Below are 72,089 nucleotides of genomic sequence, written 5' to 3'. Positions count from 1 at the left end.
ATGTCATTTTTGTGGTGAAATAAGGCATATCAAGTATAAGTGTCAGAAAAGAAAAATTGAAATAGGAAAGAAATTGAAAAATCTAGAGAGTTCAAATTTGAGAAAGAAGGGGATTAGGATTGTTGAGCATTGTGATACTTTGCCTAGAACAATAGGAAAATCATTGCATAATGAATTTAAAATTGTTTGGGTAAAGAAAGAGAACTTTAAATGCCTTTTCATGCATACAGCACTTAGAGCACTTGGTCCATGTGGTTGGTACTTTGATAGTGGTTGCTCTAGACATATGACAGGGGATATCACTTTTAAGAAATGTTCAGTTGGTACTGTTACTTTTGGTGATGGTAATGCTTCTACTGTAAGTGGTAAAAGTAAGATCAAATTTCAAAAAATTAGGGAGTTAAAAAATGTTCTATATGTTAAAGGTTTAGCTGCTAATCTGTTGTGTATTAGTCAAATCTGTGATGAGATGTTTTAAATCAATTGTACTCAATAAAGGTGTTTTGTAACTAATAAAAAGGGTCATATATTAAAAGGAACTAGAACTTTTGATAATTGCTATGTTGTGTTTTCAGATCATTCACTAATGTGTTTTTTTATAGTTACTGATGAGGCTGTTTTATGGCATAAAAGACTTGGACATGTGAATTTTAATGATTTAGTGAATTTGTCTAACAATGATCTTGTTCGAGATTTGCCTAAATTGAAGATGCCTAAGAATGAAATATGTGGTCCATGTCAATTAAGAAAATAAACTAGAGTATCACATAAGAGACTTATTCATAAAGTCACTTCTCGACCTTTAGAATTGATTCATATGAATTTGATGGATCGCATAACACTTGATAGCATTGGAGGAAAAAGATATATGCTTGTTATGGCTAATATTTTTCTAGATTTACTTTTGTTGCATATTTAAGAGAAAAATTTGATACTTTTGTGAATTTCAGGTCTATTTGCCAACTTATTCAAAATGAGAAGGGATATCGAATTAGTCGGATTAGAAGCGACAATGGAGGTGAATTCGAACCTAAGGAGTTTATTGAATATTATGATAAGAATGGCATTAAGTATAAATTTTCAGCACCTAAAACACCACAACAGAATGATATAGTGGAAAGGAAAAATAGGGCAATTGTAGGTATGACACGTATTATGCTTCATGAGAATAAAATTGCAAGTTACTTTTGGGCTGAATTAGTACGTACGGCTTGTCATATCCTAAATAGAGTTTATCTTAGGCCTGGAACTAAAAAGACTTCATATGAATTATGGTATGATAGAAAACACACTGTTAATACTTTAGAATCTTTGGAAGTAAATGTTATATCCTTAGAGATAGGGCACACTTAGGAAAATTTGACTCTAGAAGTGATAAAGGTGTGTTTTTGGGTTATTCACAAACAAGTTGGGCTTATAGGGTTTTTAATCTTAGAACCAAAGTGGTCATGGAGTCTATAGATGTGGTATTTGATGATACAAAATCTAAGATAACCACTTCTTAACTTGATAAAGAAGAAACTAATTTTGAAATTGCAGGAGAAAGGAAAGAACCTACAATTCATGAAGAAGAAAGAGTTGAGAATTTAGGTGGAGAATATGAAGAGGTTGAAGAAGATGCGGATGAGGAATTAGAGGTCACCACTGATGAACCTATTGGAATTCCTACACCATCTATAGATATTTCCACATCTAATAGTTCTAGAGTTCGATCAAGTCATCCAGTTGACAAATTGATAGGTCCATGGGATTAGCATAGTACTAGGAGTACAGTCCGTGATCATTTAGGACACTCATGCATTCTAGATGACATAGGGCACTCATGTCACATGGCTCAATTTGAACCTAAGAATGTTAATGACGCTCTTCAAAATTCTGATTGGCTTATGGCTATACAAGAAGAATTTCTTCAATTTGTGAAAAATAATATTTGGAAATTAGTGCCTCGACCTAGTGATGTTAATATCATAGGGACCAAATGGATCTTAAACAATAAACTTGATGAACATGGTCTTGTGATGAGAAATAAAGGTAGATTGGTTGCATAAAGATACACTCAAGTTGAAGGAATTGATTTGGATGAGACTTTTGCACTTGTTGTTAGACTTGAGTCTATTCGAATTCTTTTTGCTCTTGCATGTCACTTTAAATTCAAATTGTTTCAAATGGATGTGAAAAGTGTTTTTCTAAATGGTATTTTGTAGGAAGAAGTTTATGTAGCACAACTAAAAGGTTTCATTAATCCACATAATCCTGATTTAGTATTTCATCTTAAAAAAGCTCTTTATGGTTTAAAGCAAGCACTTAGAGCATGGTATGAGAAGTTAACTTCTTATTTAATGCACAAGAGCTTCAGAAAAGGAGGAGCAGATAAAACATTGTTTATTTTCAGGAAAGGAGAAGATTTTCTTGTTGCTTAAATATATGTGGATGATATTATTTTTGGTGCTACATAAGATAACCTTGTTTGTAATTTTTCTAAAGATATAAGTAATATTTTTGAAATGAGCATGGTTGGTGAACTAACTTTCTTTCTAGTTCTCCAAGTGAAACAACTTTATGATGGGATTTTCATATCTTAATCAAAATATGCAAAGAAGCTAGTTAAGAAATTTGGTATCAAAGATTCAAAGCATGTTCAAACTCCTATGAGTACTTCATCCAAATTGGATAGAGACTCTGATCCTAACAAGGTTAATCATTTCTTGTATTGCATTAAGGGGGATAACTTTTTACATTAAGGAGGAGAAGAACCATTGTTATCATTACATTTGTTTACATTTGCGTTGATATTCAGGCATTGAAATTTGTTATTTTTATACTTGTGTTTATTTTCTTGATTAAGCTTCACGAGTAATTGTGTTTGAGCTAATGTGCAGATTACAGGTTACTACATGTGTTGAAGTTTCATAAGGCTCTAGAAAAATTCCGCGTTTTATTTCCTTTAACAATCATTGTAATTTACTTTCTTGCTTAGGTAGATTGCTAGGGTTTTGTCACGAAATTGCCAAAGGAGGAGATTGTGAGATATATTTATATATTTGGCTAATTTCATTGTCAAAATAAGTCCGATCGAGTTGTAATTTTTTGGTTCAAAACTTTGAACATTGAAGATCGGATGTGGATTTGATGAAGTCAAGTGTTTACGATATACTACACTATGAGATGATGAGAACAATGCTTTAGGAAGTTTGAGAGGTAGTGAGAACATTTAGAAAGGGTTTTGAAAAGGTTTTAAGCAAGATTTTACATTCTGTCCATCTTGAACTGGTTCAAGATTTATCGAACAGGTTCAACATCAACAGAATTGCTAAAGTTTCAAGACTGGCCATCTTGAACCGGTTCAAGAATCCGAGGGATTCTTTACTAGTCATCTTGAACCGGTTCGCCCCTCAGAACCAATTTAAGTAATCCTCACCTCTCTATCTAGTTTCGCGGTGCCTTGCAGAAGCCCCCGCAGTAGCTCCCATGCATCACCGCGGGCGCCCGCCAAACATGCCAGTACCATCCTCGCGAGCTGCGGCGCCCGCCGGCGCCTCGCGGACGCCCGCTGGCCCTCTGCAGGCAGTTCACCTGCCCCCTTTTTTTCAGCATTTTTGTTCCCTTATCTTTTTTTTTTTATGTGGTTGAGATTGAGCTAGAGAGGGGAGCTCGGGATTTTGGAGCATGGGGAGTAGGTTTTGGAAGGATAAGAAGGGGATGATCATACATATCTTATATCTAAAAAATTTAAAGAACTAGAGTAGAGGTGGAGAGCTTTTGGGTGTTCTTGGAGCTCAAGGTGCAACAATGGAGAATTCTTCTTCTTCCTTCTCTCCACTCCTTACATTAATGGGTACATGTCCAAGAATGCGGATGAGGCTTGGACCCTACTAGAGAATTTAAGTGAAAATTCACTTTAACATAATTCTCGTAAGGCCCTGACCTCAACCAATGCAAAGAACACCAACCCTTGTCAACCAAAATCAATAAGGGATGAGTCATCTCAAGTGGATGCCATAACTCATAAGTTCTATCAATTGATGGCACCACATCTCTCTCCTTCATTATCTCAAAATTCGGCAAGTTTGGTATGCTCATCATGTACTAGTCCATTCCATCTCACGGAAGATTGCCCCACACCGGAGCAATTTCCTAATCCAAATCAAGAGCAAGCAAATGCCATGTTCTCATGGCCTGATCGGTTGGTCAATTAACATCAACCTTCGCAATAGCACGAATCATTGTAAAATAGGGCTATTGGTCGGGTAAGTCGAACCACTGGGACTGCGCTAGTCTTACGGCAACCTTAGTGTCTAGAATCTTTCTAGAATGATGAAGGGTTTATAAAGGTTTTGGTGTTTGTCACTTAAGCTAAGAATATTGAAATTGCATAAATTAGAAACTTGCAAGAATTAAAAAGAAATGAAATACAAGTAGAGAAAAACTAGGGAAATGAATCCGCTCCAACCCTATACAAATTCTAGATTGAGATTAAATTGGGAAAATCAACATAAATGATGGTCATGACACATAACAACCCTTGGTTGCTATACTATCCTCAAGAGGTTCATTAAATCAAAAACAAGAATAATCCATCAAAGATTCACATGCTTGAACTACCTAAACTAGGGTGTAGTCTTCAACATGCTCCCTAAGCCAAAGATTATCAAGCCCTTAATTAAATGATGAGAGCACACAAAGTTAAGAATCAAGTATAAACCATCAAAGGGCATCCTAAGCAATGATTTATCAAAGTTCTCAAACTCCATGCCATTAAAACCATTCTATGATCTAACTTCCATTGTCACTATGGAAATGCAAGCAATATGATTAGGAAGAGAAACCATCTAAGACAAGATGAATAGCTCAAAATAATCATGTATAGACATTAGAATTCATTACAACACATATGATGCTCTAGATCATAAAATCACCAACAATAATACATTGAAATCCCAAAAGTAAAATCTACACTAGAACATGCTTACAAGGGAGGGGCTTCATCACCTCCCTAGAGAAGATTTAGTTACCCATAGGAGCAATGGAAGAAGGAAGAAGCTTGAAGACCTCCTCCATTTTCGTGCTCCCTTCTTCAAGCTTGAAGAACTCTCTCTCCTTGCTCTCTTCTCTCTCTTCTAATCTTGTAGAATATGGGATTCTGATATGTGTGGCCTTCCTTGCCTTATCTACCACCAAAAGGTCACCAACCAACATCTCCAACCACTTCATTAAAGAGGAAAGCAAAGTGAAGAAACCAAGGTGCAAGTGGGCTGAAATGAGCCATTTCCGAAGGGCATTCTGCCCAAAATTCGAGCACTCTAAGCAAGGCCTCGAGCACTCGAATTTAGTGTAAAAATGCCCATGCTTCACTTGCTCCGCCCAGACCTACTTTGGTTAAACAGCCATAACTTTGCACTCCGAACTCCGAATGATGAACCGTTTGAAGATTTAGAAAGCTAATTCAGAGATCTAAATATTTCATGTTTTGGTGGAGATCCAATTCTCAAGGATGGTTGGTCGAAAATGAAGATCAAGGCAGAATTTCATTGCTGCCAGGCAGTTCTGCGCGCCTCTGGTAACAAGGCCATAACTCTCTGCTCCGAGCTCCGAATGACAAACTGTTTGAAGATTTGGAAAGCTGATTCAGAGCTCTAAATCTTTAATGTTATGAGGGAAGTCCAGTTCTTGAGTTAGGAAGGTCAAAATGGCGAGCAAAGTTCAGCATCCACTGCTGCCAGAAATTCAGCCTTGTGCCTTTTGATGGCCAAAACTCCACAAAGCCTTGATTTTGCTCCTTTTTTGGCAAATGGACCTGAAAATATATACATACACACAAATGAAGATAATCTACTTAATTAAACAAACAACGGACTTAACTAATGCAATTTAGGGCGCTTGAATATATAATATTCGGCGCTTATCACACCCCCAAACTTACATTTTGCTAGTCCCTTAGCAAAACTACAATGAATACTTCAATGAAAAGACAACCATGGGCATGCTAGTACAAAAATATCATCCATGGTAAAATGAGATAGATACATAGCTCAAATACAACTTGAAACAGACAAAAACTGGAGATGGGGTCATTGGGAAAACTACCTTGCATATATGAAGCATTGATACAAAAATTGGCTAAATACATTTCCACATACATGCATCAACATCAAAGTCTATATAAATAACTCAATTATCATCTCTTGAATGGAAATCAACTCTAGCTTCAGTGAAAGTGAATTGGATTCTCAACATGCGGCTTTTACTTTCTTTTCCAATTCCAAAGCACAAGTTTTCAAATCATTGAATTCTCCTTTAAATGAGGTCCCTAAGGCATGATTTTATTTACAAGACAACTTTTATTGCTTGTTGACAATTTATTGTAACTCATAAGCGAAACATAGAATGGTTGTGCAATGCTGAAGTCCCTTAAGCTTTCTAACCAACCCCTGTAGCAAGCGTTAGGCCAACAACTCCCAAACCAGATGGCTTTAGGGTGTTAAGTGTAGAGACACTCCTAGGGCTTAATAGCTCGAGTTGGAAAGGCTACGAACTCCAACGAACCATGTTTATTACCAGTTTATTTTTTGAATGACCGTGCAATGTTTAAGTCCCTTAAGCTTTCTAACCAACCCTTGTAGCAAGCGTTGGCCAACAACTCCCAAACCAGATGGCTTTAGGGTGTTAAGTGTAGAGACACTCCTAGGGCTTAATAGCTCGAGTTGGAAAGGCTACGAACGTCAACTGGTCATTATTTTCTTTCCTTTTCAGTTTTTTTTTTTTTTTTTTTTTTTTTTTTTTTTTTTTTAGACAACTTAAATCATGCCAAAGATATTCATCCATTAGGTTCATCAAATCAGATTAACTAGGGCAAGGTCAAGGTCAATCAAGTTGCATGCCTCACAGTTAAGTTTCCAATGTGCATCTGTGCATTGTGAAGCTTAAAAGAGTGTCAAATCCAGCGAGAATTTAATTGAGACATTTATACAGACTAATTTGAATCTACATGATCATTTCAACTCAAATTTTTCTTTATTTTCAAAAATTCAATTACTTCTATATACAAGGTATCAAACATATGCTTCATCCCCGACAAGTTCAAATCATACTATCATTGCTTAGCAAAAATGTGAAACCAAAAATGTCCTATTGCACCCCCAAACTTGAATGTCACATTGTCCTCAATGTGTGAAGACGAGTGAAACAAAATAAGAGCAAAGAAGGTAAAAGAACAATATTACCAAGTGGAGTGACGAATGCAAAAATATCCATCGATGTGAATGCGCAAAGGCGTCCCCCAAACTTGGACAAGAAGACCTGTCAAAACATAACTACTATACACAAGTAAAAGCATAGGCTTCATAAGAAAAACCAAAACAGAAATAAAAATACTAACCTGAATTTTAGTGCAAGATAAAAATCTAAAAATTTTTGTTTTTTTTTGTTTTTTTTTTTTTTTTTTAATTTAGTATAGTTATTATTGTTATTATTATTTTATTTATTTATTTTATTATTTATTTATAATAATATATATATATATATATAAAGTATTATGTTTTTTTTTTTTTGTTTTTTTTTTTTGAACTTACATGCCAAAGGTGGGGGGGTGGTGCATGTTTGCATGTAAGGTGGGGTGAGATGAGGGTGGTTGGGTGGAGGGGTTGCCGAGAGGTGGGGTCGGTGTTGGAGTAGGTTGGTTGAGATGAGGGTGAGAGGTGGTTGCATGGTGGTTGATTGGTGAAGGTTTGGGAGGTTAAAGGTGGTTGAGGGGTGGATGGTGGTGGGTTTGTGGGTTGATGAGAGTTGGGTGGTTTGTTTTTGGTTGTGAGGTGGAGAGATGCCGGGAGCTAAGTTGTGGTGTGTAGTGGTATGTTTGTGGTTGATGCTACATGTTTGAAAGGGTGGCATGGTTTGGTGAGGTGAGTTGGGGTAGGGTTGGTTTGGTGCATGGTGTAGATGGTTGGGTGGTGAGAAAAATGAGGGAGGTAGAGTGGGAATGCCGAGAGTGAGAAGGTGAGGGTTGGGGTGGGTTGATGGAGGTGAGGGGTGGTGGTGGGTGTAGTTGCCGAGAGAGAGAGGAGGGTTGGTGGGGTTGTCTGCAGAGATGCCGAGAGGAGGTTGATGGTTTGGGTTGTGGTGAGCATGAGTTGGAGGGTGGTTTAGGGAGTTTGGTTTGAAGTGGGTTGCGTGGGAATGCATGGTTATTGGGTCAATGAGAGCATGGTGGATTGTGGAGGTACCGAGAGAGAGAGGAGGTGGAGCTTGGTTCGAGCACTCGAAGTGGGTTGTTGTTGTGTTGCAAGAGGTGGTGATGTTTGGTTTGTAGAGGCCGAGAAAGAGAGAAGGTTGGAAGGTTGGTTGGGTGCGTTGGGTTGAGGAGAGAGATAGGAGTTGAGGTTTGAGTTGATGCATGCATGGTTGCATGGTTCTATGTGTGCGAGGTGGTGAGGTGGTGCAAGCATGGGTGAGTTGAGAAGTGGGTTGCAGAGAGTTGGGATGGTGTGGATGATGAGTTGCGAAGCTTGCATACAGGGTGTGGTTTGCATGGGATGGCTGCGAAGGCTTGGGATTGAGTGAGCTGAAAGCTGAATGCAGCTGCAAGCACTCGAAGATTGGCTTCGAGTGCTCGAAAAACAAACAGAGAGGTGGATGTGAGTGTGGGATGGAGTGGTTTGTTAGATCGAAGCCGAGTTGGTGGGTGGTGAGGGTTGGCATGGTTGGTGGGTTTTGAATGGTGGTGAGTTGAGGGAGCTTGAAGTTGCCGAGAGAGAGAGAGATGGTGAGGGTTGATGCAGGTCATGAAGTTGTGTTGGGAGAAGTGGCATGGTGGTCGTGGTTTGGGTTGGAGCTTGCATGGTGGGTGGTGGCTTAGGTTGGTGCCGAGAGTGGGTGAATGGGAGGGAGGTTGATGGTGGGGTTGATCGAGCACTCGGCATACAGGTTTGTGGGTGGATGTGAGATGGTGATGGAGAGTGGTTGGTGTGATGCAGAGGGTGGAGGTGAGATGGTGTTGGGTGGTGGTGCGTTGGTGAGATGGTGTTGGAGAGTAGGATAGAAGGTGGTGGAGGGTTTGATGAGTTGGGTTGGTTTGGAGATGAGTTGGGTTGGTTTGCATGGGTTGGGAGAGATGGATCGGTGTCGGGTAAGATGGTGGTTGGGTTGGAGAAATGGGCTTATGGTTGACAAGAGAGTGAGGAAGCAGATTCGAGTGCTCGAACTGAGCCTGCGAGCACTCGAATTGAAGGCAGTGGGCTCGGCATGGTAGTGCAGGAAATTCGAGCACTCTAACAGGAATTGAGAGTGCTAAAAAATGAGGCAGTGGTTGCAAATGAAGGGCTGAAAATTTAGAGCACTCCAAATGGAAGCTAGAGTGCTCTAAATGAAGGCAGTGATGCATGCAAAATTGGTGTGGTAATTTGGAGCAATCTGAATGGGATTTAGAGTGCTCCAAAATTAGGCAGTGAGCTTGGGATTGATGGTGAAGACATTTGGAGCACTCAAACTGGAATTTGGAGGGCACGAAATTGGCTCAGTAGCTTGGAAATGAATTGGCACTTGGAGATTGAATGTTTCAGCCAACTTGAATGCATGGAAGATCTTGCATGGATGGATTTGCATAGCTGGATTTTGAGTGCATGGATGAAATGGATTGAAATTTTGCATGGATGGAAAAAATTGAAATTTTTCATAGGAAATGAAATTTTTTCATGGAAATTTTTCATGGAAATTTTTTTCTTTAATGATGCATGCATGAATTTAAATTGCATGGAAAAATTTACAACTTTTACAACATCACACAAAGCATGAATGAAATTTCTGAAGAAAATTTTTAAACGTTGCAAATTCATTCCATTCCAATGCATGGATGAAATTTTTTTTAAACTTTGCACTGCACACAATGCATGGATGAGTTTAAGAAAATTTTCAAGCTTTTTGCAACATGATGCAAAATGGATAGAATTCTCAAAAATGAAAATTTCAAGCTTAAAACATTTCAACATGATGCAAAATGGATAGAATTCTCAAAAATGAAAATTTTAAGCATAGAGAATTTTTGAAAATTTGCATGTCAGTCCTAAATTCAAGCCATGCATGGAAAATTTGAAACTTGACACATTATTCCAATCCAATGCATGGATGGATTTTTAGAAAAATTTGGAAAACTTTTCAACTTCTTTCTAATGCATGGATCAAATTGGAAATTTTTTCAAAATGTAACACCTCTCCAATGCATGGATAGAAAATTTTTGGAAAAATTGTCAAATTGCTCAACATTTCTAATGCCTGGATGAAAATTTTTCAAACTTTGCATTTCATCTCCAATGCCTGGAAAGTTTTGAGAAAATTTTCAAACCTTGCAGCTTCTCTCTAATGCATGAAAATTTTTGAGGAACCATGATTCAACAATGCATTGAAAAGGAGAGGTTGTGCACATGAGTTGCATGCCAAAGATCCTATGAAATTGCTCAAAAGCGATAGAAATTTCCGGGAATGAAAATTAGAGCTAAGAAGGTCTAAGAGGCCAGTCTAAAATTGCGAAACACAACTGAAGACCATTTTAGAAAAATCAAATTTTTGGCTTATCGAAACCATTTCCCAGAAAATTTCAAGGCACGAGCAATTTAAGAAGGTAGAGAAGCTTGGAACATTGAAAGAATTTATTCCCTTGCTTTGCTAAATTTAATGTCGATAGCTAGACGAAGTTAGAGCAGGCACTAATCCTCAAAAATCTCGATAGCTAGACACACCGAGATCAAGTTAGTCCTCCTTACCCTATACCATGTCTCTCTAGAGATTCAAGCTTCCCTAAGTAAGAAAGTTCTTTTGGAAGCGGACGAAAAAGAGCTTGAAGACAAAAATTGGAAAGAGGTAATGGAAAGACCTCAATCCACTCTTCATCCTCAATGAAGAACTTATGATTATTTAGGCGCTGATTTGGATGAAGGAAAGGTGGATCAAATGAAGGCACATCAAGCAAAGACTTGTGAAGGGTCATATTGAGCACGGGTATGCTCGACCAATTATCCTTCAGAATTTCAACATCTTCCTCACACTTATCCGGCGGCTCGGGCTCAACAACTTGAGACAACTCAAGTGAGGGAATGGGATGAGATGCAAGCTCCCAAGAAAGAGATACATTTGATGTTGACCAAGGAAGAGAATGAATAGGTGGATGAATATTAAGCAAAGAATTCACCTCCGAAATGGAATTGTCAACATTAAAATCCTCACAATTGAAATGAGCCAAACAAGCTTTTAGAGGATCCTCCATTGAAGGAGGTGTATCAAGCAAAGGATTATGTAAGGGCTGTTTTAGAGTAGGGTAGACAATCTCTACATCATTATTTTTCCCATTTTGAGCCACAATTGCTTCATTTTGATGTGGGGCAACAATTTGATCTTCCACCACCATTTCATCATTTTCACATGTAATAACCACTTGATCATTCTCATGATGAAAGTTACTAGGAGTAATCTCATCATTCATAGAATTTTCTTTTGGATTGGCCATAAATTCAAATGAAAATGTTTCCTCCTCTTCATAATTTTTAGCATTAATCCTTTGTTGAATTTGAGATATTTGGTCATCTATCATTGCACTAACTTGGGACTGGTGATATGGTACCACTTGATTGATAGACTCTACTGTGGATTGCATGCTAGCAAGGGAAGCCAATAGTTGATTGTTGGAGTCCATCATTTGCGTGTGCATAGACTCCATCATTTGTTTGTTAGCAACAATTAGCTCATCCAATGGAGACGGTGGAAAAGGAGAAGAGGGCGGGAAAGGATGATCATTGGGTTGAAAAGGTTGCATATGAGATTGTGGGGTTGAATTTCCTATGTCATGCCACAAGAAGTTTTGTTGGTCTCCCCAACCCGAGTTATAACCATTGAAGTATGGATCACTACCCGGTTCAAAGAAATTTTCATTTGGTTGCTCTAGATAGAAGTCCGAGAATTGTCTCGTTGGAAGACAATCTCTTGTATGATGTGTATTACTAGAGCAAAAAGCACAAAACGCATGTGGTGTGTAGAATTGAGTTGGGAGATAATTATTCTCCATCTAGGAGTAATTCAACAACACACAAAGCAATCAATACAACACTTCATTACCATAACCTCCACATATGATATTCCCTTTCTCCTCAATTATCAAGACAAAAATTAAAATGGCCACGACAAGGACCGATGCTTGGAATTGAAAATACACAATTGAAATAGCCTCGACAAGGGCTTGCAATTTATCTACTTCTAAGCTTAACACATGCACGATATCCACAATTCGAAACTAGAAGTCACGAGACTTACCTTGGGTCTTCTAGACTTACAATTTGCTAGCAATCCCACGGCGAGCTTCGAGTCCCTAGAATCTTACAACACGAAGATGATCAAAACATACAAGGAATATTCACAAGACACAATATGCACAATCAAACTAAATTTAACCCTAAACTTTGGTTGCTAAACCGTTTGCAAGTCCCCGGCAACGGCGCCAAAAATTGATCGGTTGGTCAATTAACATCAACCTTCGCAATAGCACGAATCATTGTAAAATAGGGCTATTGGTCGGGTAAGTCGAACCACTGGGACTGCGCTAGTCTTACGGCAACCTTAGTGTCTAGAATCTTTCTAGAATGATGAAGGGTTTATAAAGGTTTTGGTGTTTGTCACTTAAGCTAAGAATATTGAAATTGCATAAATTAGAAACTTGCAAGAATTAAAAAGAAATGAAATACAAGTAGAGAAAAACTAGGGAAATGAATCCGCTCCAACCCTATACAAATTCTAGATTGAGATTAAATTGGGAAAATCAACATAAATGATGGTCATGACACATAACAACCCTTGGTTGCTATACTATCCTCAAGAGGTTCATTAAATCAAAAACAAGAATAATCCATCAAAGATTCACATGCTTGAACTACCTAAACTAGGGTGTAGTCTTCAACATGCTCCCTAAGCCAAAGATTATCAAGCCCTTAATTAAATGATGAGAGCACACAAAGTTAAGAATCAAGTATAAACCATCAAAGGGCATCCTAAGCAATGATTTATCAAAGTTCTCAAACTCCATGCCATTAAAACCATTCTATGATCTAACTTCCATTGTCACTATGGAAATGCAAGCAATATGATTAGGAAGAGAAACCATCTAAGACAAGATGAATAGCTCAAAATAATCATGTATAGACATTAGAATTCATTACAACACATATGATGCTCTAGATCATAAAATCACCAACAATAATACATTGAAATCCCAAAAGTAAAATCTACACTAGAACATGCTTACAAGGGAGGGGCTTCATCACCTCCCTAGAGAAGATTTAGTTACCCATAGGAGCAATGGAAGAAGGAAGAAGCTTGAAGACCTCCTCCATTTTCGTGCTCCCTTCTTCAAGCTTGAAGAACTCTCTCTCCTTGCTCTCTTCTCTCTCTTCTAATCTTGTAGAATATGGGATTCTGATATGTGTGGCCTTCCTTGCCTTATCTACCACCAAAAGGTCACCAACCAACATCTCCAACCACTTCATTAAAGAGGAAAGCAAAGTGAAGAAACCAAGGTGCAAGTGGGCTGAAATGAGCCATTTCCGAAGGGCATTCTGCCCAAAATTCGAGCACTCTAAGCAAGGCCTCGAGCACTCGAATTTAGTGTAAAAATGCCCATGCTTCACTTGCTCCGCCCAGACCTACTTTGGTTAAACAGCCATAAATTTGCACTCCGAACTCCGAATGATGAAACGTTTGAAGATTTAGAAAGCTAATTCAGAGCTCTAAATATTTCATGTTTTGGTGGAGATCCAATTCTCAAGGATGGTTGGTCGAAAATGAAGATCAAGGAAGAATTTCATTGCTGCCAGGCAGTTCTGCGCGCCTCTGGTAACAAGGCCATAACTCTCTGCTCCGAGCTCCGAATGACAAACCGTTTGAAGATTTGGAAAGCTGATTCAGAGCTCTAAATCTTTAATGTTATGAGGGAAGTCCAGTTCTTGAGTTAGGAAGGTCAAAATGGCGAGCAAAGTTCAGCATCCACTGCTGCCAGAAATTCAGCCTTGTGCCTTTTGATGGCCAAAACTCCACAAAGCCTTGATTTTGCTCCTTTTTTGGCAAATGGACCTGAAAATATATACATACACACAAATGAAGATAATCTACTTAATTAAACAAACAACGAACTTAACTAATGCAATTTAGGGCGCTTGAATATATAATATTCGGCGCTTATCATGGCCCGGGAATAATCCATATTCCAACACTTACAATTCGGGTTGGAGAGATCATCCGAATTTTTCGTAGCGGCAACAAGCCCTACAAAATTCTCAATTCCAAAATCAAGGGCATCAAAATCAGCCCCCTCCTCAATTTCAAAATAGGCAATTTCTAGCCTCTTCAAGCTACCATCTTCCGTACAATCCAAATGTCTCCAATCAACCTTCGGTGTACCCAACTGATGAAATTGTGGCTGCAAACAAGCAAATGATGGAATCATTAAACAAGCAAATTATGGATTCCAACAAGCAACTCTTGACATCTTTGCAGCCTACTCTTTAAATGGTTCACTCTCATACTCAATCCATAGCTAAGCTCGAAAATCAAGTGGGCCAAATAGCTAACTCTGTGAACCAATTGCTTCAAAAGGACAAAGGTAAGCTTCCCGCTCAACCATTTGAAAATCCTAGAGGGATGCATGGGATTGATGAAACCCCTCCATCGAGTGGGCCGAGTCATGAGCATATTCAAGCAATCACCACCCTTAGGAGTGGTAGAGTGGTTGACAACAAGGTTGATGGAGACAAAAATGAAAAAGAACCTCCTTTGCAAAATCCAAATTCAAGCTCTTCCAATCAAATTCCAAGCTCTTCTCATCCAAATACCATTCACGAAAATCCCACACATGTTAACCCAAATGTGGAAACTACTTATGAGCCAAAAGCTCCGTTTCCTCAACGTCTTCAAGAGTTAACACATATTGGGAACAAGAATTGTAAAATTCAAGACATGTGGGAAGTTTTTAAGCAAGTCAAGATCAACTTGCCCCTCTTGGATGCTATCAAGCAAATCCCTCCCTATGCAAAATTTCTCAAAGACTTGTGCACTCAAAAGCGCACTTCTAAAAATCATTTGCCAAAGAAAGTGAGGTTAACTGAAAATGTTAGTGCTATCATTCAGCACAGCATTCCTCCAAAGTATAAGGATCCGGGTGCCCCCACAATCTCTTGTGTCATTGGTGACAACAAAATCGAGAGGGCCCTCCTTGACTTAGGAGCTAGTGTGAATTTAATTCCATACTCAGTTTACTTACAGCTTGGTTTGGGAGATCTAAAGCCAACTTCTGTGGTTTTGCAACTTGCCGATAGATCGGTCAAGTATCCACGAGGCATTCTTGAGGATGTTATCATCAAAGTGGACAAATTCTACTTCCCGGTAGACTTTGTGGTTCTTGACACGGAACCGGTCCATGATCCAAAAAAGCATATTCCCGTGATCCTTGGTAGGCCATTCTTAGCTACGGCTAATACATCAATTAATTGCCGAACCGGGGTGATGGACATTGCTTTTGGAAACATGCAAGTCAAACTCCACATCTTTCATGCAACTCAACATCCTTCCAATGAGGATGATTGTTTCCTTGTTGATGTCATTGATGAAGTGGTCGAAGAATCTCTCCCCTTCATTCTAAGCAAGGACCTCCTTGAAACATGCATGTCTCATTTCGACTTCTCAAATTTTGACATTGATCAATCCATCCAAGAAGTTAATTCTCTGCTTGATGTTGATGTTATCAAGGATACTCCTCCTTGGAAAATTCCAAAAGAGCCGCTTCCTCAGCTCTGCACTACTCCTTTGGTTCCATCTCTGAAATCCCCACCACAACTTGAACTTAAGCCACTCTCGGCCCATCTCAAGTATGTATTCCTTGGTTCAAATCAAACTCTCCCGGTCATCATTGCATCGGACCTTCTAGCGGTGCTACAAGAGCACAAAGAAGCTATTGGTTGGGCAGTGGCTGACTTGAAAGGAATTGACCCCTCCATTTGTATGCACCGCATTCATATGGAGGAGGACACAAAGCCTACTAGAGAGGTTCAGCGCCGGTTAAATCCTAACATGAAGGAAGTGGTAATGAAGGAAATGATAAAATTGCTAGATACGGGAATCATCTACCCCATCTCTGATAGCAAGTGGGTAAGCCCCACGTAAGTTGTCCCCAAGAAATTCGGTCTCACCGTTGTTGAAAATTCAGCGGGTGAGCTCGTGCCACAACGAACCACCACCGTGTGGCGTGGGTGCATTGACTACCGGAAGCTCAATTTGTCAACTAGGAAAGATCATTTTTCACTCCCATTTATTGTTCACTTGAATTTATGGCCAATCCAAAAGAGAATTCTATGAATGATGAGTTTACTTCTAGTAACTTCCATCATGAAAATGATCAAGTGGTTATTACATGTGAAAATGATGAAATGGTGGTTGAAGATCAAATTGTTGCCACTCAAAAAATTGAAGAATTTGTGGTTCAAAATGAGGAAATTAATGATGAAGAGATTGTCTCCCTTGAAAATCCAAAATAGCCTCTAAATAATCCTTTGCTTGATACACCTCCTCCAATGAAGGATCCTCTAAAAGTTTGCTTGGCTCATTTCAATTGTGAGGATTTTGATGTTGACACTTCTATTTAGGAGGTAAATTCCTTACTTGATATTCCTCCACTCATTCACTCTCTTCCTTGGGCAACATCAAATGTATCTCTTTCTTGGGAGCTTGCATCCCTTCCCATTCCCTCACTTGAGTTATCTCAAGTTGTTGAGCCCGAACCGCCGGATAAGCGTGAGGAGAATGTTAAAAGTCTGAAAGATAATTTTTCAAGCATTCCCGTGCTTAATATGACCCTTCACAAGTCTTTGCTTGATGTGCCCTCACTTAATCCACCTTCCTATAATCCAAAACAGCCCCTAATTAATCCAAAGTTCTTCATTGAGGAAGAAGAGTGGGTTGAGGTCTTTCCGTTACCTCTTTTCAAATTTTATCTTCAAGCTCTTTTTCCTCCGCTTTTAAAAAAACTTTCTTATTTGGGGAAGCATGACTCTCTAGAGAGACATGGTATAGGGTAATGAAGACTAATGCAAAATATGGTTCGTCTAGCTATCGACGTTAAATTTAGCACTCTTGGGAAGCAATTCTTTCAACTTCCAAGCTTATCTTCCAAAGTTGCCTTAGCCAATAATTTTCCAAAAATTAGCTAAGTATAACCAAAATGTGAACTTTTCCAGAATTGTCTAAAATTGTGTTCCAAAAGTCACATTCTATTTTCTTAGTCATTTAAGGTCCCGGTACCATTTTTGGAATTTTTTAAGGCCATTTCGGCAAATTTCTCGACAAATCCAAAAATCACGGGACATTCGGCTCTAAACTATCACTTCTGCATTTGAGATCCGAATCCCGTTTTGCAGCTTCTACACGGTGACTAGGGCCCCCAAGAGTTTTAAGATTCATGTTTGAGTTGCCTTCGATCCCAACCCAGCCTTTGTAAGCCAGGATTTACTACAAAAGGCAGCTTTTACATAGGCCTGCGGGCGCCCGCCAGAATCTAGCGGGCGCCAGCTAAAATCCAGCGGGCACCCAGCATTTTGGGCAGTAGGGTCATCAGCTCTCGCAGGCGCCCGCCGCCCTTCGCAGATTCATCAAAAAAGGCCTCAAACAAGGCCCATTTCAAAAATTTTACTCTCCATCTCTCTCAAGCTACGACCCCAAACCTCTCCCTTGCCCTCTCAACCCTCCTTCCTCTCCTTCCATTCTTTTTCTCTCACATCTCATCCCTCATCCCTCTTCATCATCTCTCAATCCCTCATCTCTGATTCTCTTCCCCTCTAATTTGCACCAAGCAAGGAGGCATGGTTGGGAATCTCCATTTGGGTTAGTTCTCTTCCCCTCCACTTTCTCAAAGTTTTTGGTATAAATGGAGGATGGGATTGCATATAATGGAGATTTGTGGTTGATTTGGGACTAGTGTATCTTGATTGCAGGATAAATTTTTGGGTTTTCAAGAACCATTCATTGTTTTTGTCTCTAATATTTGCAGAGTGCACACCACCTGCTCGACAAAATTCCTAACCCAACTTCATCTCTCTAAATGATATCGCTTTTGGCATTATTTTGTTATCTATTCTTGTGGCTAATGTGTGCAGATTTGTGTTTTGTATGGATTTTTATCTTTCAATAAAATTCATGTTAGTGATATTATTTCTGTTTTAGTTTTTCTTAAGAAACCTATGCTTTTACATGTGTATTTTGGTTGTGTCTTAACAGGTCTTTATGTCCAAGTTTGGGGGAACCATTTACGTATTCACAGAGATGGAAACCTTTGCCTTCGTCACTCCACTTGGTATTATTGTTCTTTTACCCTCTTTACTCTTATTTTGATTTACTTGTCTTCACACATTGAGGACAATGTGATATTCAAGTTTGGGGGTACCTTTTAGTATTGCATTTTATTTGCTTACATATGCTAACTTGATGCATATAAGTTAATAAAATCATTTTTTGGATAGCAATGATAATGTAATCTTAGAACTTGTTGGGGATTAAAGCATGTGTTTAATACTTTGTGTATAGAGGCAAATGATAATTTTTAAAACAAGGAAAATAGAAAAATCTAAAATGATCATGTTGATTCAAAAAGGTTTGTATAAATACTTCAATTAGATTATCTTCGAGTATCACTCTCTTCCATGCTTCACACTTCACATATGCACACTGGAAACTTAATTATGAGGCATGCAACCCGATGTACCTTGACCATGACTTAGTTGATTTGAATTGATGACCCTAATGAATGGATATCTTTGGCATGAACTAAAAAAAAAAAAATAGATAGAAAAGAAAAGTTTAATAATGAAAATGACTAGTTTAAGTTCGTAGCCTTGCTGACTCGAGTTATTAAGCCTTTGGAGTGTCTTTACACTTAGCACCCTAAAGCCATCTGGTTTGGGAGTTGCTGGCCTAACACTTGCTACATGAGTTAGTTAGAAAGCTTAAGGGACTTAGGCATTGCACGGTCATTCACAGAAATAAAAATAAATAAATATGGTTCGTTGGAGTTCGTAGCCTTGCTGACTCGAGTTATTAAGCCCTATGAGTGTCTTTACACTTAATACCCTAAAGCCATCTGGTTTGGGAATTGTTGGCCTAACACTTGCTACATGGGTTAGTTAGAAAACTTGAGGGACTTCGGCATTGCACGACCATAATATGTATGTAAATAAAAAAATAAAAAAAAACGTGTGTGTATTTTAAATAAATCATGCATTAGAGACCTCATTTAAAAGGGAAATTCAATGATTTGAAAACTTGTGTTTTGAAATTGGAGAAAGAAGTTAAAAGCTGCATATTGGGAATCCGGTTCACTTTAACTGAAGCTTGAGATGATTTCTATTATAGATATGACAATTGAAGTATTTATATAGACTATGATGTTAATACATGAGAGTTGAAAGATGATTAGCCATTTTGTTCTATCAATGCTTCATATACATAAGGTAGTCTTTCTAATGATTTCATCTCCAATGTTCTCTATAATCTAAGTTTAAAAATGAGCTTTGTGCATCTTCATGCACCATGTTTGATGTTTGTGGGTAACATTCCTGTTAAACCATCACGAGACTTCACTCGTCCTCTAGGGACGCCTAGGGGTTTAAAAGGCTTGCTGTATATGCTAAATGCAACCGTCGCTCTCATGAAAGAAGAGATTTGTTGTCATTTCATTAAGTGTTTTCATTCTAGTTTTGCTAAGGAACTAGCAAAATGAAAGTTTGGGGGTGTGATAAGCGCCAAATATTGCATATTCAACCGCCCTTATTTGCATTAGTTAAGTCTATTATTTGATTATTTTATATAGATTATCTTCATTTGCATGTTTTTATATATTTTCAGGTTTGTTTCCTAAAAAGAAATAAAAATGATGTTTTGATAAGCTCTTGAATATCAAAGTGTGCAATGCTAAAGTTTACAGCCTGGCAACAGTGGAGTTCAACTTTTCTCATCATTTTTTACCAAATAAACTTGAGAATTGGACTTCCATTAAAACATGGCATACTTAGAGCCTTAAATTAGCTTTCTAAATCATCAAACGGTTCTTCATTTGGAGTTTGGAGCATAGAGTTATAGCCTTTTTACCAAAGGTGCGCAGAACATCCTGGCAACAGTGAAGTTCAACCTTGCTCTTCATTTTCTACCTACCAAACTTGAGAATTGGACTTCTATTAAAACATTACATACTTAGCGATTTGAGTTAGCTTTCCAAATCATCAGACGGTTCATTATTTGGAGTTCAGAGCAGGGAGTTATGGCCTTTTTACCAAAGGTGCGCAGAGATGAGGAAAATCCGCAGGCGCCCGCGAGAAACCCGCGGGCGCTCGCCAAAATGGGCAGTGAGCTTGTGCGCCCATGGGCGCGCGCTGATTTGCAGAGATCTGCTCACCCACTCGAATGATTTTTGCTCAAATTTGTCCCCTTTGACTAAATGAATGGCTAGGCTTCCTTTTAGGGATTTCTAAGCCACGAATTGGGGGAGATAGATAAGATTTTTAGGATATATTTGGTGGTTTGTATCATGTAAAAAGATATCTCTCATTATTGGAAGGTTTTTAGAGAGAGAAAGTAGAATTCTTGAGGTTTTGGGTATTTTGGGTCCTCTAAGCACGAAAATGGAGGGGGTTTTCATCTCTTCTCCTTCTTCTCTTGCATCCGTGAGCAACTAACTCCCTATCCTAGGGAGGTGATGAAGCCATTCTTTGTAAGCATGCTATAATCTTGTTTTGATTTGGGGAATGAATTGTTTATGTAATCTTTTCATATTCTAGAGACTTACACATGTTGTAAATATTCTTCAATTCAATAAATGATTGTTTTAAATGTATTATCTTGTCTTAGATTGTATGTTTTCATGATTATAGGGCTTACATCTCCTTAGTGAGAATGGAGTTGAGAATATGAAATGGTTTTAATGACATGTTGTATAGAAGATTTGATCATCCATAGCTTAGGGTCTCCCTTTTGAGGGATTATTCTTAGCTTTTGACTTCATGTGCACTTATCACACAAATTGAGGACTTTGATGGTTCATAGCTTAGGAAGGATATTTCATGCTATACCTTAGTTTAGATAGATGAATTATACCAACCTTTGATGGATTATACTTAATTCTTGAATGTGTGAACTTTTTGAAGATATTGTAGTTGTCTTGCATTTCTATATATTATGGTTACATGTATATTTTGTCCCCCAAGTTATTTGCAAGCAAGCATGTTTACATAGTTGATGATGAATTCACTTCCTTAGACCTCTCTTTCTAGATTTCTTCCTCTTAAATTCCTTGCATTTATTGCTTTAAGCACATTTTAATTCTAGTGACTAAGTGCAAACCAACAAAACTCTATATCCCCCTTTTATCATTCTAAAAGTGATTTCAAAGACCTTGGTTGCCATAAACTAGCAATCCCAGTGGTTCGACCTACCCGACCAATAGCCCTATTTTACAATGATTTATGCTATTGCAAAAAGGTTGATTTATAATTGATAGTACAGCATTCGATGAGATTTCTTAGAGAAGCTCCTTATCTCTTATGGTTTTGGTGTAAATTGAATCAACTGGGTAATGGAATGCCTTTCCTCTGCTTGGTTTTCTATTCTTGTCAATGGCTCCCCATGTGGCTTCTTTCAACCTAGAAAGGGATTGAGACAAGGCTGTCCCTTATCCCCTATTCTATTCACATTGGTTACTGAACACTTTTCCAACCAAATGGCTACTCTGGTTATGGAGGGTAAAGTTCATCTTCCTAGGAAAATTGTTAAAGCAAGGCTGAAGGTGTCTCATATGTTTTTTGCTGATGACTTGATGGTTGTTCTCCAAGCTGATATCCACACTGCAAAGAACTTGCAAGATGTTTTAACTAAGTTTGCAAACATCTCAGGTCTGAAAGTTAATCCAGAGAAGTGAACTGCTTTTTTCACCAAATCTATAAGGAGAAGACGAAGATTGAGAAGACTGTTCCAATGCAATTTGGGATCTTTCCCTATCACTTACTTGGGTCTTCCTTTGTTGCCTACTAGACTAAGGAGGATTCACTGTGGTAAGCTGCTGGACAAGTTAAATAACAGAATAAATATTTGGAATGGCAGAAGTTTATCATTAGCTAGAAGGGTTGAACTGGTAAGATCTGTGCTTACTTCCTTTGTGTATTACTGGTGTTCTATTTTTACTTTACCAAAGGCTGTGATAAAATACATGGAGAAGAAAATGAGGGATTTTTTGTGGGGATCAAATTCTGAGTATAGGAAATTACATGCTTTAGGGTGGAATAAAGTGACACGACCAAAAAATGAAGGTGGATTTGGGGTGAGAAAGATAGAGGACATCAATATGGTAGCCACTTGTGTATCTATTTAGAACTTTCTTCAATCCAAAGATTGTCTTTGGGTGGCTTGGTTCAAATGGTAATACATTAGGGTAATGTCATATTGGAATTATCATTTTAAGTCCACTGATTCTAGGCTGTGGAAAAAGATGCTGGAAGTGAAAGACTTTATGCTCTCAAATGTGGAATTCCATATTGGTAATGGTAATACCATTTTTCTCTTTACTGATCCTTGTTTACAAGGAGAATGTATGCTGAATAGATTGGGGGACAGAGTTTATAGAGACTTTGGACTTCCAAAACAAGCAATGTTGGCTGCAATTATTTGGGATGGACAGTGGCAGTTCCCCTCTACTAATTCCAGTTCAGTGTTGCAATTTAGAAATTTTGCTCTCTCTTTGCCAATTAAGCAGGGTTGTGACTAGTTTTTGGGGAGAAATGGTCAATTTTCTCTTAAAGCTGTGTGGGATAGATGAAGATTTCATTACCCAATTGTGGACTGGCTTGTAATTTGCTGGTGTGGCTCAAGACCTAGGGCTTCTATGGTCTGTTCTCTTGCTATCCAATATAAACTATTCTGTTTTGTTAATTTGAAAAAGAGAGGTTTGCCTCTAATGGCCATTTACCATAATTGTGTTTAGGCTGAAGATGATTTGGATCACTTGTTTGTCACCTATATATTCGTTGAAGTTGTCTAGCGCTAGCTGTCAAATTTGTTTGGTTAGAACATGCCTCAGATTGAAACCTTAGGTAATCTCATTGCTTAGTTTGTGCAACAAACATTTATACACAAAGTCCAGAAGAGAATTTGTACTACAATTATATGGTTCTTATAGGATGAGAAGAACAATAGACTTCACTAAGGGCGACATAGAGATGCTATTCAAATTGGTCAAGCTATTTGTGGAGAAGCTTTAATACTTTCTGAAATGGATCTAGGGGGGGATTGGATCTTCCTCTTTGCTTAGCTAGATGATAATTTCTTGTGTTTTAAATGTTATTGTTGTGGTTACAGCTTGTGTTGACCAAGGGTATGCCCTTGTTGTTCTTTGTATTATCTTGTTATATTTATAAAATTTTCCATATTTACCCAGGAAAAAAAAAAGAAGCTTGTATGGTTTGCAGCAAGCCCTGAGGCAGTGGTACAAGAAATTTGATGCTTTTATGGAGCGACATGACTACAACAAGTGCAATACTGACCATTGCTGCTACTTTAAGAGGTTCAAGTCAAGTTTCATTATCCTTCTACTTTATGTTGATGACATGTTAGTGGCAGGTTCTGATTTTGAAGAAATTAGTAAATTGAAGATGCAGTTGTCTAATGAATTCGAGATGAAGGATCTTGGTGCAGCGAAGCAGATTCTTGGGATGAGGATTAGCAGAGACAAGTAGAAAGGTACTTTGCAGTTGTCTCAGGCTGAGTACGTTGAACGGGTTCTGAAGAGGTTCAACATGAATAATGCTAAGGCGGTAAGTATTCCCTTAGCAAATCACTTCCGATTATCTCAAGATCAGTGTCTGAAGACAGAGGACGAGAAAAACTTCATGGCTAAAATTCCATATGCCTCAGCCACTGGAAGTTTGATGTGTGCCATGGTGTGCATAAGACCAAACATTGCATATGCAGTGGGAGTAGTAAGTAGGTTCATGAAGGATTTAGGCAAGCTACACTGGGAAGCAGTGAAATGGATATTAAGATATCTATGGGGTACCATAAACAGATGCCTATGTTTCAGAAAGGGTGAGGCGAAACTACATGGTCATGTAGATTTAGACTTTGCTGGTGAGGTAGACTGCAGAAGAAGTACTACCGAGTATGTGTTTATGATGGGTACAACTGCAGTTAATTGGGTTTCGCAAATATAGATGATTGTAGCGTTATCTACTATAGAGGCAGAGTATGTGGCAATGATAGAGGCCAGTAAAGAGATGATTTGGTTACAAGGTTTGTTGACAGAGTTTGGATTCGAACAGGTGAAGTATATTTTGCACAGTGATAGTCAGAGTGCGATACATCTGGCAAAGAATTCAGCATTTCATTCAAGGACCAAGCATATAAGACTTTGGTATCACTTCATCATATCTTTGTTAGAAGATGGGGTATTGACACTTAAGAAAATAGTTGACACCAAGAATCCGGCTGATATGTTGACCAAGACAGTGACCATGGAGAAACTGAAGTTGTGCGCAACTTCAGTCGGTCTCTTAGCTTGAAGACAGAGAGAAGCACACCGATATGTATGGGACATACATGAGAAGAAGATGGAATGGGTTTACAAGTGCTCCAGTCTCTAAGTGGGAGATTATTGTGGTTTTGTGGAGTTTGATTAGGTAATTGGTTTTTTAGGAAGATTTAATTATATGGAAACTTCAAGAGTACTGAATTTTAGGGAAAATTCAATTTCCTGATCTGGTTTAACTTCTTTATTGGTTTAGGGAAAATTCAGTTTCCTGATATGATTTAATTTCCTTATTGGTTTTGGATTCTACAAAAGGCAAGTTCTTATACGACAAGTTTGAGACTCTATAAATATCAACTCTAATCAGACTTTAGAGTGTGTGAGAGGTAGAGATAAATTTGTACCAATACAAGAGAGAGCAATTAAGAGAGATTGATAGAGAATTCTCCATTGTAGTTCTTCATCTTTTTCATAGTGAATTTATTCAATGTGCTCCATAGACGTAGCCCTAAGATTTGGGTAAACCATGTATATCTTGTGTTCTTATGTATGATTTTCTTTTTCTTTTTTTCTTTTTTTTTTTTTTTTTTTTTTATTCTTCATGATTGCTTATTTATTCTTTGAACGATTTTGTTTATTTTGCGTTTCCGCCACAACAACTAGTATCAAATCCAATTCATTGTGCAGTGCAACTCTAACAGTACCTTAATCCGGTGTCTAAAGTTTAAGTTGAACAATGCGAAATGGATGTGAAAGTTGGTATTAAAAATAACCTAGAAGGGTAGTGAATAGGTTTTATTTGCTCTTGTATTCAATTTTTACTTATTTTTATTTTACTAAAATAAAAATAAAATCAAACACACAAAAGCAAAAATAAAGTTTGAGAAATGACACAGGGATTTTTAACAAGGAAACCCCGATTGGTAGAAATCAACCAATCATTATGGGAAAAACCTCGTGGACTATGATATTGAAAGTAAAACGATCCACTATGTTTGAAGTAAAATATACAGAACTTTGGCTCAGGCTCATACCCTATCATTCTACCAAAAACAAAAACAAAGTGCTGACAATCCCTAGCTTTGTGACTCCCCCGTCCAACAGCTCTTGATCCCAGGCTTACTCTTGATTCTGTAGAAGGATTGCTAGTAGATCAAACAATATTACCCCTTCAAAGTATGATCGAATCGTCCATTTTCTTCAATTCTGAATTTGATGAAGAACAATTAAAATCCTTCTTCTCGGAATTTTTGAATCTTCAATTATGCTTCAATTCCAATCAAATAAAGAACACCACTCCTAAATCACCCGTGTTTATGTGTGTTCTCTCAAAAATAAAATCAGAAAATCAAGTTTGATTTTCTTAATCGCCCTTTTTTTCAATTCTGAGTGTGAATGTTATTATAGTTGTATTATTTTTCTCTTGCTATATAGCCTGGTTTCTCCGTTTGATGCCTGATAGTTTGTAATGATTGATTATTATTATTATTATTATTATTTTGACCGGGTTTGAGACTCAGTTAATTCTGCATTGTTAATGTAAAAAAATTCTATGGAGATGGTTGGCAATTAAACAGTAATGTACTAAGGTGACCTGATCTTTATCAAGATAGATAGTTTCAACAATTCACCACATAGGTCCCAGTGGTATAAATTGGTCTGGTTCAAGCACCTAATTCCAAATCAATCTTTTTGCATTTGGATTGCAATTAACGGAAAATTAACATTCGGTTTTGTTTTCATTTTTTTATTTATTTACAAATCATTTTCCAATGCCATAATAATCCGTCACCTACTTGAAATTAAATTGGAAAAGCTGAGAAAGAATTCAAATTCAATTACATAATAATTATCCAACCATACTCCTATTAACATAGTAAATGTTATTAGACAAATGACTTTGACATATGTAGCAACTTCAACCATACTCATGTCATTAACATATTATTATTGTGGCATGAATTGTGGACAATAAACAGTAATTTAGGTGTATTTTCTTTATTTAGGCATTGTTGCCAGACCAGCAAGAACCTTATTGCAAGTATAAATAGAGAGATAAAAGAGGGAGGAGAAAAAAACAGTGTGGTTTTGACAAGTGCCTCCAATAAAAGATTAATCGAGCTTCCAATAAAAGATTAATCTTTATGGCGGTCTTGTTCAGAGTCACCATTCTTCTCTTTGTTGTCTCTCTCTTATTTCTTCATGGGTATGCACACAAACCTGCTCCTAATGCAGGAAAGCCGGTAAAACAAGGCCCTGTGGGTAAAGTTAAAAAAGCAGTTCCTCGTGTTGCGGGTAAAAAACCAGTTGCAGCTAAAAAACAAGATCCATTAAACCCCCGTGGAAGTTTTCCAGTCCCTGTTGCAGCTAAAAAAGCAGGTGCTCCTGCTGCAGTTAAAAAACCAAATCAAAAAGTTGGAGGTAAAAAACAGAAGAATTAAGCCCAAATGGAGATCGTCCAGTTGCAGTTAACTCCAATCAATTATTAAATTGTATGTGCTTAATTCTATAATAAATTGTATTGAAAAGTGTGTTTCCTCTTGCGTTTCGATTTTTGAAGATAAGTGTATTTAATTACATAATTAAGATGTCTGCTGAATTATGTATCAAGAATTCATTGTTTTGGATATAATGAATTGAAAAGAGGTTTGTTACGTCTCGAATTTTAGGAGGTGATAAAAGAAAAGAAAAGAAAAGGAAATAATAGCAAAAGAACACATACAAACTTGATACAAAAAAAAGGATCGAATAGGAGTTTATGAGAACAATAGAAAAATAAATGACAAGAAAAATAACTAAGCACACACAAAAACGAGATAAGAATTTACGTGATTCGGCTATGCCTACATCCACGGGGAGGAGACAGAATAATATTTCACTATGGAAATAAAGAGATACAAGACAAAGTGACTCACACTCAAAACCCAATTATACCCAAACTCTCTCACCCACTAACTGATATTACAAACTCACTCAATTGATTTGGGATGCTTCAACACTATGGAGGGCAAGGCTATTTATGGCAAAAATGGGACACCAAAATAAGGCTACTTGGTGACCACTCAAAAGACTTGCTGGACACACATTCTTGGACACCAAGAATAAAGCTTGATGAACACATATACTTGGAGGCCAAGAAGATGATGTCATGGGTGATGCAAGCCTCAAATTGAGCCACATGTTCAACAAAACTTAATATGATGAAATAATTAAACTCTTATAATATTAAAGGTAAACCATCTCGGCAATGTTACAACATTTCAAAATTAAAACAAACAAACAATTACATTATTTTTATCTTCTAATAAAAAACTCTCTTAAATCATAAATTTAAAATTAAAGACACATCTTAATTGTAAGACTCCTTGTGCAACAAGAACACCACCGTTGGGTGAGTTCCTTGAATTCTTCATTATCCAATTTTATCGAACCTGCAAAATATTGGGGTGAGCACGACCTCCTAGTAGGAAAAATTCTCTAAATTCATATATACATATAATAAGATAAATTTTTTAAGTACATTATTAGAATTTTAAGGACATTTCAAGCATATTTATTATATCCATGCACAAGGAACTAAGAAAAATTTAAATTTGAACTATGTAGCAATTAATATCAATTATCAAATAATAACATCGATTCTCAACATCCAAGTTAATTAAAAATATTCCTGACATGTATACCGCACACACCAATGGATTCGTGGTCATTCTTCGGCGCACTACTTACCCCCAGTGGCGGACACAGAGGGGGGCTTGGGTGGGCTTGAACACCCCCTCCCAAAAAAAAAAAATTTATTTTTTAGTATAGTATGTTCAGCCCAATTTTTTTTTAAAAAAATTTTTAATAGTAGTATTAGCCCCCCTTTTAACCCATTCAAAAAAAATTTGCTTATGAAATTGTGTAATTAAATTTATGTTCAATACTAGCCCCCCCATTGATAATTCATGGATTCACCCTTGCTTACCCCCGACTAAAATTCTAGAATAATTCTTTAAACCCAAGTACTTCCACTCCTTTTTTTCATCCTGTATATAGGTATGAGTATACACACCAATACACAATCCGTATACAAATACTTAACATACAAACTTTGTCAAATTTTCACAAAATGAAATTCTTCATGGTATCCATCAACATGAATCATACTACTAATCATGCCTTACAAGTACTAGGTCCATCATACACAAACTTGGAGTTAAAACCATCATATCTTGACCCGCAATATGCCATGTTTTTTTGAAGAGAAATGAGTTAAAACCATCAGGTCCAGCTGATGGTTCTTTCAGCAACCAGATCATGCATTGACATGCATGTTGATGTTATCCCTCATGTAAACTGTTAGAACCGGATCACAAAATGACAATATATTCGATGTGAAGATGAGATAATCACATAAATATAATATGTGATTGTTGACACCCATTTTGGCATTTGGTTTATAGCCCAATCACGGATCCATAAATCCGAATGACCTCAACACCCATTTTGGTAATTTGGATTTGGGCTCTAATTGGGCTTGATAAACATTAACATGGTATTATGGGCCAAGAGTATATGGGCCTGATAAATGATGATGTTCAAGAATTTGGATTACACAGAAATTGGGCTGAAGGGATTCGGATCAACAAATCAGTTGAAACAAGGCTTATCAATGTTATGCATGAAAGGATTACAGATAAAGGAACAGTGATGTGGCAGGTTTTACACAGAGCAAAACTGCACACAAGGGCTTATTGATCGGATAGGAATAGATACGAAAATTTTTAAAATCTTTTGAGACACTTTATGTTAGGTAGGATTTATATGATTACCAGATTTTAGTTAGGAATTAATCTTTATCTAGGAATATCAATTTGAGTTTGAATTTAGTAGTTAGTAAGAGTTTTATTGTAATTAGAATGCTTATTGGTAGGAATTTGTTTACAATATTTTCTATAAATAAACAAAGAGGCATGTTGTACAAGGGGTCCAACACCCTCAGAATCCTTATTATTTTTTGTTTGCTTCTTCAAGCCTTTCTAAGAATAGCATCCTTGCTATTTCTTCTTCATCTATATCTCTCTATCTCAATCTCTCGATATCTCTCCTCTCTCTTTCTTTATTCTTTCTTTATTCTTTCCCTTTCTTTTCTTGTTATTTCTGTTTTCCTCCCTTTTCTATTCTCTTAATCTTTACTATAATTTATTAATTGAAAAGTCCTTTTAACTAAGGCAGTTCTTGAACTCTAAGAGGAGTATTACTGTTCTCTTTATCCTCGCATTGTTTGAAAGTCAACCCTTGAAAGAGACTACAAGTTGACAATTTACAATCGAACCATATATTTGGTTCTGGCACGCCCGTTTACCATTCAATTCCAAATCGGATCTTAGGAGCCGATTTTAGCGTCAACATTTTTGGCACGCCCGGTGGGACCCATCAGGTGAGTAATTATAGTAAATATGCCTCCAAAGTTAAGAAATTCGAAAGGTGTGACAACAGTTGACAATGCGAACAAGGAGAATCAGTAACTCGGCGTTGGTGATGACGTCGATTCATCTATTCCATCCGATCTTCCTTTAGGTCGGGTACTGGAATCGATTATGCAGAAAATTATTGCCCAGCAAGCACAGATTGGTGAAGTACGGTCTCAGGTGGGGGAATCAAATCAAATTTTAGTTTCTTAGATACATGAGATAAGGTCGATGACTAAGAGAATTAAATCAGATGATGTACGCTCAAATGGAGAAGATGAATCAGAGGCTTGAAACCAGTTTATCGGCTAATCAAAATCGACATGATCAAGCCGAAGCCTCCTATATTAATGAGTCCATATTTCAACGTATGATAGCACCATTGATACATATTTCCCAAGGGCCTCGAACAAGCATTGTACTACCAAGTGCAGGACTTGGTATTACCATCGGCAATATGCCGAATCATACATTTGGCATGCCAATGGGGAATCCTCCAATTTTATCAGATGCGTTGGCAGTAAATACTGTGTTGGTGTACCAGCCACCAATGAATGATCAACATAATCAGAATGTGCAGCGTCCACATGTGCAGCCGATTCCACCAGCAAGGGATCAGCAGGAAGTAATAGGTAACCTAAACCAAGGCAGGGCTAATCCATTGATACCTCCAACGGCTGCTGGGGGGCAAGTAAATGCTGATCATCAAAGGGAGTGGGTTAATCCATTCATTCCTCGACACCCAAATGATCCTCCAGGAAGAAATGCAGGGATTGATAGGGCTTAGATTCTGGATTTAATACAGGCTGAAGTAGCATAAGGTCATAGACGTGCTCGGCCAGTATACAGAAAGCCCTATCCCGATCATGTCGATGCCCATGAGTTGCCTAAAAATTATCGGTATCCCGATTTTTCTATGTACAGTGGTGAAGAAAATTTCTTTACGGTGCAGTATATTGAAAGGTTCATCGCACAATGTGGAGAAGTTGGTCCTAGCCCTTGGTTGAGGATGATATTATTCTTTAGTTCTCTTACCGGGGCGGCGTTTGAATGGTATAGCAACTTACCAGCCAACTCTATCCAGACTTGGGATGAAATGAAGGAAGCCTTCCATACCCAATTCTACCGAACAGAGACAGAAGCTACACTGGCAGACATATCTCGATTATCTCAGTTGCCGAGTGAATCGATTGAGACTTTTGTTGCCAGGTTCAGAAAGGTTAAACTCAAATGCCGAGTAAGTTTGCCAGAACCAAAATATATCAAGTTAGCATTAAATGGTTTAGACATTGAGCATCGCAAGAGGTTTGATGGGGTTGAGTTTTAAGATCTTTTTGATTTGGTGGACAGGGCTTCTCGGTATGAGGAAATACTAAAAGAAGAGAAAGAGAGAAAGAATTCTTCTAAGGGTACTTGGTATAAGGACCCTAATTATGAGGTATTCTCGGCAGAAGTTGGAGATGCATTAGAGGTTGACGTTACAGAAGTCAATATCAAAAAGCCATACGTTTGTGAAGCGTTAGTTAAACCTAAACCGACCACAGGGGGTAATTCATCAACATCAACATCGGCAGCAAGGAAAGGTCCTACCGATATCGGGAAAAGCTATTCTTTCGACTTGTCAAAAACATATCAAATCTTTGATCACTTGATGGCCGATAAAATGATATCTTTACCTAAAGGGCATAGGATTCCATCGGCAAGTGACTTGAAAGGAAAAGAGTATTGTAAGTATCATAACTCTTGGAACCATGCTACTAATGATTGTACTGTTCTACGAGGTGTGTTGCAGAAAGCTATTGACGAAGGCACTTTAAAATTCCCGAGAAAACTTTAGAGACAATGAAGGTGGATACTAATCCGTTTCCAACAATCACAACTACAAATGTGATAAGCTTAGCCAATCGAGAGAATCGGCATGAGGCTGAAAAGATATCTGGTGAGTTCCTTTCATCAACTGCGACACCTGAAAAGATGGCAGAATTGCAGAAGCAATTAAGGGAGGCTCAATTAGCCTTGATTGATCATGGTTGTTGCCCGAATTGCAAAGGAAAGCAAAAACCAAAGGAAGATGTGCCAATAGGGGTTCAACTAAAAAAGAAAGGAATTCTTGAGAGGCTTATTGTTTCATTGAAGCCTGAGGAGGAGCCTCGGCAAGGTGGTTCCAGCAATAACCATTTGAAAGTAGGAAGGCCAATTTGGCTAGTTGATATATCCAGCCAATTTCATTCCCAAAATTGGCATACCAGTTTTAAGAGGTAGTCGCCGGTTCAGTCAGAAATTTGGGTACAGAAAGGAGCCGATTCATATAGAGTACGAACTGTGAAACCAAGGATAGACTCGATTGAAGATAGATGGACTCGAGTTAATCATCCAAAGTTCCCTAAAGCTCAACAATCTCAGAATGGGGGCCTAACTTGATCTCAGAAGCGTAGAGAACAAATGAGAAGGGCTGAGGAAAAAAGAAAAGCTGAAGGAGGAAGTAAGGTAATGCAAGCCGAGGTTATCGGCATTCGAGATAAAGATAACCCGGATGAAGAGCATCAGCCGACGTAGCCTAGACGTAACAACGAATTTAGAATTCAGTTTGGTAGTTTCCCAGATGAGATGTCATGTAACATGGCATTTATATTACCAGCAATGTTCCAGGCTCCATCGGTATCAAATGCAAATACTGAGAAGAATGAGAAGGAAACTCAGCCGATTCAGAATTTATCAATCCTTTCTTTAGAATCGGCAGAGAAAGTGGTTTCTGAAAAACCTTTGTTAGCAATGACTCAACAACTCAGGCCTTTTTATGTTAAGGTATGGGTAGAAGGTCAACCTGTTAATCGAGTCTTGGTAGACAATGGCTCGGTTCTGAATGTTATTCCAGCAAACACATTGAAGAAACTTGGCAAGAGTATAGAAGATGTTATTCCTACTGATGTGGCAATTTGTGGTTTCAACGGAGGCTCTACTAGCACTAAAGGGATCCTTCCTTTAGAAGTAGAAGTTGGAGGCAGGACATCTTTTGCGGCATTTTTTATTATTGAATCCACGGCTTCCTATAATTTGTTATTAGGCCGTGACTGGATTTATCCAAATATGTGCATCCTATCATTATTACACCAGATGCTGATTTTTTGGGATGGAGATAAGGTAAAAATAGTAAATGCTGATGATAAGCCATTAATGGCAAAAGTGTACTCGGCAGATGCTGTTTTGTATAACGAAGAATGTGTTCGTATTCGATTTGTGGGAACAAGAGCCGATGGAAGACCAACCTCGGCAACCATGAGAAGAAGTCTTGCCGATCGTGAAATCGGCGAGTTGTAGCAGGAGAATTCCAGGCCGAAGGTAGAACTCTCTCGACATGCTATAATTGAAGAAATTGTTGATGGAAACGAAACTTAAAAGGGAAGTTGCTCGGCAGCAGGCCTTTAGGGCCGCTTGCATTAGGCTACAAGCATACATAGCCAAAAAACGGCTAGAAAAAGAAGCAATAATAGAGCCAGGACCATCGGTTAATCTTATTGAGATCGATCGGTTTAGTAATGAAAAGTTGGATGCAATTCAGTTAGAAGACTTGGAGTTAGCACCAGCTAAGCTCGATGATCTTAAAGCAGAAACTCAGGATCTGTTGAAGGAGGTGAATTTAGGCACTGACGTAGAGCCTAGACCAACTTATATCAGTGCAGTATTAGAACCAGAATTATAAGCTAAGGTTATCGGCATGTTGAAACAATACAGTGACTATTTTGCTTGGAATTATGAGGAAATGCCGGGTTTATCAAGAGAATTGATGGAACATCGGCTACCCATTAAAGATGGCTACAAGCCATATAAACAGCCACCTCGTCGAATGTCTCAAGAGGTGGTAAACAAAGTCAAGGTGGAAATCGAAAGATTGTTGGATGCTGGCTTCATTCGAACTACAAGGTATGTTGAATGGTTATCAAATGTTGTCCCTGTTATCAAGAAGAATGGAAAATTACGTATATGTGTTGATTTCCGAAACATAAACTTGGTAACTCCAAAAGATGAGTATCCAATACCGATTGCCGATAAACTGATTAATGCGGTTGCAAAGCACCAAATTATGTCTTTTATGGATGGACACTCAGGTTATAATCAGATTTATATAGCCGAGGAGGACATTCCAAAGACAGCTTTTAGGTGTCCTAGATTGTAATACCCCTAATTTCAAAAGGGATAAAAATATAATTTAAATTTTATTTTTGTGCATTTTAAATTGATTTTGTATCTATATGCTTATGTGTCCAATTGTTTGTTTATTTTAATTCATTGTGTTATTTTTTTAATTGTTTGTTTATTTTAATTAAGGGTGTAATTCTTTATTTGTTGGTTTATTTTAATTAATTGTTTTATTTATTTTATGTGTTTTAAGTGATTCGTTGCTTGCTTATTTGATTTAATTAATGGGTTTTATTAAATTAATTATTTATTAAGTATTTAATTTTTGAACAGGGTAATTATGTAATTCCCATTAACTAGGGTTTTAGATACGTTTTAGTTAGGGTTTTTGGAGCCGTCTCATAAGCATCTGATATGTAACTAAACTGGGTTACTTTGTGGGCCGACGAAGTTAGGGCTCTGTGGATTAGGGTTTTCATCTTGCAATTATAAATACCTCAGTATATGTTAAACCTAGGGTTACATATTGTCGTAGCTTTTACACGGAAAAGTCTACCAAATAGAGAGAGTTACAGAGGGAGTTTTGGTGAGAACAGAGCAGTTTGCGAGAATTTCGACTGGGGTTCCAAGGTTTAACCAAGGAGAAGGAAGGAGCAGAGGTTCTAGGAGGTTAGACAAGTTTCAGTGGATGTCGGAAAAACTGAGACCAACGGCAACAAGGGTTTGTTTGCAAACCTATTCAGGCAAGTTCTATCTTCCTCTTTCCCTTTGAGCCGTGTTCTGTGCACCTAGATATGCTCTAGGGTTTTAAGGAAATTAACAACTAAATCATTCATGTATGTTATACATCAAATTAATCATATGTATGCTTTGAATTATTTCTGTGATGATTTCTGCAATATCTGTTACAGTGCCTGCAAGTTGGTTCAGTTTTATGTCCTTTAAGCATGAGGGTTCTTGTCGTAGTTTTTGTCTCTATTTTTTTTATTGCAACTACTGTAAACTAAGTATGGAAAGACTACGGGAGTTATGTAAATCTCATAGGAAGGTTGCTATTTCTGTTTTAGATCTCTGTTGCATTTTGCTTCGTTGTAATCCATGCATGAGGTTTCAGTTTTTGCACAAGTTTACTTCTGTTCATTGATTTAAATTGCTATAATCAAACCTTGGGGATGCTATTAGGAGGGTGTTAGATCCTTTAGATCAGTTTAAGAAACAAGCAGAGGGGTAGGAATTGATCGGAGAAGGGGCAGATTGACAGAAACGGAGCAGTGATGAACTGGAGGCTCTCAAGAGGGAGAGAGCCGGCTCTAGGAAGTCAAGAGCCGGCTCCCCTTCAGCAAGAGCCGGCTTCTAGGGAATTGGAGCCGGCTCCAATAGGGGAAGAGCCGGCTCTTCCATTCCAAGAGCCGGCTCCAATTTGTTTTTACGTCCAGAAAGTGTTTTTAGGGCTCTGTTTGGTGTTTTGAGCACTGTTTGAGCTTCTGAGTGATTCTAATGAACTGTAGGGACTTAACAGAGGATCTAAGTAGTTAATTCTAAGTGATATTAAACTTATTGTTGCATAGTTTAAGTCTCTAAGACAAAGGATGAAGCAGTGTAAAAATATACCACGGTGTATGCTACTAACAGAGAAAGGAACTAAATGGCTTGATTAAATTTTAGAAATTTAATGAGACTTCACGGAGGGATTAAATAGTTAATTTTTGGGTGTTATTAAGACCCTAAATTGATTTAAGGTTAATTCTAAATTAACGGATCAAACTGTATAACACTTATGTACATTGTATACGGTTAGTGGATAGAAGAAGTTTTAAATACTTAAGCTTATTTTTAGGCATTCCAGTGGGATTTAATATATTTATAAAATGGTTTTAAATATATTATAGGGTCATTGATGTGTTAGATGTGATCCATGCAGGCTCTGGATGTTAGTTGTTGATTTATTAAATCATCTCCTGCAACTATATGGTTAATTATTTGGATTTAAATTGCTGAAACACTTAAAAATCTTCTGTAATTATTTAGATATTGGTTTTGGATTTTAAATTATTGTACTATTATTTATAGCCTGTAATTTACATGGTTTTGGATTTAAGTTATTGGAATACTAAATACTATTCTGCAATGATATGGATGGTTGGTTTTGGACTATAAGTTACGTGCTTATTATTTATGCCTTGTAATTTACCTGGAATTATGTATTGGAACATAATTGCTGAATTCTTATACTTAATTCGGTCAATTATTTGGAATCATATATTAGATTATAATTGCTGAATTCTTATATTAAATTTGACCAATTATTTAGAATTATGTATTGGATTTTAATTGCTGAATTCTCACATTAAAATTCTGTCAATTATCTGGGTTTGGTTTTGCATTGTAAATTACTTGCTTATCATTTGAATGTTGTAATTTACATGGATATGGAGGATGGTATGCACCGGTATGGCACGGTGGCATACTAGGTATGGTTTAGCTCAAAATGCTAATTCCTACCTTATGGATTTTAATTGGTGAACAGTATGACTGGTTCTATCAATTATATGGACTTTGTGGATTGTATGCACCGGTATGGGACGGTGGCATACTAGGGACAGACTGATTTAAAATACTCAGTCCTACCTATTTTGGAATAAGGGAACGGGTTGTTAAATAAATCCTCCTTATATATATATAAGTCGGTACGGTTGAATACGCCGAATGACTTATTGGATTTCTTGTGAATGGTTAGGAACGGAGTTTAGATATATATGTTTGTGGTACCACGAGTTGAGCTTGAGTCTCAAACTTGTTGGTTAGGGTGCGTATATGCAGTGGATGTGTAGCTGGTTATAGTAGGTTGGGTGTACCCTGTTAGGTCTAGGTACTCATGCCCACCTTTGGGTGCGTATTCGTATGTTGCCTTCTATTCAGGTTGAGATCCCTACTGTAGTTCAGTGAATGTCCCGTAGTGTGGATATATATATGTATGGACTAGATAGATATTGTGAGGTATCTATGGTGTATCTGCGTATCGGGTCACTGTATGGATTGCAGTTAGATTAGAACTTGCTCGTGGGCCTGACCCACCCTTTTATTATTTTTTTCAGGTGTTCGTCAGTTCTGGGCTGTAGAGCTTGATCGTGCTGAGCAGATACAGTTATTCGCTCTACTGATGGCGTAGGATTTTATTTCATGTTAAGACTTGGGTTTTGTTCCAGTCTTTTGAGTACCATTGGATATTTTAGGGGTCCACTAGATGGATTCCCGAGTTGTATAAATTGGAGAACGATTTCCATTCGTGGTGGATCAGTTGTATCAAAATAGTTTTAATTATCAATGGAATTATTTATTCTGAGGTTTTCAATTATTGGATTATCATTCTAGGTTCTTTTCAGCAAAGTTTTATTTATTCTTGTTTTCTATATTGTATTCTGTGTTCATTAAATTACTAATTGTTTTGATATCCTCGGGTAATCGGGCGTGGGCCTGGCCAACCCGCATCCGGAAATCCGGGGGTATCACAGTTGGTATCAGAGCACTCCAGGTTCTAGTGTCCTTAGGAGTGTTTTCATTATAGGACTTCCGCGTTGCGTCTCTTAAAACTTCGAGCCATGTTAGGATTCGTTGTACTCTTGTTACGGATCGTTAGGAGGAACGGATGTCAATTATATTCCATAGTTATGGAATGGTTGGCACTAGGAGGAGGATCGGGTCCAGGACGAAAGCAATACAGACCTAACGGAGTAAAGGAGTATGTTGTCGAGTTCTTTGCAAAAAACAGAACTTAGAATTGAAGGTTTAGCTCCAAGATTAGCATTGCTTAGAAAGTATACGCCAAGGAAGGATTAAGGTGTAGGTGGTAGGTCACCGTTTATTGGGACCAACACAATTTCAGTTGTGTTCAAAGAGGAGAGAAGCGAAGAGTGGGATTCTGAAGAGGATCCTGAGGAAAAAGATTTCGGCATATCTAAGAAAAGGGATATTGAAATTTGAGGATGATGAATCGCACAAATGTGTTTTATTCACAAGTAGTATAGTGAATGATACTGGTAGAGTTGGTGTGAACCAATCTACATATGGATGAATTTTCGTATCATGTCTTAAGGAGTTAATTGAAAAGTACTCTTTAGGAGTTTGGGAATCGGATGGAGTTCTTGTCAGAACAAAGATGTGATTTTATATCACATTCTGGAGCGTACGGGAATTAGGATGTAACGTGCTAAGTTGCTTTAATAAAGCCACGATAGACGGTTTGCGTATTAGGTGGATGAGGGTTAAGCCATTGGATAGTTGCTTAAGCAAACGATTGTGCAGTTAAGTGACGGTTAATGGATCGGTTTCAGGATTGGATAATTACCAACGAAACTATGGAACAGACTTTTGCGAACTTGAGTTCAAAGAAGGTTTCTTCTTTGGAATGGAGGATATCTTAAAAATGATTATATTTTGGTTGTTTTATGTGTTGTGTGTATCTACGTGTTTCATTTCTGTTATTATATGTGTCATTTTGATTGTTATGTGTTTCGATTTTGATATTACGTGTTCATTTTTGTTAATTAATCCGGATTAGGAGTTTGGATTGGTCGGGGACACAAGTATGTGTTCACTTTTGGATTTCGCATTAGTTCTACATGGCACTTACAATGGAGGAAATACTTGGGATAGGTATCCTAGGTTTTTATGGGAAGTTGTAAGTGTTTTTTTCACTTCTCATATTGTTGGCACAGGGAGGATAGTATGATAACGTAAAAGGTTTTGTAATTTATACGGTGCAGACTTCTTACCTGTTGGTTTGACATGGAAGCGGGGGGTTATACAATTAGACCCTAACTTCATTTAAGGATACATTAGAGAGATATACTCTTCTTTGTAGTGGATTACGCGCAGTTTGGAGGCGGTAATAGGATATGGTAACTAATTCCATTCATACACTAACGATTTTCCTGTTAAGGAACAGTTGATTGGGTTGTCTTCCATATCGGAAGCAAGGAGCGTGATTAAGGAAGGTCAGTTTTTATGTCTTAATTAGATTGATTTTTTATGGATGGTGTTTCTCCGTTTAAGCGGTAACCTATCGATTTGTGTTTTCAAACATTGGGATGGGATGCATAGAAGTTTTACATATCTATGTTATGGAACTTGTAGGAATATGGACCTCTACCCTATATCAAAATTTGGGTACGGATGAGTAGTTGTTAAATACAACTTACATGTTGGATAATTTTTGTGTGTCATGTATATCGGACATATTTATTTTTCTTTATGGATTTGGAAATCAGTGGAGCCCTTACACGGAGGCAGAATCCACAACGGAATGGAGTAAAAAGTTTAATCAAACTAATTCAGAGTTTCGTGAATTCCGAGGACGGAATTCCATTTGTTAGGGGGGAAGAATGTAATACCCCTAATTTCAAAAGGGATAAAAATGGAATTTAAATTTTATTTTTGTACATTTTAAATTGATTTTGTATCTATATGCTTATGTGTCCAATTGTTTGTTTATTTTAAGTCATTGTGTTATTTTTTTTAATTGTTTGTTTATTTTAATTAAGGGTGTAATTCTTTATTTGTTGGTTTATTTTAATTAATTGTTTTATTTATTTTATGTGTTTTAAGTGATTCGTTGCTTGCTTATTTGATTTAATTAATGGGTTTTATTAAATTAATTATTTATTAAGTATTTAATTTTTGAACAGGGTAATTATGTAATTCCCAATAACTAGGGTTTTAGATACGTTTTAGTTAGGGTTTTTGGAGCCGTCTCATAAGCATCTGATATGTAACTAAACTGGGTTACTTTGTGGGCCGACGAAGTTAGGGCTCTGTGGATTAGGGTTTTAATCTTGCAATTATAAATACCTCAGTATATGTTAAACCTAGGGTTACATATTGTCGTAGCTTTTACACGGAAAAGTCTACCAAATAGAGAGAGTTACAGAGGGAGTTTTGGTGAGAACAGAGCAGTTTGTGAGAATTTCGACTGGGGTTCCAAGGTTTAACCAAGGAGAAGGAAGGAGCAGAGGTTCTAGGAGGTTAGACAAGTTTCAGTGGATGTCGGAAAAACTGAGACCAACGGCAACAAGGGTTTGTTTGCAAACCTATTCAGGCAAGTTCTATCTTCCTCTTTCCCTTTGAGCCGTGTTCTGTGCACCTAGATATGCTCTAGGGTTTTAAGGAAATTAACAACTAAATCATTCATGTATGTTATACATCAAATTAATCATATGTATGCTTTGAATTATTTCTGTGATGATTTCTGCAATATCTGTTACAGTGCCTGCAAGTTGGTTCAGTTTTATGTCCTTTAAGCATGAGGGTTCTTGTCGTAGTTTTTGTCTCTATTTTTTTTATTGCAACTACTGTAAACTAAGTATGGAAAGACTACGGGAGTTATGTAAATCTCATAGGAAGGTTGCTATTTCTGTTTTAGATCTCTGTTGCATTTTGCTTCGTTGTAATCCATGCATGAGGTTTCAGTTTTTGCACAAGTTTACTTCTGTTCATTGATTTAAATTGCTATAATCAAACCCTGGGGATGCTATTAGGAGGGTGTTAGATCCTTTAGATCAGTTTAAGAAACAAGCAGAGGGGTAGGAATTGATCGGAGAAGGGGCAGATTGACAGAAACGGAGCAGGGATGAACTGGAGGCTCTCAAGAGGGAGAGAGCCGGCTCTAGGAAGTCAAGAGCCGGCTCCCCTTCAGCAAGAGCCGGCTCCTAGGGAATTGGAGCCGGCTCCAATAGGGGAAGAGCCGGCTCTTCCATTCCAAGAGCCGGCTCCAATTTGTTTTTACGTCCAGAAAGTGTTTTTAGGGCTCTGTTTGGTGTTTTGAGCACTGTTTGAGCTTCTGAGTGATTCTAATGAACTGTAGGGACTTAACAGAGGATCTAAGTAGTTAATTCTAAGTGATATTAAACTTATTGTTGCATAGTTTAAGTCTCTAAGACAAAGGATGAAGTAGTGTAAAAATATACCACGGTGTATGCTACTAACAGAGAAAGGAACTAAATGGCTTGATTAAATTTTAGAAATTTAATGAGACTTCACGGAGGGATTAAATAGTTAATTTTTGGGTGTTATTAAGACCCTAAATTGATTTAAGGTTAATTCTAAATTAACGAATCAAACTGTATAACACTTATGTACATTGTATACGGTTAGTGGATAGAAGAAGTTTTAAATCCTTAAGCTTATTTTTAGGCATTCCAGTGGGATTTAATATATTTATAAAATGGTTTTAAATATATTATAGGGTCATTGATGTGTTAGATGTGATCTATGCAGGCTCTGGATGTTAGTTGTTGATTTATTAAATCATCTCCTGCAACAATATGGTTAATTGTTTGGATTTAAATTGCTGAAACACTTAAAAATCTTCTGTAATTATTTGGATATTGGTTTTGGATTGTAAATTATTGTACTGTTATTTATAGCCTGTAATTTACATAGTTTTGGATTTATGTTATTGGAATACTAAATACTATTCTGCAATGATATGGATGGTTAGTTTTGGACTATAAGTTACGTGCTTATTATTTATGACTTGTAATTTACCTGGAATTATGTATTGGAACATAATTGCTGAATTCTTATACTTAATTCGGTTAATTATTTAGAATCATATATTGGATTATATTTGTTGAATTCTTATATTAAATTTGACCAATTATTTGGAATTATGTATTGGATTTTAATTGCTGAATTCTCACATTAAAATTCTGTCAATTATCTGGGTTTGGTTTTGCATTGTAAATTACTTGCTTATCATTTGAATGTTGTAATTTACATGGATATGGAGGATGGTATGCACCGGTATGGGACGGTGGCATACTAGGTATGGTTTAGCTCAAAATGCTAATTCCTACCTTATGGATTTTAATTGGTGAACAGTATGACTGGTTCTATCAATTATATGGACTTTGTGGATTGTATGCACCGGTATGGGATGGTGGCATACTAGGGACAGACTGATTTAAAATACTCAGTCCTACCTATTTTGGAATAAGGGAACGAATTGTTAAATAAATCCTCCTTATATATATATATATAAGTCGGTACGGTTGAATACGCCGAATAACTTATTGGATTTCTTGTGAATGGTTAGGAACAGAGTTTAGATATATATGTTTATGATACCACGAGTTGAGCTTGAGTCTCAAACTTGTTGGTTAGGGTGCGTATATGCAGTGGATGTGTAGCTGGTTATAGTAGGTTGGGTGTACCCTGTTAGGTCTAGGTACTCATGCCCACCTTTGGGTGCGTATTCGCATGTTGCCTTCTATTCAGGTTGAGATCCCTACTGTAGTTTAGTGAATGTCCCATAGTGTGGATATATATATGTATGGACTAGATAGATATTGTGAGGTATCTATGGTGTATCTGCGTATCGGGTCACTGTATGGATTGCAGTTAGATTAGAACTTGCTCGTGGGCCTGACCCACCCTTTTATTATTTTTTTCAGGTGTTCGTCAGTTCTGGGCTGTAGAGCTTGATCGTGCTGAGCAGATACAGTTATTCACTCTACTGATGGCGTAGGATTTTATTTCATGTTAAGACTTGGGTTTTGTTCCAGTCTTTTGAGTACCATTGGATATTTTAGGGGTCCACTAGATGGATTCCCGAGTTGTATAAATTGGAGAACGATTTCCATTCGTGGTGGATCAATTGTATCAAAATAGTTTTAATTATCAATGAAATTATTTATTCTGAGGTTTTCAATTATTGGATTATCATTCTAGGTTCTTTTCAGCAAAGTTTTATTTATTCTTGTTTTCTATATTGTATTCTGTGTTCATTAAATTACTAATTATTTTGATATCCTTGGGTAATCGGGCGTGGGCCTGGCCAACCCGCATCTGGAAATTCGGGGGTTTCACATGGATCGATTGGAACTTTTGAATGGGTGGTAATGCCTTTTGGGTTGAAGAATGCTGGTGCCACATATCAGCGAGCCATGAATTATATTTTTCATGATATGCTCGGCAAGTTTATGGAGGTATATATTGATGATGTGGTGGTAAAGTCAGCAATGAAGAAGGAACACTTAGTCCACCTTAAAGCATCTTTTGAGAGGATGAGGGCTCATAAGCTAAAAATGAATCCAATAAAGTGTGCCTTTGGAGTATCGACAAGAAACTTTTTGGGTTTCTTGGTTCATCAAAGAGGTATAGAGATCGATAGCAATAAAGCTAAGGCGATTATTAATGCTAGTGCGCCAAGAAGCAAGAAACAGTTGCAAAGGTTACTGGGGCAAGTGAATTAACTTAGGAGATTTATTACAAATACAGCTGGGAAGTTACATGTGTTTTCCCCGTTACTCAAGTTGAAGCTGATGGAAGAATTCAAATGGGATGATATACATCAAAGGGCATTTGACCAGATTAAGAAATACTTTTCCAGTCCTCCTGTTATGATGCCACCAAAGAAGAAATGGCTGATGAAGTTATATTTATCAGCTGCTGAAAATCCATTGGAGCTATGTTAGCCCAAGAGAATGAGGCAGGAAGTGAACAAGCAATATATTATCTCAGCCGAGTTTTAACTCCAGTCGAGTGTAGATGTACACCGATTGAGAAATTATGTTTGGCTTTGTATTTTGCAGCAATGAAATTAAGAGTCTATATATTGCCTGTTTTGGTTTATATTGTTCGCCAAACCAATCTTATAAAGTATATGCTAACAAGGCCATTAATCACAGGCCGGATTGGTAAGTGGGCTTTGGCACTAATGGAATTCAACTTTGCATATGTTCCACAAAAGGCAATTAAGGGAAGAGCATTGGCAGATTTTCTTGCTGATCATCCCTCGCTTGAAATTGAGTCACAAGTATTTGATGAGCTTAACTCGGCATCCATATTCATGACTCCGTGGACTTTAATGTTCGATGGGTCAAGTACCAGTGAAGGCTCAGGAGCTGGTATAGTGATAATATCCCCAACAGGGAATCAAATTTCGTTTTCCTTCTTTTTGGATTTCAGGTGTTCAAATAATCAAGCCGAGTATGAAACATTAATTATCGGCTTGGAAATTCTATTGGAAATGGCAGTCAAAGATGTCCACATTGTGGGAGATTCGAGTTTAGTGATTAATCAAATTTCAGACAACTTTAGATGTTTGAATTGGCAATTAAGACCATTCCATTCATTGGCAACCCAATTGGTTAATCAATTTCACAATGTGACTTTGGAATATAGACCAAGGGCCATGAATAAACTAGGTAATGATTTAGCACAGACAGCTTCAGGAGTTAGAGTGCCGAGTGGAATGAAGGAAAGAGTAATGAAGATTACATGCCGATCTCTTCCATCAGCTGAAACAAGAAATTGAATTATGGAAGGGGTCTTTGCCACTGATGTTGCCAAATTGGATGATGATGATTGGCGAATTCCTTACATCTTGTTCTTGCAACATCCAATTCCTGAAGCCGATCGAAGAATTAAAAGAAGTGCAGTCAATTATGTGCTTATGGATGGAGATCTTTATAGAAGATCAGCTGATGATGGTTTGTTATTTCAGTGCATTAGCAAGTTTGAAGGTTTGAAGATTATGGCTAAGGTACATGAAGGGATATGTGGAGCTCACCAAGCTGGCATAAAAATGAGGTGGTTAATACGCCGATATGGATATTATTGGCCAGGAATGAGAAAAGATTGTATGACTTATGCAAAAGGCTGTATAGACTATCAAAAACATAGTCCAATGCAGTGGGTCCCAGCAATAGAAATGCAATTACTAGTTAAACCATGGCCTTTCAGAGGTTGGGCTATGGATCTAATCGGCAAGATTAATCCTCCTTCATCAAAGGGTCATCATTGGATTATTCTAGCTACTGATTACTTTACTAAATGGGTAGAGGCCGAGGAATATGTATCGGTAACTCATAATACCGTTATACAGTTTTTGGAGCGATATATCTTTCACCGATTTGGATTACCGAAAACAATTATTGTCGATAATGGTTTTGTTTTTCGAGCAAATGAAGTATTACAACTTGGCCGTGATATGCAGGTAAAAATGGTAACTTCAACACCCTATTATGCTCAAGGGAATGGTCAGGCCGAGGCTTCAAATAAAGTTGTTATTGAAATTATTGAGAAAATGATAAAAGACAAGCCGAGGCGTTGGCATGAAACCCTTTCAGAGGCCTTATGGGCTTATAGAAAATCAAAAAGGACAAGTACAGGAACAACTCCATATCGGCTAACATTTGGTCATGATGCGGTGTTGTCGATGGAGTTAAATGTTAAATCGGTAAGGGTAGCTTTGCGACATAATCTAATACCTGCTGATTATAACGAAGCTATGCTTACCGAGTTGGAAGACTTAAATGAAGTCCAAAAACTTGCTTTGGATCACCTTATGGTACATAAAGCAAAAGTAATAAGGGCTTACAAAAAAATGGTGAAGTTCAAGTCATTTGCAGAAGGTGATATGGTATGGCAAACAATTCTTCCACCTGGAAGGTGGATAGAGTTTATGGCAAGTGGTCACCTACTTGGAAGGGTCCATATTTAGTTCATCAAGTATTGCATGGAGGCGCTTACAGGTTAAAAGATCTAGATGGTGAAATCCATGAGAAGCCAATAAATGGGAGATACCTTAAAAAATATAAGCCAACTATTTTTGAGCTCATGGAAGAAAAGAAAATTCTAGTAAGTCAAAATAGTGTGGATTGTATTTTTATGCAAGGTATGTGAAGATAAAGTTTGCTCCTGTGATAAATAAGTAGTAGCATTAATATATATTGTGATAGATAGATTGTTCAAAGAAAATTAACTTATTTCCAAAAGATTGTTAGAAAACCACATTACAGACCCATAATAATTGTCATGAGATGATAAAAATTCAAGGTTGATTAAATTTTTGATGAAATTCTTCAAATTGGGCTTTGAAACTTGCCCATGATACTCTGGTCTGATCGAGCTTTGTTTCTGCCTGCTTCTTGGACTGCTCCAACTTTGGAATTCGAGTCTGGAGTGCTTTGAACCTTGGGGCAGCAACTTCTGCTTCTTTCTTTAGTTCTGCCACTTTGTTGCTGAGTTGTGATTTGTCTTTTTGAAGCTGAGCTAGTTGTGCTTGAAGCTTTTTCTCCCTTGCATCTAGTTCAGCAGCTTTTCTTTTCAATGACAAGTGCAATTCTTTTCCGTTTTTCAAAGATTGAGCAAGTAGTTCTTTTTCTCGGGTCTGAGCAGCATAATGGTTGAGAGTTTGAGTAGACTTGGCATAAACAGTAATCATGGAAGGGACTTGAAGTTGGAAGTTCTTGAAGAGAGCTTGGTCACCTAAAGAGAATCTTGGGTAACGACTCAAGAAGGACAAGGTTTCAGTTAACTCATTTTTGAATGAAGGGGCTAAAGATAAGTCTTGTTGCACCGTTTGGGACAAGATTTGGATGGCTTTTGTTACTTCTGGGGGTGTGTCAAAGGTTTGTTCAGTTGGAATTTCAAGAGGTTCAAGATCAGGTGAGTCAAAGATAGAATCAAATAAAGAGTCAAGGGTTGCAAAGGGAGAGCTTGGGTTGGTACTGACAGGATTAGTTGGAATAGCCGAGCCTTGTTGTACCTGAAATATGCCATAGCTATAATAAGTTTACAATAACATATTATAAAAAAAATGTATATATATATATATATATATATATCATTACTTACTTCATCAGAATCTCCAATTTGTTCACCAATTGAAGTTACAGCCAGGTTTGGGGAAGACACTGGAGACCTTGACTTTTGTCCTACTGATACTTCAATTTTGTCTTCATCTTCGATATGATCAGTAGAGATTTCTTGAATTGATTTTTGATCTGAGGAGACTGGAGCTTTCTGAAAATAATGCCGATTTAATTATATTTAAGGAGTAATATATATATAAGATCAGCCAACAAAGAAATTACATTAGGAGATTCGGTAGCAGGTTTCTTCTTCTTGGAGATGACTTCATCATCATCTGCTTCATCATCATCAATCAAATCAAAGTGTCTCTTGGCTCTTGACTTCTTGGGTTTCTTTCCTATGGTCTTCCTTCTTGTAGCTTTCTGGAAAAGAAGTTTAAGTAAGGGAATGGTATACATCAAAAAGGATATATATGACTTAATTAGGAGTATTACCTGAGTAGCTGAAGATGGGGGAATACTTTTTAAAGGAACATAGAAATCAATGTGAGTTTCTTCAGATTTGGTAGCAGATTTCTCGGGTGCATTGGAATATGTACCTAGAATTATATTATCCATTGTTAAGTGATTATGCAAACCAAACAGAAGTATTGTGGAAAAGACAAGGATAGAAAACTTACTTTGTCGAGAGGGAGATCTAGTCTTACCTGCATGAGCTGTAGGAGGAGGACGAGTTGGTGCAATATTTGGTATTTTCTTTGGCTCAGGAGCGGTAGTAAGATCAACGGGTTCAATGAAATCCACACCTTGAAAATTGAGGGATATGAATTTGTAAGAACCAAGGAGGGTGGACACAAGTTGACTGGAATCTACAGTCCTGGTAAAATTGATATATGAAGCCCACCAGGTTTCAAAGCTTGGATCTGTATGCGATTCTTCTAGAAAGGACTTGTACTAAAATTCTTGAAGATGTTTGGTAACCGATTGGTAACATCTTGAATCTGTTCACTGTTTGAGAGCTTAACCCGCTTGTGATAGTTCTTGTTGTAAGAAAAATGGGGAGGCACTGGGATCATTTGGGTTAATCCAAATTGCCAAGTTAACTGTGCTGGGTTGTAAAACTCAACCCCAGTTCAGCTCTTAGGCAAATTGGGAGCAACGGTATTGCAAGTTATATCCCTTGCAATCAAGAAATGGCCCTATGAAGTGATATAAAGGTCAATATGTTCAGGTGAAGACTCAGCAGTAAGAGGAAACAACCAAGATGGAGCTAGTTGACATTTGGAAAGAAGAAGGAATTGGGATTGAGTCCTGATCTTGCATTGATGATAGAAAAATTGAAAACAGTCATTAAAGGAATGGTCTTTGGGTTTGACTCTAGCATATCCGAAAGCTAGCAAAGGATCATTTGGAGTAAGCCGAATAGGAAGAGCTAGTTCAGGAAAATATGCATGCAACCAGAATTGGAAAAGCCAAAGTGATCCTCCAAACCTTGAAAAGTTGGACGTAATGAGGTCAGACAAGCCTCTGTATAAAGAAGCTAAGAGAAACGGAGTTAGTGCCATAGGTTTTCCTTTCGATAGCGCAATGGCTAATTGAGTAAGGTCCTTGGTGATCTGAATGGTAGGGGCACACAACAAATATCTACATAACCACAATAGTAGAAATCCTATATGTTCTTGTTCATCTACATCGGTCCCTTCTTCCCCTAACATTTCTTTTTAAAAAGGACCATGTGATTGTACATAGGGTTTAGCCCCTTTTTGTTCTGGAAAATAAAAAGAGATCCCTTCATCCTGAAGGAGATAATTGATTTAATCTCCCCCAGGCTTAAACCCCATTAAAAAATAGACATCCCTCAAGGTAGGAGCCATCATACCACAGTGCAAGTGTAGTGAATTGGTTGTGGGAGACCAAAAGTGTAAAGAAGCAAAAATAAGGCTCGGTCAAAAGTAAAAGGGATCTTACTGAGCTGGATGAGGTCGTAAATTCCCATCATTTTCCACTGTTCTCCTTTCGCTGCTGATACACGATCCACCCAGTCATTCCATTGGGGCATTGGTGGATGCCAATTTCTAACAGAGACGGTTGGTCTGTCTCCTTCCGCTATCAGATAGAGAGGTTTTGAGAAAGGAAGTTGTTGCTCGGCTTGGGGATAAATCGAGGATAACGAAGGGGGAAATCGATTAAGAAACGCTGGGCCAAGTCCTTTAGCGTTCTCTGTGATATCGATCAAGGTGGTGGTATTTAGGTCGGTAGGGGCTAGGGTTTTGATTACAGATTTTGTCATTTGGGTGTGTGATGTTGCTTCAGGAGAGGGATTTTCTAAGGTCAAATCACTTTGCTTCTGTGATTTTGAAGCCATAGTTGCAAGAAGAATTTGGTTGCAGACAGAGTTTTAGAAAGAGAAGAACTTTGATAGAAGGAGAGGATTTCGTTTGCAGAGTTTCGTTCAAATGAGAGAAGAGATGTGTTTTTAGTGGAAAGTGAAATGATCATCACAATGTAATTAATGTATAACAAGATGGGTTAGTGTGATCGGCATTTTTTGGAAATTTACTCCTGATATAACTCAAGGGATTATATGATATGTTTGTTATGTCCCAATGCAATGGGTGTATTCAAATTTTGGAAGCCGAAGGGTTAAAACGGCTACCAAAATTGGGGGGCATTGTTGACACCCATTTTGGCATTTGGTTTGTAGACCCATCTTTGGCCCAATTATGGATCCATAAATCCGAATGACCTTAACACCCATTTTGGTAATTTGGATCTGGGCTCTAATTGGGCTTGATAAACATTAACATGGTATTATGGGCCAAGAGTATATGGGCCTGATAAATGATGATGTTCAAGAATTTGGGTTGCACAGAAATTGGGTTAAAGGGATTCGGATCAATAAATCAGTTGAAACAAGGCTTATCAGTGTTATGCATGAAAGGATTACACATAAAGGAACAGTGATGTGGCAGGTTTTACACAGGGCAAAGCTGCACGCAAGGGCTTATTGATCGGATAGGAATAGATAGGAATATTTTTGAAATATTTTGAGACACTTTATGTTAAGTAAGATTTATATGATTACCAGATTTTAGTTAGGAATTAATCTTTATCTAGGAATATCAATTTGAGTTTGAATTTAGTAGTTAGTGAGAGTTTTATTGTACTTAGAATGCTAATTGGTAGGAATTTGTTTACAATATTTTCGATAAATAAACAAAGAGGCATGCTGTACTAGTGGTCCAGCACCCTCGGAATCCTTATTATTATTTGTTTGCTTCTTTAAGCATTTCTAATAATAGCATCCTTGCTATTTCTTCTTCATCTCTATCTCTCAATCTCAATCTCTTAGTATCTCTCCTCTCTCTTTCTTTATTCTTTCTTTAATCTTTCCTCTTCTTTTCTTGCTATATATGTTTTCCTCCCTTTTCTATTCTCTTAATCTTTACTATAACTTATTCATTGAAAAGTCCTTTTAACTAAGGCCGTTCTTGAACTCTAAGAGGAGTATCACTGTTCTTTTTATCCTCGCATCATTTGAAAGTCAACCCTTGAAAGAGACTACAAGTTGACAATTTACAATCGAACCATATATTTGGTTCTGGCACGCCCGTTTTCCATTCAATTCCAAATCGGATCTTAGGAGCCGATTTTAGCGTCAACGGTGATAAATAATAAAATTATGATTTAACATAATTAAGAAATTAAGCATAATTTCGAATCAAGACTTAGAGGCGCGTAATCGTTTCTTGAAGATAGTTGAACCATCTCCTAGCCAGGTACAATTGGAATATTAATTGGCAACACTATCTCCGGGATTCAATTAAGCCAGATTTAATAATTTGTATGTCTATAGAGTGGTACTCTCTACAAACCTATATATCCATCTCCGTCCAATCATTGGTCAAAAATAAAATATAATTTAAGAAATTATATTTAAATACATATATTAATATATATATATATATATATATATATATATATATATATATATATATTGAATGTACTCATGTGGAATGTTTAGAAATCAATAATTTGTTACCTGAAAGATGGCCAGAATTTCAATTCTGATCACCGGAACAGTCAACGGAATCCAGAATGAAAGGTTAGAACCTTCATCGAAGTCTCACCGGAATCTGGGTTTGTGGATGGAAACTTCATTGGAACTTCACTAGAATATGCCATCGTTGGCTGGAAGCTTCATCGAACCTTCGTGAGAATTCGGGCTTGTTGCCGGAATCTTCATCGGTATTTCATCGAATTTCTCTCTAATACTTGGACTTGTTCTCATGTCTGGTGCTATAAATGTTGCATTAATCCAGAAGCTCACTAACTTCCCATGTTCGATGGTCAAGATCGCTCCATCTCCATCTCCATCTGCTGGAATGAAAGGTTGGAACCTTTGCCAGAGTCTCGCCGGAATCCGGGCTTGTTGCCGGAATCTTCATAGGTAATTTCATCGGATCGATTTCTCACCCTCTCACCGAAATTCTCTCTAAGAAGCACACTAACTTCCCATGTTAGACGGCCAAGATCACTCCATCTGCCACTATACCATGATGAATGGTCAAGATTGACTGATCTCTTGTAACTTATTGAGCAACCCATTTGTCACACGAGATCCAGTGGCTATGATCGTTTGATCATGTAGCCAATGAAGGTGCCTGCGTGACTTGAAGCCAAGACCTCTTGTGCAAAATAGAAACTCCTACTCTCCATCTACCAATTAGGAAACTTGTTAATTATAAAATAGGGAATAAATATTTTTAAAGACTATTTTTAATTCATTTATAAAAATAATCATATATTTTAAAACACGTTCAGCATAAACAACCTTATGAATAATGGTTTCTAGCTCTTTTCTATATTCTTCTATTTTCTCTCTCTTAACAAAGGAAGCCAGGGTTAATTAGCTCTTTTAATTAATTGATCATCCCCTTGAAAAAAAAAAAATGCTACATTTTAATCGAAATCTATCTCTTCTGCATTAATGTTTCATAAATGAGAAGTTGTGACTAAATATTAGTTCCGTTCTCATGAGAAGCAAACATGCAAATTTATTTATTTAATTTTGGACCACCAAAAGAAAAAATAAAAAATTTTGCATGGCCATGTATATATTAACTTGTTAACATATATATACAATTAAATCATCTCAGTATTTATATCCTACTATTATTCTAACTGTTTGGAGTGGGCACATGCATCAAACATATGTTATCTTTATTTATTTATTTTTTATCTAAAGCAATAGCTTTTGGTTATGTTGAGTCTAGTATCTTATCCTTCCACTGTCAATTTTAAACACACAGATAGTGTTACACACATGCTTGCAATTTGTGTTAAACTTTTACTTGTTATATCCCTATGACAGGTAATATGTAATTTCGTGTTATATATATACATATAACACAATTAACAGCGAAAGTGATGGTGACCAAACAGAGAAATTCAACAAAATAACTTTTCAACTTTACCTCGTATTTGAGAGTGTTGTTTTATGGACCTCTTTTATTTTATTCAATAGTTAAAAGAATGGATCGTGTTACAATTGTCGAGAGACGACAACGGAAGAGACATGAGTATATAATTCACAACAACATTAGGTAATATAAGGTAGAATGATTACATTAAAGTCACATGACCGACCTTGGTCATCAATTTGGCTTTATAAGACCATAATCATATCTGAATCAGATCGCATTAGTTCTTTGCTTTTTCATATTACATAGCAATAAAGGATTTTTTTACATAATATAATCTTTCAATACGTGAATATATCGTAATATATTAATATAACATAAAACATAAATTGCTATAGATAACCACAATGAATTATATGGTTGCCTTTATCGTCAACTATTGTGTCAGACCGGCCATGTTTTACAAAGAATGATAGAGCAAACTGACTTTTCACTGTGTATGCAACATGGTTGCCATATTCTTACTATCAAGAACATGGACTTTCCGGGCCCGACTGAGAATTTAAAAATATGTGTGAAATTTTTTGATATTGTATACTTCTATACATAAATATTAAGATAAAAAGAATGAATGACTTTGTAGAAAACATATTCATTCGTATGCACACAGAGTTTATAGAAGACTTTGTGTTTCCATGAGCTTATATAGAGGATGGAACCATGGCGCTTTATGGTACTCAGCTGCTTTGAAGTTATCATGTAATACATGAAAGGTCACTATACTCTACGAAACCTTGCTACGTGCATCTACAACAGGCCATGGGTTAGATATTTGTCATATATGAAAGGCCACTATAAATTGTTAGATTTTTTCTGTAGTGTGTACAACTCTTTTTGATTAGTGTGTACAACTTTTATCCCATTGTGTCCAGATTTTATCTCAAAGTTTGATACTATTATTTCATTGTGTACAACTTTTATCGCAACCACTGACCACAAAATGAAGTTGCACAAGAGGAAAGAGTTATTGCACGGGTGCACTAAATATGCTGCCCAAACCTTAAAAAAGGCCACTCTAAGGTGATGTAGTGTGTACAACTTTTATCCAACTATGTCCAGATTTTATCTCAAATTTTTATTTTTATTATTTATTTTTATTTTTTTATTTTTATTTTTTTTTGCCATAAAATTATGTAGTTAAAAAAAATATTTTCTTTAACCACAATTTATATATACATATATATATTTTTAGAATACAATTTTAAGTTTCTATTACAAACAAACATTCATTGAGCACCAAACATCATTGTCTCTATACAAAATCAAAAAGCCATAATATATTCCTTCTTGCCAAAGAGTATACCAAAAAGCATTAAAAACATAAAACAAAAGCCTAACCAAAAACTCGCATTTGCTGCTCTAAAGCTTTCTTCCTTTCCTCCATCTCCTTCAATTTTTGCCTTGCCTCCAAAGCCATTTTTTAGCATCCTCAGCTCTTTTTATTAGCTGCCACCACTACGCCATGAGTAGAACGGCTTGAATCCTATAGGAAGGAGCTTTAAATTCCTATTTGGCAGATTACAGATATTCTTCCTCCTCCTCTAACCATGTGTTAAATCATCCTTTTGAGTTGTTAATAGACAAACTTAACTCCAACAACAACACACTTCTTAGATTCAAAAGCCCGTATAATTGAAGAAAATAGACTCTTAGATCATCATATACACTAACAACAAACTTCAATTTTATTAATGCATAACTAGCAGAGTGATAATGATAATGAGCTGATAGTGAAACCACGCCAACAAATAAATTATAGACTGGACTATAAATTTTCAGGCTGAGATGGGAACTCATCATTATTAAAATAGCCAGCTGATGGTGCAATACTTTATGGCTAAACAACTTAATTTCTATAAATTAAGATTTAAAATGCAGGCTATGAAAAATACAGAAAGGAAAAGACGCATATATATATATATATATATATATATATATATATATATTTACTACTGCCATATTAATAGACATGCATTTAAAATCAAGCAGGTTTTTTCAAAAAAAAAAAGAAAAGAAAAAAGAAACTGAGTGAGTATTGATCGAAGATATTTCAAAATATCATTGTGTCCATTTACCTGAAACACCTCTGACTTAAACCTGTCACAAATCACTAGCCACTACAATGAACACAGTCAAAAGGATGCAGCCGAGCGTTATCATGTTTTTTCTTCACGCGAGCATAATGTACCTTCATCCGGTGTCTAAAGTTTGAGTTGAACAATGTGGAATGGATGTGTAAGTTGGTATTAAAAATAAGGGTAGTGAATAGGTTTTACTTGCTCTTGTATTTAATTTTTACTTATTTTTATTTCACAAGAAGAAAACTAAAATCGAAGACACAAAAGCAAAAATAAAGTGCAAATAAAGTAAATAAAGTTTGAGAGATGAAACTGGGATTTTTAATGAGGAAACCCCAACCAAATGTTATAGGAAAATCTCGTAGACTATGGGAAAAACCTCATGCACTACGCTGTTGAGAGCAAAACGATCCACTATGTTTGACGTAAAGTACACTGAACTTTGACTTAGGCTCATACCCTATCGTTCTATCAAAAATCAATTGCTAACAATCCCTGGCTTTGTGACTTCCCCGTTCAGCAACTTTTGCCCCCAGACTTATTCTTGATCTCCATAGAAGGATTGCTAGTAGATCAAACAATACTTTCCCTTCAAAGTGTGATCGAATCGTCCGTTTTCTTCAATTCTGAATTTGATGAGGAACAATTAAAATAATTCTTCTCGGAATTTCTGAATTTTCAATTATGCTTCAATTCCGTTCAGATAAAGAACACCACTCCTAAATAACCCGTATTTATATGTGTTCTCTCAAAAATAAAATCAGAAAAATCAAGTTTGATTTTCTTAATCGTCATTTTTTTCAATTCTGAGTGTGAATGTTATTATAGTTGTATTATTTTTCTCTTGCTATATAACCTGGTTTCTCCGTTTGATACATGATAGTTTGTAATGATTGATTATTATTATTATTATTTTGACCGGGTTTGAGACTCAGTTAACTCTGCATTGTTAATGTAAAAAAATTCTATGGAGATGGTTGGCAATTAGTCAGTAATGTACTAAGGTGACCTGATCTTTATCTAGATAGATAGTTTCAACAATTCACCACACAGGTCCTAGTGGTATAAATTGGTCTGGTTCAAGCACCTAATTCCAAATCAATCTTTTTGCATTTGGATTGCAATTAACAGAAAATTAACATTCAGTTTTATTTTCATTTTTTTATTTATTTACAAATCATTTTTCAATGCCATAATAATCCGTCACCTACTAGAAATTAAATTGAAAGAGCTGAGAAAGAATTCAAATCCAATTACATAATATGGTTAGATAATTATCTAACCGTACTCGTATTAACATATTAAATGTTATTAGACAAATGACTTTGACATATGTAGGAACTTCAACCATACTCATGCCATTAACATATTATTATTTTGGCAAGTATTGTGGAAATGTGGAGAATATACATTAATTTAGGAGCATTTTCTTTATTTAGGCATTGTTGCCAGACCCGCAAGCACTTTATTGCAAGTATAAATGGAGAGATAAAAGAGGGAGGGAAAAAAAAAAAAATCAGTGTGGTTTTGACAAAAGCCTCCGATAAAAGATTAATCGAGCTTCCTATAAAAGATTAATCTTAATGGCGGTCTTACACGAAGTCACCATTCTTCTCTTTGTTCTCTCTCTCTTATTTCTTTATGGGTATGCACACAAACTGCTCCTAATTCAGGCAATGTGGTAAAACAAGGCCCTGTGCGTAAAGTTAAAAAAGCAGTTCCTCGTGTTGGGGATAAAAAAGCATTTCCTAGTGTTGAAGCTTAAAAACAAGATCCATTAAAACCCCGTGGAAGTTTTCCAGTTCCTATTGCAGCTAAAAAAGAAGGTTGTCACAAAGTGATTCCTAAGATGCTTGGAGGATGGAAGACACGCATGCTGGTCGGCAAATAGCAGAGTTAGACTGGGAATGGTTCCAGGGAATGGGAGTGCAGGAGTACATGATGGTACTTCTTCAGAGTTCAGGCAGGTCGACTCGGTTGAGTGCGAGGAGCTTGTCGTTGGTTGTGGACTTGACTATGAAGAAGAGAGTAGGCCATCCCTACATAAACTGGTCGGGAGCTGGAGTCATTTCCCTGATGAGACCAAGGCAGGTCGAAACCAGTCAGTATGTATCCTTGGAAGGGCAGGTCGTGGTGGCTGACCAAGGCACTTACGCGAGCTGAAGCAACGCCTTGGTGTTGTACGGGCCATGCCACTGTGCCAAATCTCTAGGCCAGTGACAAATGGTATCAAAGTAGGACTTGGGGTAAAGCACGGTGAGGTGCCCCCTTGTCGGTCCGGGAGGGGTCAGAGAAAGAAGACGGTGCACTGAAGCTGCGACGATGAGGAGGAATCAATGTAGTTAGGGGAAGAGCCTCCATCTCCCCAGGAAGAAGCGTCTGTTGAAGTTGTGCACTGGAAGGTCGGAGGGCCGCGCGTACCAAGGTTCGTGCTTAGTCCTTGGGTGATGTAAACCATGGTGAAGGGCGAGCATTAAGTCGGCAAGAGGCCCTTGCTTGCTCGGGATGTCCCGGAGGCGGCATGACGGAGAAGAGTCACGTCCTTGAGGAGTGGACGTCCCCTTGGTCCAAGGCCTATCATTGGGTGAGTGCAGTGCAGGGAGCTGCACAAGGAAGCGATGGTGGGAAGGCGAGCATACCGCTTAGAGGCAGGCTTCGGAAGGGAGTGGACGCAATAGTGAAGTGCCGCACTGCGACGAGGGTGTCGCAGGATTTGGGTGGGGGAGAATGTCACGAAGTGATTCCTAAGACGCTTGGAGGATGGAAGACACGCATGCTGGTTGGCAAAAAGCAGAGTTAGACTCGGAATGGTTCCAGAGAAGGGGCGTACAGGAGCACAGGATGGTACCTCTTCAGAGTTTAGGCTGGTCGACTCGGTTAAGTGCGAGGAGCTTATCGCTGGTCGTGGACTTGACTATGAAGAAAGGAGTAGGCCATCCCTACACAAACTGGTCGGGAGCTGGAGCCGTTCCCTTGATGAGACCAAAGCAGGTCGAAACCAATTAGCATGTATCCTTGGGAGGGCAGGTCGTAGTGGCTGACCAGGGCGCTTGCGCGAGCTGAAGCAACGCCTTGGTGCCACACGGGCCGTGCCGCTACGCCAAATCTCTAGGCCCGTGACAAGGTGCTCCTGCTGTAATTGAAAAACTAAATAAAAAAGTTGGAGGTAAAAAACAGAAGAATTAAACCCAAATGGAGATCGTCCTGTTGTAATTAACTCCCAATCAATTATGGAATTGTATGTGCTTAATTCTATAATAAAATGTATTGAATAAAGTGTGTTTCCTCTTACGTTTTGATTTTTGAAGATAAGTGTATTTAAATACATAATTAAGCTATCTGCACAATTATGCATCAAGAATTAAAACCATTGGGCAATGGCCTAGCAGTTTCAGCCTCTAAATGTATTTTTGTATGTATCTAATCAATCATGATTGTACTTTTGACTTAGAATATTATTATATTATATTAGTAAAACTATTAATACTTCGGCCCCCCCTTACAATGAATCCTGGCTCCGCCCCTGTCTTCGACTAATTCATATCGCTTGGTTTGAGCAACAAATTTATTGTTATCATGTGCATCCCCTTCTTCTTGTTCTGTATCTAATTCTTTTAAACCATCTTCTTTGTCCAAGGACTTTATCCCTGAAGTTACTTTTTGAAAACATTTTCAGGTGTCTCTATTGCAACTAAAGCATTGATAACTTCATCATCCTCAACTACAAGAGAGGTGAAACAACATAATTTTTCTTCTGATCAATCTCTTGAAAATTCTTTGCTTTTACCAAATTATCACAATTCTCAATGCCATTGTTGACAAACTGCCTCTTTTTTTTTTTTTTGCAATTTTAATATTGTTGATACAACATCTGCTAATAACTTAGCGATAAATATTTAGCGATCAATAACCTTTTCATATTCGACTATGGTTTTACATGTTGTTTTCCTTGCCTCCTGCAATTAATCTTTACATATTCCCACCAAGCTGAAGCACCTTTCTTAATCATAACTTCTACAAGAGGGACTTGCTTGTGCTCCGGTATGTCAAAATACTTGAGAAAATACTCAAATTCATTAAGCCAATCCAAGACATCCTCAGCATAAAAACTAGAAGTAAATCAAGTTTTTAAAAAAAAAAAAAAATTACAATTGTCCGGATATCTATAGTTTCTGTCACCTCAATTGACCGCAACTCCTCTAAATCTGAACTTCTCATCATCAAAAGAATCCGTATAGGCTGAAAGCCTACGTGGATAAACAGGAACATAGCTCATACTCATGTTAGAGTTGCACTACACAATCAACCGAATTTGATTCCAGTTGTTGTGGCGAAAACGCAAAATAACAACGCACGTTGTTCGAGGAATAATCAAACAATCACAAAGAAAAAAAAAATCACACACAAGAACACAAGATATATATGGTTCACCCAAATCTTAGGGTTACGTCCATGGAGCACACCGAACAAATTCACTATGAAAAAGATGAAGAATTACAAGGAGAATTCTTTCTTAATCTCTCTTAATTGCTCTCTCTTATATTAGCACACCTTTATCTCTAAGTTTCTTCCTTATTTATAGAGTCCCAAACTTGTCCTATAAGAACTTGCCTTTTGTAGAATCCAAAACTAATAAGGAAATCAAATCAGATTAGCAAACTGAATTTTTCCTAACAGATTAGGAAACTGAATTTTCCCTAAAATTCAGTACTCTTGAAGTTTCCATATAATTAAATCTTCCTAAAAATCTTCCACCTAATCAGACTCCACAAAACCACAACAATCTCCCACTTAGAGTCTGGAGCATTTGTAAACCCATTCCATCTTTTCTCATGCATGTCCCATACATGTTGGCGCGCTTCTTTCTGTCTTCAAGCTAGAAGACCAACTGAAGTTGCGCACAACATCAGTTTCTCCATAGTCACTGTCTTGGTCAACATGTCAGCCGAATTCTTGGTGCCAAGTATTTTCTCAAGTGTCAACACCCCATCTTCTAACAAAGATATGATAAAGTGATACTGAAGTCCTATATGCTTGGTCCTTGAATAAAATGCTGAATTCTTTGCTAGATGTATCGCACTCTGACTATCACTGTGCAAAACATTTTTCACCTGTTCGAATCCCAACTCTGTTAACAAATCTTGTAACCAAATCATCTCTTTGCTGGCCTCTGTCATCGCCACATACTCTGCCTCTGTAGTAGATAACGTTACAATCCTCTGTATTTGCGAAACCTAACTAACTGCAGTTGTACCCACCATGAACACATACCCGATAGTCCTTCTTCTGTGGTCCACCTCACTAGCAAAGTCTGAATCTACATAACCATGTGGCTTCACTTCATCCCTTCTGAAACATAAACATCTGTTCACCCCGTAGATATCTCAATATCCACTTTAATACTTCCCAGTGTAGCTTGCCCGGATCCTTCATGAACCTGCTTACTACTCCCACTGCATATATAATGTCTGGTCTTGTGTACACCTTGGCATACATCAAACTTCCAATGGCTGAGGCATATGGAATTTTAGCCATGAAGTTTTTCTCGTCCTTTGTCTTCGGACATTGATCTTGAGATAATCGGAAGTGATTAGCTAAGGGAATACTCACCGCCTTAGCATTATTCATGTTGAACCTCTTCAGAAACTGTTCAACGTACTCAGCCTGAGACAACTGCAAAGTACCTTTCTGCTTGTCTTTGCTAATCCTCATCCCAAGAATCTGCTTCGCTGCACCAAGATCATTCATCTTGAATTCATTAGACAACTGCATCTTCAATTTGCTAATTTCTTCAAAATCAGAACCTGCCACTAACATGTCATCAACATAAAGTAGAAGGATAATGAAACTTGACTTGAACCTCTTGAAGTAGCAGCAATAGTCAGCATTGCACTTGTTGTAGCCATGTCACTTCATAAAACCATCAAACTTCTTGTACCACTGCCTCGGGGCTTGCTTCAAACCATATAAGCTTTTCTTCAACATGCGCACTAGTTTCTCTTTCCCTTTAACTGAGAAACCCTCCGGTTGTTGCATGTAAATATCCTCCTCAAGGTCACCATGGAGGAAAGCAGTTTTGACATCTAATTGCTCAAGGTGCAGCCCCTCTGTTGCAACAATGCTAAGAACTGAGCGAATGGTACTCAGTTTCACAATCGGGGAAAAAATGTCTGTGTAATCAATGCCTTACTTTTGTTGAAAGCCTTTGACCACCATTCTTGCCTTGTATCTCTTGGAACCATCATGTTTCTCTTTCACCCTGTACACCCATTTGTTATGAAGAGCTTTCTTCCCCATGGGCAACTTGGATAGTTCCCATGTTTTGTTAGAGATAAAGGACTTCATCCCATCTTCCATTGCAAGCTCCTACTTGCTATCATCTTCAACTTGACATGCTTCATCATAGCATTCAGGCTCACTATCATCTATGAGCAACATATAATCCAAATATTTCCTATTCGGTACATAAGGTCGCGTAGACCTTTTGGGTGCAGGCATAGGAGTTAGAATCTGCGGTGAACTATGCTCTGTGAGTTCTGGCCAAGACCCTCATCTGTCTACTCCGCATCAATGCTCTCTGGATCATCATCCAACTTAACAAGCTCAGGCTTACTCTGTACAGGACTAGTTAACTGTGCTACATCTCTATCCTTGTACATCACCTTCTCGTTGAAAATCACATTTCTACTTCTGATGATTTTCTTGTTCTGATTATCCCAGAGTCGATAACCAGACTCATTTCCACCATACCCAACGAATATGCATTTTAGTGACTTGGGTCCGAGCTTTCCCCTAGTATGGTCACTAATATGCGCATATGCAATACAACAAAAAACTTTCAACCATGAAAGATTTACCTCTTTGCCACTCCATACCTCTTCTGGTATTCGATGCTCCAAAGGCACCGATGGTCTACGATTTATTAGGTAGGATGTTGTATTAATGTTTCTGCCCAAAACTGTTTGGGTAGACCCGAATGTATGCGCATGCTTCTGGCTCTTTTTGTCAATGTTTAGTTTATGTGTTTTGCCACCTATTTTGCTGTGGGGTTCCTTGCACAGTCCTTTCTAGTCTAATCCCAGTATCAAAACAGAACTTCTTGAACCCAGTATCTTCATACTCACCACCATTATCTGATCTTAACCTTTTGATCTTCAAACCTGTCTCATTCTCCACCATGTCCTCCCACATCTTGAAGACATCAAATACCTTAGATTTGTGCTTCAAAAAATAAACCCATACCTTCCTCGTGTGATCATCAATGAAAGTCATGAAGTAGGATTTTCTGCCAATGGATGAAACAGTGGTTGGCCCCTAAACATCTGTGTGAACTAACTCAAGTTTCTCCTTTCTGAGATCTCTGCCACTCTTCTTGAAACTGACCCTCTTCTACTTACCCATCATACAACTCTTATAGAAGTCAATATCAATTGCCCGTATGCCTAGTAGTTTCCCCTTTGAGTGCATAATCTTGAGCCCTCTTTCACTCATATGACCTAGTCTTTGGTGCCAAAGGTTGTGATCTTCTCTATTTTCTGCAACTACTATAGACCCACAAGCACTGGTAGTTGTGTAGAGAGTGCCAGATTTCTTACAACGTGCAATGGTCATAGCGCCTCTAGAAACTTTCCATGAGTCTCTATTGAAGGTTGTAATAAAACCTTTATCTGACAATTGTCCCACCAAAATTAGATTTTTTCTTAAGTTAGGGATGTGTCTCATATCCTTCAACTTCCAAGCTGACTCATTCAACTTGATTTGCACTTCACCCTTGCCAACGACGCTGTAAGGCTGATCATCACCAAGGTACACCTTACCAAGGTTACTCAGTTCATAGCTATTAAATAGCTCTTTGTTTGAGGTGCCATGAAACGATGCTCTGTAATCTAAAACCCATGACTCCGTTTTGCTCTCCAAAGAGCATATCAATGCATCATCTGATTCTTCTGAGACAATGTGTAATACACCTAGTTTTTAAAAGGATAAAAATAGGAATTTAAAATTTATTTTTGTGTGAAATTTTAATTTGATTCTGTGGCTAGGTGCTTATGTGTCAAATTGGTTATGTGTTTGATTTTATTTTAATTAATTGTTTGTTTTAATTTGTTGATTTAAATAGATTATTTTCTTTACTTGTATTTTTAATTGATTTAATTGATAAACTATTTTTTTATTAGCTTGTATGCTTAAATGGTTTATTTTAGTAATTATTAATTTAGATATAAATAAGTTAAATGAGTTTTTGGTTATTACGTTAGTTAACTAGGGTCTCTAGGAAGACAGTTTGTTTAACCGACATGGATAAATCTTGGTTGTTTTATGGGCCGACCTGGGGTAACATTAGGGCTCTGTCTCTAATATTACAAGGATTAGGGTTTTAGGATTAAGTCTATAAATACAACCATTATGCTGTAACCTAGGTTTTATGCTCATAACTCATAGCACAAGAACGTGAAGATAATTCTATAAAAATAGAGGGTAGAATGAACAGAACACTGTATGAGTGGCAAAGAAAAGAACAGAGGGGACCAAGGTGGGATTTTGGTGGATTATTCTAGAGCACTAGGAGGCTTTATAGTGGTTCATGTTGCCAGAACAGTGGACACGACGTCGAGATTTCATAATTGAAATCACAGGCAAGTTATTTCCTTTCTCTCTCCCGTTGCCTGTGTTATGTGCCTCCTTAGACTGTCTCTAGGATTTTAATTGATCAATAATTAAATTATACATGTTTGTTATATGCTAAATCAGATGTCTATATGTGTGGAATTATTCTGTTAAAGTTCTTGTACCTCTGGTTTGCAGTTTGGAGTGGAAGCATGTTTAATCAGTTAAGGTTTTAAACACTATAATTGAATTGAACTATTATGAACAAGTCATGGGGATGATATTGGGTGTAAATAGGATTCTTAAACTTAGTATTAAAGATGAACCAAAGGTTGGGAATAGCCAGAGACGAAGCTAATGGTCAAAACAGAGCAACAGAGCAAGAAAAGTGGGCTGAGAAGGCTCTCAGAGAGGGAGAGCCGGCTCTGGGAGCAAAGAGCCGGCTCCCACTCTATTAGATCTAGCTCCAAGGGTTGTAAGAGCCGGCTATAGGTAGGTTAGAGCCTACTTTTTGATTCTAAGAGCAGGCTCTGTGATCCTTTATGTGTTCTGAAGCAGTTTGGGGCTTGTTTGGTTCAACTATGGTTTTCAGAACTGTGTTTAGGCTACTGTGATAGTTTTAAACACTAAACCATGAAATATTAATGCCCTAGGATGTATAAAATTATTTATATGCTAAGGTTTTAAACTGTAGGAAAAATCTAGGGCAAGTCGCAACAATTTACGGACTTGACAGACCGGAAGGATTTAATGGTGCAAACGGTGTCTAGAAATTAAAAAGGGATAGAACATGGATTCTAATCATTATACCATGCTACATTAGAGCCACACTTGATAAATTAATGTCTCTGAACTCATGGATTTAACCGTAGGAAAGTATACAGCAGTGTAGGTTGTTAACGGATGGAAGAGGTTTAATTGCTTAATTTAGTTTTAGCAATTTAATGGAGTATGTATATATTTATAAATCTGGTTGTAGGTGCATGCTAGTATCATTAAATTAATAAGAGTGATCTATGCATATCCTAGATGTTAATTGTTGAAATATATAATACTTTTCTGCAATGTATGGATTTAAGCTTGGAACTTTAGTTGCTGTAATTTTAAGCATTACACTGCAATTATTTGGATTAGAGTTTGGACTTAAATTGCTGAACTATTACTTAGGTTTTGTCAATCTAATTAGATGTTGGCTTGGAATTAATTGAAGAATTAAATATATATTTTCTGTCAATTACCTGAATGGATGCTGGAATATAACTTGACGAATTAATAAAATTTGTCTCGTTTAATTACATGGATGGATTCTGGATTTTTAGTTGATGACTTATTTAAATTCTGTGTTTATCAACTAAATGGATAATATGGACTTTATTTGATGTACTGTTTATAATGTTGCATCATTTATGGATCATTTGCATATATGCACCGGTATGGGACGATGTCATACGGAGGGATGGATTAGGTCACAATGCTAATTCCTACCCATTCATACATACGAAATGGATTAACTAAAACAGTTAAATCCTACATGGTTTCTTGTCCTGTTAACTAAAATAGTTGAACGACATACTGGATGATTGTTTATATTTCTATATTAGGAAGGATAGGGTTTTAACTAAAACGTTTAAATCCTTATTCCATGTTGTGTCTTGAGCAATGAACTGTTGACCGGCACAACATTGTACTTGGAGGGAACTTATATATAAAATTGGGATAGGGATTTAATTAAAGCATTTAAATCCTAATTTTCTGTCGTGTTATGGCAAGGAACAATTGAGCGGCACTACATTGGTTTGAATGGGAATTTATATATTTAAATTATGGTACCGCGAACTGAGCTTGAGTTTCATAGTCGACGGTTAGGGTGCGTATATGCTGTAGGATGCATAGCTAGCTATGTTGGTTGAGGTATACCCTGTTAGGCTTAGGTAGTCATGCCCACTCAGGTGCGTATTGCATGTTGCCTTCTATTCAGATTGAGACCCTCAGCATAGTTTAGTGAGAGTCCTGCAGTATGGATATATATTTATCTATTACGGACTATATAGATATGGTTGAGACATCTAGGATGTATCTGTGTATCGGGTCTCTGTTTGGATTATAGTTAGGACAGAACTTGTTCGTGGGCCTGACCCACTATTATTTTTCAGGTAACGGACGGTTTCAGGTCTTAGATCTTGTTCGTGCTGAGTAGAGACGGCTTCTCATTCTTCCGACGACGTAGGAGCTTCTTCATGATTTAGCAATGGAGCTCTTCAGTTGATGGTTTAAGTGTTGGAGTTTTTAGGGGTCCACCAGTATTCCCGAGTTGTATTGGAAATGGAGAATTTGGATGTATCAGAATAATTCTTTATTAATTTAATTTTATTCTGAGGTTTCAGCATTTGGATTATCATTCTAGTTTCTTTTCAACAAATTTTTATTTATTCCTGTTTCCTTAATTGTATTATGTGTTCATTTATTACTAATTGTTTTGATATCCTCAGGTAGTCGGGCATGGGCCTGGCCAACCCGCATCCGAAAATCTGGGGGTATCACAGTTGGTATCAGAGCACTCCAGGTTCTAGTGTCCTTAGGAGTGTTTTTATTATAGGACTTCCACGTTACGTCTCTTAAAACTTAGAGCCATATTAGGATTCGTTGTACTCTTTTTACGGTTCGTTCGGAGGAGTTGATGTCAATTATATTCCATAAATGGTTGACACTAGGAGGAGGATGGGGTTCAAGGCAAAAGCGATACAGACCCAAAGGAGTAAAGGAGTGGGTTGTCGAGTTCTTTGCCAGAAACATAACTTAGGATCGAAGGTTTAGTTCTAAGGTCGGCATTACTTAGAAAGTATACGCCAAGAACGGATCAGGGTGTAGGTGTTAGGTCACCGTATGTTGGGGCCAACACAACTTCGGATGATCTCAAAAAGGAGACAAGCGAAGAGTAGGATTCTAAAGAGGATCTAAGGGAGGAAATATTAGCGTCTCCAAGAAAGGGGATATTGAAGCTTGAAGATAAAGGATTGCACGAGGGTGCTCTCATTCACCAGCAGTATAGTGAATGATACTGGTAGCGTTGGTGTGAACTAATCTACATATGGATGAATTTTCGTGTTGTCTCTCAGAGAGTTAATTGAAAAGTACTCTTTAGGAGTTTAGGAATCGGATGGAGTTCTTATTAGAACAAGGATGTGATTTTATCTCACGTTTAGGAGAGTATGGGGGTTAGGGTTTGACATTACAAGTTGCTTTGCAAAGCCGCGATAGATGGTTTGCATTCCGCGTATAAGGAGGATAAGGGGTAAACCTTTGGTATTTGCTTAGGCAAAAGAATGTTGCTTTTAAGCTATGGTTGTAGATAGGTTTCAAGGTTGGATGATTACCAACGAAACTACGAAATGAACTTTTGTGACATAATTTGGGAATTTGAGTTCAAATGAGGTTTTCTTCTCTGGAATGGAAGATGTTTTAAATTATATTTTGGTTATTTTGTTGTATTGTGTGTATCTATGTGTTTGATTTTGTTATTTTATGTTGCATTTTGTTGTTACGTGTTTCATTTTTGTTAATTGGTTCAGGATTTGGAATAGGATTTAGTTGGGGCACAAGTATGTTAGCCAACTATTATTGTAATAACATGGAGTAATAGCGCTATATGCACTAGGATTTGTGGATATAGGGTCATAGGATTTGGTAGAGATACAAACTTCTAGCCAATCTATTGGACCTAGATATGCATTAATATGATATGCTACTTGGGAAGGGATGGTTAAACTACTAATATGAGTCAAACAATCTACAATGATTAGTTTGATATGCTCTATGCTAGGTAGGGATTCGTAATAAGCGCCAAATACTGTATATTCAAGTGCCCTAAATTACATTAACAAAGTCCATTAATTGATTATTTTATGTAGATTATCTCCATTTGCATGTTTTTGTACATTTTCAGGTTAAATTGCAAAAAGGAAGCAAAAATAATGCCTTGTGGAATTTTGAATAAAAAGGGTGCCAATTCTGAAATTCTGGCAGCAGTAGAACCTGACTTTTGTCGCCATTTTCGACCTAGTAAACTCAAGAAATAGACTTCCATCATAACATGAAAGATTTAGATCTCTGAATCAGCTTTCTAAATCTTCAAGCGGTTCATCATTCGGAGTTCGGAGCAGAGAGTTATGATCTTCTTACCAGAGGTGCGCAGAACTGCCTGGCAGCACTGAAGTGCTGCCTTTCTCCCCATTTTTGACCAACCAGACTTGAGAATTGGGTCTTCATCAAAACATGAAGTTTTTAAAGCTCTGAATCAGCTCTCCAAATCTTCAAACAGATCATCATTCAGAGTTTGGAGCACAAAGTTATGGCCATTCTTCCACAGTGGGTCAGTGATGGGCAAGAATTGCATGTTACACATTACACTAATTTCGAGTGCTCAAGGCCACCCTTCGAGTGCTCGAAATTTGGCCAGATTGCAACTCGGAAATGAACCCCTCTTCAGCCCACTTGTGCATTGGTTTCCACATTTCCACCCTCCTTCTTTATGGAGTGGTTGGGAATGTCTTTGGAGGGGAGAGAGAGCTTGGTTGAAAGATATAAGGCAACTAAGGGGCCACATGCATCATATCATTCATTCTTACAAGATTAGAGGAGAGAGAAGAGAGCAAGGAAGAGGGTGTTCTTGAGTGCTACAGTAGGAGCTCGAAAATGGAGAGGGATCCCTCTTCTTCTTCTTTTTCCATTTTTGTATCAATGGAGAGCTAAACCTCCATCTAAGGAGGTGATGAAGCTCCTCCCTTGTAAACATGTGCTAGTGTAGATTTTATTTTGGGGAGAACAATGTATAGTTTTTGGTTATTTTATGATCTAGAGCATCATATTTGTTGTAATGAACTTTAATGTCTATACATGATTATTTTGAGTTATTCCTCTTGTCTTAGATGATTGCTTCTCTTAATCATAATGCTTACACTTTCATAGTGACAATGGAAGTTAGATCATGAAATGGTTTTATTGACATGAAGTTGGAGAACTTAGATAGTCCATTGCTTAGGATCCCCCTTTGATGGTCTATGCTTAATTCTTAATTTTATGTGCTTTCATCATTCCATTAAGGACTTGATAATCTTGGGCTTAGGGAGCATGTGAAGGCTGCACCCTAGTTTAGGTGGCTTGAGTATATGAACCTTTGATGGATTATTCTTGTTGTTGATTTAATGAACTTCTTGAAAATACTATAGCAACCAAGTGTTGCCATGTATCATAACCATCATTTGTGTTGTTTTTCCCCAATTTAATCTTAATCTAGCATGTGTATAGGGTTGGAGTGAATTCATCTCCCTAGTCTTTTCTACTTGTATCTCACTTCTTCAATTTCATTTCAATCTATTGTTTTATGCATCTTTACATTCCTAGCTTTAGTGACAAACCAAACAAATATTCTAAACCCTTATTACTCCTTATCACTCTAAAATGACTCTAGACACTTAGGTTGCCTTAAGACTAGCGCAGTCCCAGTGGTTCGACTTACCCGACCAATAGCCCTATTTTACAATGATTCGTGCTATTACGAAGGTTGATGTTAGTTGATCAACCAATCAATTTTTGGCGCCGTTGCCGGGGACTTGCATACGGTTTAGCGGCCGAGGTTCTAGGGTTAATTTTAATTTGATTGTCAATATTGTGTCTTGTGAATATTCCTTGTGTGTTTTGATCATCTTCGTGTTGTAAGATTCTAGGGACTCGAATCTCGCCGTGGGAACGCTAGCAAAGCGTAAGTCTAGAGGACCCCAGGTAAGTTTCTTGACCTTTTAGTTTCACGTTGTAAGATATCGTGCATGTGTTAAGCTTAGAAGTAGTTAATTTATTTGCAAGCCCTTGTTGAGGCTATATTATTGTTTTAATTCTGTGTATAAGCATCGGTCCTTGTCGTGGCCATTTATTTTCTGTCTTGATAATTGAGGAGAAAGGGAACATCGTATGTGGAGTTGTGGTTAATGAATTGCTTTGTTGATTATATGCTGTGCTGTTGATGTTCAGTCGTAGGTCACTATCTCTATCCACAATCGATTCGCCCATTGATATCAATTCTCTTGAAAGAACTCTTAGAAGAAACCTTAGGGAATCTACTCTTACAAGGGATCTTGAAACTGAATTTAATACAATGGGAGATAATATAGGAAATCCGGGGAATGAAAGGGCTGAAATTCCTAATATCGAGCCAATGACTCTTAGAGATCATTTCATCCCTACCACCTATGTTTCTCCTTCTTGCATAGTAATGCCAAACATCAATGCAGCTCAATATGAGATCAAATCAAGCACCATCCAAATGCTTCCATCATTTCATGGCTTTGATAATGAAGATCCATATAAGCATCTTGATGAGTTCCTTGAAATCTGTTCGACCATCCGGTTGAGAGGTTTTCCGGACAATGCACTCCATCTCCATCTTTTCCCATTCTCCCTAAAGGATAGGGCAAAATATTGGTTGAACTCCCTCGCTCCCAACTCTATTACTTCTTGGGCTCAATTGCAACAAGAATTTCTTAAGAAGTATTATCCGGTGAGTAAAACCAACCAAATGAGGCGTTCCATTCTAAGCTTTTCTCAAGTTGATGGAGAACAACTCCACGAGACTTGGGAAAGGTTACAAGATCTTCTTCGGAAGTGTCCTCATCATTTGATCCCAAAATGGCAATTAGTGCAAGCTTTCTATGCCGGCTTGACCGACACCCATAGATTCATGGTTGACTCTTCTTGTGGTGGGATGTTCATGTCCAAGAATGCGGATGAGGCTTGGACCCTACTTGAGAATTTAAGCAAAAATTCACTTCAACATAATTCTCGTAGGGCTCCGACCTCAACCATTGCAAAGAACACCAACCCTTGTCAACCAAAATCAATAAGGGAGGAATCATCTCAAGTGGATGCCATCGCTCATAAATTCTACTAATTGATGGCACCACATCTTCCTCCTTCATTGTCTTAAAATTCGGCAAGTTCAGTTTGTGCTTCATGTACTAGTCCATTCCATCTCTCGGAAGATTGCCCCACACCGGAGCAATTTCCCAATCCTAACCAAGAGCAAGCTAATGCCATGTTCTCAAGGTCCGGGCATAACCCGTATTCCAATACATATAATCTGGGTTGGAGGGACCATCCGAATTTTTCGTAGAGGCAACAAGCCCTACAAAATTCCCAATTTTAAAATCAAGGGCCTCAAAATCAGCCCTCTTTTCAATATCAAGGTAGTCCTTTCCAAGCCTCTTCAAGCTACCGTCCTCCTTACAATCCAAATGTTTCCAATCAACCTCCTGTGTGTCCAACTGACGAGATAGTAGCTGCAAACAAGCAAATGATGGAATCATTGAACAAGCAAATCATGGATTCCAATAAGCAACTCTTGACATCTTTGCAGCCTACTCTCCAAATGGTTCACTCCCATACCCAATCCATAGCTAAGCTCGAAAATCAAGTAGGCCAAATAGCTAACTCGGTGAATCAATTGCTTCAAAAGGACAAGGGCAAGCTTCCCTCTCAACCTTTTGAAAATCCTAGAGGAATGCATGTGATTGATGAAACCCCTCCTCCGAGTAGGCCGACTCATGAACAAGTTCAAGCTATCACCACCCTTCGGAGTGGTAGAGTGGTTGACAACAAGGTTGATGGAGACACAAGTGAGAAAAACCTTCATTTGAAAAATCCAAATTCAAGCTCTTCTAATCCAAATCCAAGCTCTTCTAATCCAAATTCTTGTCCAAATACCATTCACGAAAATCCCACACATGTCACCCCAAATGTGGAAACTACTTATGAGCCAAAAGCTTCGTTTCCTCAACGTCTTCAAGAGTCAACACATTTTGGGAACAAGAATTGTAAAATTCAAGACATGTTGGAAGTTTTCAAGCAAGTGAAGATTAACTTGCCCCTCTTGGATGCTATCAAGCAAATCCCTCCCTATACAAAATTTCTCAAAGATTTGTGCACTCAAAAGCGCACTTCTAAAAATCATTTGCCAAAAAAGGTGAGGTTGACTGAAAATGTTAGTGCTATCATTCAGCACAGCACTCCTCCGAAGTATAAGGATCCGGGTGCCCCCACAATCTCTTGCGTCATTGGTGACAGAAAAATCGAGAGGGCCCTCCTTGACTTAGGAGCTAGTGTGAATTTAATTCCATATTCAGTCTACCTACAACTTGGTTTGGGAGATCTTAAGCCGACTTCCGTGGTTTTGCAACTTGCTGATAGATCGGTCAAGCATCCACGAGGCATTCTTGAGGATGTTATCATCAAAGTGGACAAATTCTACTTCCCGATAGATTTTGTGGTTCTTGATACGGAACCGGTCCATGACCCAAAAAAGCACATTCCCGTGATCCTTGGTAGGCCATTTTTAGCCATGGTTAATGCATCAATTAATTGCCGAACCGGGGTGATGGACATTGCTTTTGGAAACATGCAAGTCAAACTCCACATCTTTCATGCAACTCAACATCCCTCCAATGAGGATGATTGTTTTCTTGTGGATGTCATTGATGAAGTGGTCGAAGAATCTCTCCCCTTCGTTCTAAGCAAAGATCCTCCTGAAACTTGCATGTCCCATTTTGACTTCTCAAACTTTGATGTTGATCAAGCCATTCAAGAAGTCAATTCCTTGCTTGATATTAATGCTATCATGGATGTACCTCCTTGAAAAATTCCAAAAGAACCACTTCCCCAACTTTCCACTACTCCTCCGGTCCCATCATTGCTATCTCCGCCACAACTTGAGCTTAAGCCGCTCTCGGCCCATCTCAAGTATGTGTTCCTTGGTCCAAAGCAAACCCTTCCGGTCATCATTGCCTCGGACCTTTAAAAAGACTAAGAAACCAACCTTTTAGCGGTGCTCCAAGAGCATAAAGAAGCTATTGGTTGGACAGTGGCAGATTTGAAAGGAATTGACCCCTCCATTTGTATGCACCGCATTCATATGGAGGATGACGCAAAGCCTACTAGAGAGGTCCAGCGCCGGTTAAATCCAAATATGAAGGAAGTGGTCATGAAAGAGGTGATCAAATTGCTAGATGCGGGAATCATCTACCCTATCTGTGATAGCAAGTGGGTGAGCCCCACACAAGTTGTTCCCAAGAAATCCGATCTCACTGTTGTTGAAAATTCGGCGGGTGAGCTCG

At 37.7% G+C, this 72,089-nt stretch overlaps 2 protein-coding genes across 2 annotated transcripts; both read left to right on the top strand.

Moving 5' to 3' along the window:
- The first annotated feature begins 30,946 nt into the window (after nt 1-30,946).
- LOC132277864 (uncharacterized) lies at nt 30,947-31,867 on the top strand. Its single transcript, XM_059779705.1, has 2 exons — nt 30,947-31,335; nt 31,381-31,867. The coding sequence occupies exons 1-2, from the start codon at nt 30,947-30,949 to the stop codon at nt 31,865-31,867; spliced, it is 876 nt and encodes a 291-aa protein (XP_059635688.1).
- An 11,197-nt stretch (nt 31,868-43,064) lies between these two features.
- On the top strand, nt 43,065-44,482 carry LOC132277863 (uncharacterized). The gene is made up of 3 exons (XM_059779703.1): nt 43,065-43,320; nt 43,444-43,635; nt 43,758-44,482. Exons 1-3 carry the CDS (start codon nt 43,065-43,067, stop codon nt 44,480-44,482), a joined length of 1,173 nt encoding a protein of 390 aa, XP_059635686.1.
- Nucleotides 44,483-72,089: the final 27,607 nt, after the last annotated feature.

This window comes from Cornus florida, unplaced genomic scaffold (genome assembly GCF_030987335.1).
Source record: "Cornus florida cultivar Cherokee Brave unplaced genomic scaffold, ASM3098733v1 CherokeeBrave_3.0.0_Hap2_Chr10, whole genome shotgun sequence".
Classification (NCBI taxonomy): Eukaryota; Viridiplantae; Streptophyta; class Magnoliopsida; order Cornales; family Cornaceae; genus Cornus; species Cornus florida.
This window is presented reverse-complemented; position numbering and strand designations above follow the sequence as displayed.

Bases quoted from the DNA above. Each gene is read 5' to 3' on its own strand.
- LOC132277864 (XM_059779705.1), top strand. From the start codon at position 30,947: ATGTACAGTGGTGAAGAAAATTTCTTTACGGTGCAGTATATTGAAAGG. The intron at 31,336-31,380 runs GTTTGATGGGGT...TTTGGTGGACAG, and splicing joins GACATTGAGCATCGCAAGAG to GGCTTCTCGGTATGAGGAAA.
- LOC132277863 (XM_059779703.1), top strand. From the start codon at position 43,065: ATGCCTTTTGGGTTGAAGAATGCTGGTGCCACATATCAGCGAGCCATG. The intron at 43,321-43,443 runs GTATAGAGATCG...TTACAAATACAG, and splicing joins TTTCTTGGTTCATCAAAGAG to CTGGGAAGTTACATGTGTTT. The intron at 43,636-43,757 runs GTTAGCCCAAGA...TGTATTTTGCAG, and splicing joins TGAAAATCCATTGGAGCTAT to CAATGAAATTAAGAGTCTAT.